Consider the following 72089-nt stretch of genomic DNA (forward strand, 5'->3'; position numbering starts at 1 on the left):
AGCTTGAAGTGTTCCAAGAGCTCAGAAAGAAACTCGGTGTGTGTGATGTCTCAGAGATAAACTAGACTATCTAGTTTAGGAGAGGAATTATTAGCAATATTTGACTTAGTCCTTGCAGTTTCAGTTATTTAGTTCGTGTCCTATTTTCTAGGGATCTCTAGAAACTTATTTTATTTGATTCTGTTAGCACATAGCCAGTTTGCAAGCCACTAATTAGGAGTGGTCAGTTATCTTTGTAAGCTATTTAATAGCATTTCCAATTCAATGAAAGATAAGTCAGTTGCCATAATCTCTAATTGTTAACAAGGGGTTCCCCAACAAGGGAAGGACCCTGTTCGAGTGAAAGGTAGAAGGGGGAAGGAAGACCTTTTCTATTCAGCCACTCTCTCCGCCTCTTCACCACGAGGCCTTGGTAATTTCCGCAATTATCAATCACTTCCTAGTCCACGGGATCATGATAGGCATATGTAGCTCGATAAACTTTCTAGCTGCACAAACACTGGACCAGGTCAAAACTGAGGCGAGCAGTCAAAACTGAGTTCTTAATAGCAACCATAACATCGAATTACAATGCCATTATCGATAGAGTTACACTCGCCGAAGTTAATGCAGCCATTAACAAACGGAAACTCACTATGTCTACCCCTTATGATGATGGCATCATTATAATGGTCGGAGATAGAAAATAAGCTCAAAAGATGCATTGGGCGTCTCTAGCCCCAAAGTAGACTTTAGTAATCGAGATATCATATTCCTGACCTTGTTGATATCATTTTCTAAGAACTTTGACTTCTGGGGTTTCGAACTTACATGGTTAGACCTCAGATCATGGCTAGGTTAAAAGAAATGTTTGAAGATAGAGACAATAAGTCTATAACCCTTCTTGTGGTAGAACTAGTAAAAAGTTACCATGTGACCACCGACGTAATCTGACTAGGAGGAAACTTTAAGTCTAATAAAACCTCCTGAAAAAAGGAGACAAAGAACTCGAAGACTTTAAATAAGGTGTTCCTCATACAAAATAAAAGCATTAGTGGGAATTAGGCTATTAGCTCGCACATTCGGACCAAGGGCTTCCAATTCATAAGCACCCCAACCCTATATATAATGACGATCATGGAAACATCCCCAGGAGTTAGTAACCTCGCCACATTGCCCACATTATACATCTAAATATTCAATTTGGGGCATGTTTAGTGTTCAAAATGGCTCCCCTTTCAGTCCAACTATGCACATCCATTAGCCACAATCGATTCCTAACCTCTTTGTACAACTTATAGAGCGTGACATCGGCCTTGCCAAAATCAAGATGGCTAAGAAACTCTTTGGATAAGTGATCCATTATGGGAAAGAATGTGCATTTGTAACTATCTACGACCTCAAGTTTCTCAGGCTTTTCCATAGAATGACCCTTATTGTCCTCACCAGAATTACTAGTCCAAGAAATATTAAAATCCGAAGAAAGTTCAAGCATCTCCAACTAAAAAAACCCTAAATATGGCTTTGCATTCGACAAATAGATAGTAGAAAACAAAAACAAGAAATGCATAAAGAAAATAATGCAAATAAGAAACTGACATGTTTTATATCCTCGACAAATGGTTTGTTAAGGAAATCCTCTATGTACCGAATTCTTTGAGTCACTTATGAAGGCGAAAGAGTTTCTTCTCACTTAGTTCAGCGCTATATACCCTTTTGCCGATCTCTAAAATATAACCATCCATCACCCAGTAAACGACGGTTATCCATTGGGTAACATGCATCAAGTGATGGACATACAATTTTTCATCTCACATGTAATGATTCGAAATGCATCAATAAGGGGACATCTATTATGAATCTTCTAAATTAAAGACCCAAACCCAAATAGGGTTCATTTCTTCATGATCTAAATTAAATGAGACTCTTAAGAGGGTTCATTTCTTCATAGATCTAGAAATTCATCTCTCCTTACAGCTACCGCCTTACCCAAGGGCATCAAGATAATTTGGCCCATTAAAGCCCCTTATAAAAATGCATTGTACGGGACATGAAAAACTCATAAATACTAAGCGGGAAAACTGAAAAGTATGATAATGTGAAGCGGGAAAACTGAGAAAAAAAAGGGAGTAGAGAAAATAGAGCCCAGAGATTAGGGTTTGTTAGATTCGAATTTGATTTGTTGAAAAGAGAAGATGATGGAAGAAGAAGCGGGTTTGGAATCAGGAACAATCGGAATCATAAATTTTCGCAATCAAGAATCAGAGCAACTTCCGATTCTAACTGATCAGCTCCATCGTCTTCCTTGCTGTATCAAATTCGATGGCCCTAGTGCTGTTTCTCAATATTTCAAACCCAAACCTACTGGTATAGTATTCACACTCTTCTCTTATTCTCTCCTCTCGTTTTCAGAAGAAATTAATTTGCTAAATTTGTGCAGGGATGGAAGCCCGAGGATTGAGAGTAGAGGAATCTTATTTCAGGGGAAGGAAACTACTTGGTGCTACTCTTCCTCTTCCACCTGGTTATTCTGGTATGCAAAAATGGTTGTTCTCATTTTGTTGGTTTTGACATATTTCATAACTGCTTTTTCTTTTAGTTCTTATTAATAATGTTATCATGTTTTTGTAATTGATTATTCTCATTGGAGCCTGATTCCCAATTCCTCAAACTTTCCTAGGTTATAGTTTGAAACAAAATTGGCTTAGACACTTTTTGGACTTGCAGACGCTCATATTATATTGTATTTTTTTTTTCGTATTTTTGGAATTGGAAGACTTAATTTCTTAGAAATTGGGCTAAGTAGTTGGCAATTTGTCATTTACTTACAGAATTTTGAAGATTTGATTTCTCGGAAAAGGAGCTAAACTGGTGATAAATCTGAAATGGCTGTCAATTTGCACGTTGATTTTAGATTTATAGAATTTTGTAGATATGGTTTCTCATAAATTGAGTTAAACTGGCTATGTTCAGCCAGATACACACGATGAAATGAAAGCAGAAACTTTATATGGAAGCACAATATATGATCAGCAGTAAATAGAGTAATCTCTACACAAACAGAAGATGAGCATGATTATATTTATCTGTTACCTTATCCTAATAGTGCAGTTCATCTTTTCTTGTTACTTTCAGGCTTTGTCCTTGGGAAGAAAAATGTTCAAAAACGAAAAGCTACTGACTTGTGTGAACAGAACTCTTCTAACCGTTGGGAAGTAAATGCCAAATTTGAGAATATAACATATTGGAATAATGAGAGTCTACCTTCACAAGACGACACCTTTTTTCGTTCCTTTCATTGGTTATCTGTTGCAGAAGCAGTAAGTATTCTCCTATCCTTGTTCACTGGTGACTATTGAGTATTTTGATAATGGTACATAATAAATACTTGTATTTTTGTCTTCAATATAATTATGCACATATATATAATATGCATTCGAAACTTGACTATATGTTTTGGCTTGTGGGAGTTGGTTTCTGTGAACCTCAAAGAGAATGCTTTTCTTCTTTCAGCTGAAGGATGGTCTATTGTATGATTATATCCAATCATATGTGTTATTGAGATAATTTTGTGTGTTGGAGAACTTCAATTCTGATAATATTGTGAACAAAATTAATACTAACCCAACATATCAGACATTTCCAATTCTTTCATAAACTACTTTTCTGTCAATAGCTTTGGTAAATAATATCATCTTGCGACAAAAATACCAAAAAAGGCCACACAAAGTCTAAATGTTCTATTGGTGCAGCAGTAAGACTGAAAACAGAGGAAGACAATTCATATATTGCACTAATTAGGTTGGTATTAAAGCTTTTCTTAGTAGAGTATACCTCTAACTATGCACTCCTACTTAGGGACAGTTTTGTTCAAAAGAACATATTTATATTTTAGTTGTTGCCTAATATATTGTTGTAACTCAGTCAATGAAAAAATGCAATTCTTGTTTACACAAGATTCGACGGGTTAACTTAGAAGAGTAGTGTGACAATGTCAAAAATTATGATATCAAATAATTTCATTCATATAGAAATGGCTCTGTGAGGTAACTTTTCCTGATGTTATGATGGGCACTAGAATGTTTTCATTGGTCTATTCTTTAGAACTGCTAGAAATATGCAGATAGTTTTGTGTTGGAAGATTTAATGTCAGGCAGTTCGTGTATACTTAGTTCTATATGTAATCTTTGCTGAAATAAGTTACTGTTGCAGTTAGCTCATACAGTTTAAAAATGGATTTAGGGAAATTGTTTTAGTAATCTATTTATAGTAACTATTAGCCCGCGCTGCAGTTATAGATAATCTATTACTTAATTTGAATCTTATAGCATCTTAAGTTATTAATGGATGCTACTTTTATAAGTTTTGGTTCCTTTTGTTTTTCTCTTCTTATGTGAGAACTCCATATATTTTTTACTGCAGCTACATAAACCAGTAACAGCGGAAGATTTGGCTTCTGCATCTATCAATTTAGAAAAAAAGGTAACGAAATGTTTAGATGTTTTGAATTTTGTTATGTGGTGGCGCTTCAATTTTTTAATTCAACTTATTTCAGTTTGCCTTTTCTTTTACAATGTGGTAATGTAAAATTGAAATATCAATTCTAATGGAATTAAAGCATCAAATTCAAATGTCTTCTGATACCTGGAAACAAGTATATGCTTACATTTTTAAGAGCGCACAAAATTTCTGATAGTACAGTAGACTATCTTCTGAGCTATGTTTTAATCATTTCGAAGGGTTGTAAACTGGTGTTTAGTGCAAGAGTTGGCAGTACCTTATCTCATGATTGATAGACAAATTGATCAAGTTTTCAAGCATTACATTACAGACAGACGCGATTCTCCCAAAAACTCGGACTTGTCCCATTTCATTAGTTTGTTCTTTATTGTCCCACAATTATGTCTGTAAATTGCATCTCATTCTACCTATTAACCACTTAGATCAGTGTTTCAATATAGATGGAATATGCATCTTCACATTTTTTATAAATATTGATGAGTTCGTTTTCTTCTTTACAAGAAACAGGCGACTTAGAGACGGAATTTTCAAATGCAAAAGAAAAAGAAAAAAAATAATAGAAAGTGAGAAAAGGGATGAACAGAGGGATGAGGCCGGAGCTTTAAATTGCCGGAGAAAGAGGAAGGAAAAAAAAAAGAGAACAAAAGAAAGTGAAAGAGGAGAGAAGACAGGATGCAGATAAATCTTCAAGAAGACAGATGACCTACGAATGAGAGAGATAGATACTGTACATCTGTATGTACTCAGACGATAACTCAATTGACAGTCACAAATTTTGGGTTGAAAATACTTTAAAGACAAAATTTTGGTCTCTAATATTCGGTGTCCAATTTTCCCACCGAAAATAGTATTTAGAGATAATCAGTGGCAAAATAAATCGGTCTTTTTTTTTTTTTTTTTATAGAAATCGGTCTATTTACTTGTAGTGTTCGTTTCTTGATCTTCAAGATTCACTTCCTTGATTTTCTTTATTTATTATCTAATATAGGATTGTTTTGATTCATAGATTTGGAATTAGAATGGGATTATTCATTCCCATTCATATTTGTTGGTTATAAAGAAGAGAAACAATCAGCGTAAATGATTCCGTTCACCAGTTTTATGTAGCCTGTAGTAAATTGTATTGTTGTATTTGAAATAATTGGTAAATTTTCAATGATTTCTTACACTTTTTTATTGCAATGATTTCGTGTGCTGATTATTATCCAATGATATCTTACACACTTCTTTTATTGCTATAAATTTTCATATGATAATGAACTAATTGGTAAGAAATTGAGTCAAATAAGAAAAATAAAAGAGTCCCTTTAATCCGTATAACTTTAGGGATGTCAAAACATGTTATCGTGTTTGGTGAATTTTGTCTCTACAAATTGTATTGTTGTGTTTGAAATTGAAAGCCTTAATAATTTCCATTCGAATTGTGCATAACTTCAGCAACTCGAATAAGAGAAGATTGATAATTATAAAGTCTATCCATATTTAGCTTAATCCAAGGCATAAAATAAGATGCTTTGTCTTGTAGGATTTAATGAAAGCAATTTGATCTCCTATGCAAGTGTCAAATTTGAAATAATCACTTTGCACTTTTGGCCTTGAGCAATTGAACCTTGTTGATCAGTGAAAAACCATGAATCTGTAATATAGAAAACAGAATAAGCAGTCTCCGATTGAAGACATGATTCCAATAGTGAAGACATGATTTCTGTGTGAAATGCCTAATATTAGGTAAGAAATAAAGAATTGGATAAGCAGTAGTTGCCAAAAAGCCATTCAAAAATCAACCTTAACCACATGCTTTCCAAATCCAGAAAAAACACATAAATTTAACTAAACAAAATGACTAACTAAAGGAGAAGAGAACCGACGATTCTAAGAAATAAATAAGCTCTAGTGGTCTCACTCTCAGAAATCTAATAGCTCCGGCATCAACTGCAGGGAGCGGAATAAGAGCTCTTTGAGAAAGACCGATCACTGAAGAAGAATTGCTCAACATAACCGGTTTTCTGATGCATCACCTTCCACTATCGTGTCAATCCAAAAATAACAATTACCTGCTAAGCTAAACCCAAACACTAAAGTTATTCCAGTTTAGTTGTTAGTTTCTAAAAAACCAGGACTTTCCTCTCATCCCTTTCAATGGTTTCTTCTATCCCAAGAGCAAAATCAGTAGGTCCTCCATCTGTATATTGTTATCAATAAATCTAAATTCAAATAACCCTTTCTCGCTTTGACCTCAAACCCCTGAAATATTAAAGAAAAACTGTAACTAACTACTAACTTAGATTCATCCCATCAATTTCAGTAAACAAACTATTCAAGACATGTGCACAAATTAATGCACAGACAGACACTAGAGTTCAGATTCTTGGAATTAAGAATAGTAAACAAGGAATATGTAGCTGTAGAAAAAGCTAGAATTTGAAATCACATGAACAATAAAAAGGGTGTAACTTAATCCTCTACACCACTTTTCACCTAAATTATCAGCAAACAAAAACACTTTGCAAATTTGAATCAAATCATTCTAATACTGCAAGCTTGTATTGTATGGCAAGTGAAAGACAACAAAATTCCATACCTTGGATAGCAACTTATTCTTGTTACATTAAATTTGAAGATTTCAATTCTTCCAAAACACAAAACACTAGCTTATGGCATAATTTACAAGCACCAATAATTTACAACAGAAAAGGAAAAAATCATTAGTAAGAGGTATGAGTTATTACATATGAAACTTTCAGCTGTTTTTTCCCCCTAAATACCCATCACGATAAATTTACACTCATTTCACAATGACGTTGTTTTCTCTTAACAGATCTATTGTGGTGCTGTCTTCAGAGAAGCCCTTGTCATGCATTTCAAGAATGAGTTCTAATGCGCTTGACCGATCCTTGTGCCGAAGAAATCCATGGATAATCGTATTATAAGAGCAACTATCTGGTGAGATGTCATTTTCTTCCATGCTTCTAAAGACTTTGTATGCTTTATCCAAAAACCCTACTCTGCTTAGTCCACCGATAATTATATTAAATGTGTAGATATTGGGTTGCAATCCATCAACAAAAAGCCTTGAAATCAAGTCTACTGCATCTTTGAACCTTCCATCTTTGAAGGAGCCATCTATCAAAATGTTGTAGGTTACTAAATTTGGAGAAGCACTTGTCCATATGTACTTAAAATGATTCAGGGCTTCCCAAGGGTACCTTGAAAGGCGTGAGCCATGGATAAGGGCATTATAAGTATAAATGTTGGGAATTATACCTTTACTAAGCATTTCTTCATGAAGATTCACTGCCATGTCTACCCTTTCACACTTACAATACCATTTAATCAAGATGTTATAAGTACAAACATTAGGTTTACAACCATTTTTCACCATCACATGGAAAACTTTGTTTGCTCTATGCATTTGGCTATGTAAACCGTACCCATTTAACAACCTTAACAACGAGTTATAAGTAACAACATTTGGCTTCACACCCATTTGAATCATCATGTTGAAAGCACATTGAGCTTTCATTATCATTCCTTGTTTACAAAATTGATCAACCAATATAGTTAAAGTAACTACGTCAGGAGCTACATGACTATCTAACATTTCATTGAACAACATGAAAGCTTCTTTCCACTTGCTCAACAAACACATATTGAGAATTAATGAACTGTAGGTGGTAACATGTGGAGCTATATTCCTATCCAACATTTCATTGAACAACACCAAAGCTTCATTCCATTTGCTGGTACAACACAAACCATGAATCAAAGAACTATAGATGACAACGTCAGGAAACACACTTTGATTCTTCATTTTCATGAAAAGGTCAAATGCTTCCGCAACTAAGTTATACTTGCAAAGACCATCAATTATAGAACTATATGTGACGAGGTCAGGCTCACAACCCATCTCAGTCATTGTTTTGAGCAGAGACATAACCACATGCATATTTCCAATTTTAGAGAGTCCATCTATAATCACATTATATGTATAGACATTAGGTTGATAACCTAACGCGACTACCTTCTCAAACAAATCCACTGCATCATCAACTTTACCATTTTTACATAGCCCATCGATCAAAGTATTGAAGGTTATAATTGTCGGCTGAACACCAAGCTTAAAAGTTTTTGCCAATACAGAGAACCCAAAATCAACATGCCCTAAATTACAGAAGCAATTAATTAAGATGGTAAAAGTATAAACATCAGGCTTAATTCTCACCAATTCCATCTGCTTGGACAGAGAAATAGCAGTCTGAAAATCTTTCATCCTAACGAGTGAAGACAGCAATTTGGTGAACTCAATCACGGAAGGTCGGGGCTTCATACGAAGAAGCTGATCGAAGGAAGCGATAACATCAATGGAGGCAGCGCCTGAATTAGGAGTATGGAAAGGAGAAATGGAACCCAGCGCCGTAATATGATGAAATGGAAAAGAAGAGAGAGGTGACGCTGAAGAAGAGGAAGAAAGACGAAGGCGTCTGAAAGCGGAAGTAAGCATGGTGATGGTGGTGGAGTTGAGAATTTGGGCAGCGGCGGTGATGTGAACGACAAATGAATGCCCTAAGTTTAAGAAAAGGTTAAACTGTTTTTTTTTCTTCCACATTTACCCTTTAAAATTGATTCCATTTATACCCTTCCTATTTTGACTTCTTAACGAATTTAGTGTTTAATGCTGCCCATATAACCAGCAGCAAAACGACACTGTTTGCACTTTTTTTTGGTAGCAACAAGAAAAGAAAAACAAATAAAGAAAAAAACCTAACTTCGGATCAGTCTCGGAAAGCTAACTCAAATTCTATCTTTTATAAGAAGAGAAGAAAGAAAGATGGGGAAACAGAAAGGGTAGTAACACTTATCGTCATAAAGTGTTATTTTTATTTTTATTTTTCCTTGCTTTTTTGTTGTTGTGTTCTCTCCTTTCTGTCCTACTTTTAATTTTCTTCTATCATCATTCATGATTTCTCTTCTACAATTTGAGTAGATTTTAAATAAACAAATCAGTTTTAGAGTCTTTCCATTGGTTCCCATCTCTATCATTTCTTCCTTTTCCCTCATTTCCTATCTACGGCGGCTTCCTTTTCCATTTATTTCATTTATTTTTTTTTACCAGCATAAATCCAATTATCAGGTAAATTAAAATTTGAATGGGACATGAGAGAAATAGATATTCCTAATTTAAATTGCACTGGAAAAATAAAAGAGTGTCAATTTTGATACAACAATGAAAAATACATTTTTTATTTATTTTGAAGAAGACAAGGAGTGATGAAAATTAATAAATTTACAACAAACTGTTAAAATTCAGTTACTACAGTTGGACCAAAAATTATTATTATATGAGTTATTGGAGTTTTTATACTTTATAAGTTTTCTCAGTTGAGCCACATTCTCATGATTAAAACCAAATTATTTGCAGAATTTTATTCTTTTATTCTTTTAATTTTTGGATTATGGGATTTTTTAACTTTGATATTGATTGTGTTAAAGTAGGTTTTAGTGGCGAAAACTTTTATATTTTTAATTATTATATTATCAATTGTAATTAGATAAATAATTTTGTTTTCTCCCCAAACGAGCATTTGATTTTTGTCAGAAAAAATATAACTTAAAATCTTACTTTGCTTTGGTTTTCAGACCAATATATTTGAACGTATTTAAGTTAAAATTACGAAGTAATAATTCTACATTGTTAGAAAAATCATGTTGCACGTTATTTGATTGATAAAAAAATAATTTTTTGACTAATAAGATACTTCTCCTTTATAGCATGGTCCATCATTTCATTTGAAGTAAACAAGCTAATTTTGTGGGTTTTATTGATTAAATAACTTGCGAAAAGCATAAATCTACTTTCTTGGTAATTTTAATTTAGACATAAAATTTGTGAAGCTTTTTCTCCCGAAGCGAAGCAAAAGTATTTTTCTAGTAATATATAATCCCATTACAATATAAATAAGAAAAGGTAGACATTGAAACGAGCCCGTTACAATCCCGAACCACCATTCCAAAGGAACCTTGAGACGTTCTTGAAGAAAATGAAATTAAGTTTGAAAAAGAAAGACTGTGGTACTTTCCAACGAATATTTGATAAAATTAACCCGTCCCTATTGCCGATTCTGCTGCAGCACTATCCTGCTCTACCTGTTCTGCACCTGATAAATTTTCAATACTCCATGCCGAACTCGGAATACCCTGCCCCAAATTGCAAACTGACATAGCCTCTCCCAAATTAATCTGCAACGTTCCATAATGCTGATGTACTGCTTCCACTATTCCACCATTAAAACAATTTAAACTTTGACCCATTCCACCATTAACATTGTTAAATATATTAATGTTATCAGCATGAGATACAACATCACCAACTCCATCCTTTGTAATATTCAATTCACCATCTAAGCCCACTTCAAACCTCTGATCAATCCGATCAACCAACGTTCGACCCACCTGCATAATCGAAAACCCATTTAATAATTCCTTAACCTTTTCCAGCGTTTTAATTTCACCAAAGCGACATTTATTATGAATAATCTGATTTCTCTCAAACCAAATAAAGTGAATTATTCCACAAAACACAGCAAACTCCATGGATGTAAATAAACTTCATTATAGCAACAAACCAGTCCAGACAATTTAGGCCTTCAACCTTATACATAGGGTATAATAAATTCGCCTGTTTCCAATATTATCTTGTTCCTGGACAATCTTTGAACAAATGGATTAACGTTTCAGCATGATAACCACATAAACAGCAATGACCCATCACATTAATTCCTTTTTTAAGCAGATTATCATAACAGGGCAAAACATTTTTAGCAGCATTCCATACAGTATGAAGAATCTTTGATAACTTTCCATAAAAAAACTCCAAAAAGCGTTAGCACCCAAGGAAGAAGCTGCCATTGAGGTAGAAACCTGCAGAGCTCTATTAACCACATTATATCATGATTTTACAAGATACTCAATCGTCTTAGAAAAAGACCAAAATAAAGTGTCAATAATACTTCTTCTACTCAAAGAAATTTTCAAAATAGCAGCAACAACATCTGAAGAAAAGCAGTAGTTAATCAAATCCTGCTTCCAACAAAATTCATCAAAATTAATCAAGCAAGAACTCCATTGAGTAGGAGTTTGATTAAGCAAATAAAGTGGGCGATTACAAACATCCGGAATCCAACGGGATAGTGACAGATTAACCGTTCTACCCTCCCAAATTCTCTAACAACTTCCATCAGCAATAACCTGTCTAGCCTTTAAAAGACTCCGCCATATATGACTCGCACAAAAACCCACATTAGCCTCCATTATACTCACCGTTGGAAAATACTTATGTTTAAAAACTTGGGAACACAGTGACTTGGAAGTAAAGCAAGGTTAAAAGCATAAATATTTCGAAAGCCCAAACCTCCATCATCCTTAGATAAACACAACTTTTCCCAACTAAGCCAATAAATTCGCTTTTGCCCAGAATCTAGCCATCACCTGTTGTAACTCATCACAAAAAGATTTTGGTAACAAAAAGCAACACATTATATATTGAGGGACCGCTTGTGCTACTGCTTTAATCAGTACCTCTTTTCCCCCACGAGATAAGCATTTTTCTTGCCATCCACAAATTCTTTTTTTGTAACCTCTCTCACCTTTAACAAATCTGCACATCTGATTCGACTATAAACACTAACCCCTCTACTGAAATAGATGTCAGTTTTATCGTAATTTATAAGTTGCCCTGAAGCCTTTTCATACACACTCAAAAGCTCCCGAACCGCAGAACACTCAGTAGAAGTAGCATGGAAGAAGATAACTGAATTATCTACAAAGAAAAGATGTGAAATTGTAGGCCCCGAATTGCTAACACGATTACCATGCAAAGCTATGTTACTTTCAGATTTCCTAATCAATGTTGATAGCCCTTCTGCACAGATTAAAAACAAATAAGGTGAAAGAGGATCCCCCTTGAGGAAGACCCCTAGTCGGCTTTACAAAGCCTTTTGGCACCCCATTTATAAGGAAAGAAAAGGAAACTGTAGAAAGACAGCTTTGGATCAAATCAACTCAACAACCCGGAAAACCCATAACTCTCAGCATATCCTTTACAAAATACCACTCCACTCTATCACATGCCTTACTCATATCCAGTTTCATAGCACAAACACCCTTCTTACTATTAATCCAATGCTTCATTGAATGGAATAATTCAAAAGTAATTAAGGCATTATCCGTAATCAATCGATTCAGAACAAAAGCACTCTATGAAGGATGAATAATTGATTGCTAACAATGTTGAAGCTGATTAGCCAAAGTTTTGGAAATAAGCTTATAGACAATATTGCAAAGGCTAATAGGACGAAGATCTTTAAGTGTACCCAGATTTTTAACCTTCGGGATAAGGGTAACAAATGTATGCTTTAAAGAGGAAGGAAATGAACCACCATTAAGAACAGTTAAAACTACAGCAACAATTTGATCCCCAACCACATCCCAATAGGTTTTAAAGAATAAGCCAGACATACCATCAGGACCAGGTGCTTTTGACCCATCAGTTTGTTTCAAAGCAACTAAAACTTCCTCAGCAACAAAAGGAGCCTGCAATAAATCAATTTCATCACTCGAAAGATGCCTATCCACTGCATTCAAAATAGAGGAACAAGAAGTTGGAGCTGTAGTAGAGAAAAATCCTGAAAAGTAGGAAAAATAATATCCTCAATCTCGTCCTCCTTATCATGCCAAACACCATCACTATCTCGTAGTCGCGTAATACTATTCACTCATCTCCTAACATTCACTTTAGAGTGAAAGGATTTAGTGTTTCAATCACCCTCACGAAGCCAAGAAACTTGTGAACGCTGATGCTACATAATCTCTTCATCTTCCTGTAACTGAATAATCTCCCTCTCAATGCAACCCCTAACGACTTCCCTGTCCACTGTTATTGCACCACCATCAATTTCCTGCAACTCTTTTGTTAACCATCAAAGAACATAAATATATCTCAAACCAGATACTGTCAATTTAACTTTTTTAGTATTTAACCTACACAATTTGAGATAAAAAAAAGAAGAAAAATAGTAAATAAAACAAAGTATGTTTCAACCTACTATAACTCACTCAACCCATATAACAAAAGTAACGTCTATGGCGGCAGAGGAAGGGATGGTGGGAAATGGAAGGGTGGCGGTTCCAGGGACAATGGATTTTTTGGCTGAAACGAGGCAACATGTGGTTGAAGTAGAGGCGTCTATGATGGTTGTTGTCCTAAGGAATGTCGTGGCAGGTGGCTGGCAGAAACCGGCTCCGGGTCGATTGGCATGCAACGTGGAAGCTGCAACATTCAGTGAGAGTGGCGATTATGGTTGGGCGGCTGTCATCCGCGATGAACATGGTGAATTTGTGGCTTGCCAATCAGGATATGCGACTGGGCAGCATGAAGTGAAGACGTTTGAGGCACTTGCTCTTCGGAACCGAATATTGTCGGGGGCAAATCAGCAATTCGAGAACATTAGTTTCAGAACTGACTCGAAAATTGTTGCAAACTTGCTTAATGGCTCACACATGATTATTACCAACTTCGGAAGTTTGATTGACTAGTGCAAGGAATTTTTAAAGCAACGACCTGACTTTCGGGTATTTTTTTATCCAAGATTAGCGAATTTAGCAGCACATACATTAGTTAGTGAAGCATTTTCTTTGTTTACTAAGATTAAGGTTCAAGATATTTTGACCAATGTTATCACTTATAGTTCTTTAATACATGGTCTATGCTGTAATAGCAAGTGGAAGGAAACTATGTGGTTGTTCAATGAAATGTTAAATAGGAATATAGCTCCCGATGTAGTTACATTCAATATATTGATTGATCGACTTTGTAAAGAAGGAATTATAGTCAAAGCTCAATGCATGATTCAAAGGGGCATAGAACCTGGCATTGTTACTTTTAATTAATTAATAGATGGGTATGGTTTACATGGACAACTACATAAAGCAAGCAAAGTATTTTCATGTGATGGTGAAGAGGAACAGTAAACCTGATGTACGAACTTACAATATATTGATTAAATGGTATTGCATGTATAAAAGGATAGATGTGGCAACAGAGCTTCTTGAAGAAATGCTTGGTAAAGATTTAGATGCTAACGATTATACATGGAATTCTCTTATTCATGGCTTATGCCTTGCAAGTTACCCTTGCGAAGCTCTAAAGCTTTTCAACTACATGCATGCAAGTGCTTGTCCTCCAGATGTAGTAACTTACTCGGCTTTGATAAAAGGTTTTTGCAAATGTGGAAATCTTAATGTTGCACTGGACATATTTGAAGAAATGGAAATGAGTAAAGTCAAGCCTAATACATACATATATAGCACCTTAATTGATGGCTTGTTCAAGATTGGAAGGTTGAAAGATGCAGTAGACTTGATTTCAGGGCTTTCTATTGATGGATTGCAGCCCAATATCTACACAATTAATGTAATAATTGGTGGACTATGCAGAACAGGATTCTTGGATAAAGCATATAAGGTTTTCAGAAAAATGGAAGAGAACGGCATCTCGCCAGATAGTTACTCTTATAATTTCATTATTCAATGATTTCTTTGGCACAGAGATCTGTCAATGGCAGCAGAACTCATCCGTGAAATGCGTAGCAAGGGTTTCTCTGTAGTTAACACCGGACAGCTCTGGTAATTGTAGAATAATAACATTCTGAATTTTTTTTTATCTATATAAAAGACCTACATACAGATTATCTATGTTCTATTCTAAATTATTAGTACTTTTAACATTTATTTGTATGAGACGATGAGGCTTGAGCTGAATGACCTTTTTTTTTACATTCCTGATTTGATAAGCTGTTAAACTTTGACCAATTATTATGTAATGGATGTAATGATATTTGAGAATTTAGTGTTATCTTTTAATTATGAAATAATCTTGCTTTTGCCTTTGATTGATGTGTTTATATTTTACTCAAACTTCTGTTTCTTTCTTCCACTCTGGAATCAGAATTGCCATAGAAACCATGTTTGATTTTCAGTTTCATAATCGTTAGTTCTAGGATGTGATTAGGAACACATCAGAAGAGCCTGCTTTGTAGCTTGTCATGGTGTATTTGGCAGTTCTACAGGATATATAGAGATGAATTCTATCTCACCATATATTTTGCTTTATCTTCATATTGTTATCATTATATCCAAATTCAGGTAGCAGAATCTGACAAATGCCTTGTATTCTATTATGTTCTGCAACTTCTAAACGAAATACCATTTCGGTTTCTCCACACCCTACCGATAATGGAATGAAAAAATCAGAGAACAACAAAAAAGATGAGAGTTGAGTAAGTAAGAACTTCATTTTTAATATGTTTTAATCTATTCTATGAACTATGTAATAACATTTCAACGTTGTGTTACACATTTTATACGCGTAGCTTACTTTTTATAACCGAGTGATTAGTTGACTAGATTTTATGCAAATTGAGGAAGCTATCACGATTTTTTAATCAAGTTGACAGTGCTATCGGGACACTTTGAAAGTTTAGGGACAAATGATATATTAAGCCTTATTATTATTATTATTATTATTATTATTATTATTATTATTATTATTATTATTCTGTGAATTATGTAAGTTGAGTGTGTTATCGGGACACTTTGAAAATTCATGGAGCAAATGATATATTAAGCCTTATTATTATTATTATTATTATTATTATTATTATCCATCAAATGATGGACATTGTATATAATTTGATGATGCCTCCTATAGTTGTTTTGGGCTTAATACATCTTAGCCCTATATTTTTAAAATTTTCAGTTTAGTCCCCAAACTTGTATATACTGTTCCATTAATTCTCTAAAATTCAAGTGGTGGAGTAAAGAGAGATTTTGGAAAATTGGAATGTATACACTTTAAGCAAGTCGAGAGGATCAATAAATCTCTTTAAGAAAGTTCATGAAGCTAATAGGTACACTTCATAGAGTCAATTGGTCACTTTAATTAAGCAAATTCATGTGTAAATAGAACTTTTTATAATTAGAGGGGACAACTGAATTTTTTTTTGAAGCGGTTTTTTTGCTTCCAACATTATTTTCGGTAAACAATTTATTAGAATTTATGTATTTATTTATAGATTTTCATCGTGAAAATCATAATTAGTTATAATAACTAAATCATACTATAAAAATTAATTCTCAATATTCATTATAATCTATATATCATAAATAAAATATATTTTTATACCTTAATTTAAAAATTCTAAACCTCAATTCATAAATCCTAAACCTTAAATCATAGACTCCTAATTTAAATCTAATCCTTAAAACATATTAAAAATAAGGGATAAAAATCAAATTTGACTCTAATGTTTTTTGAAAAAAGTGGAGATTTAGCCCCAACATTTCCAAGCAAATCAATTTAGTCATACGTTACTGAAAATTTAAAAATGCTGGTTTGATTGTTATTTAACTGTCACATCAGATTTTCAAAACAAATTTATCGATAAACTAAAGTGACTTATATTGGTATTTGCAACAATATTAGTAACACTTTTTCTTTTTCTTATTTGGAATGGTTGTTGTTTATAATTAATTGAGTGTCCAAATAAGTGTCCTTTATTATTAAGTAAACATTAATAAATGAAATATAACACTTTTCCCACTATTTGGTTATGCCCATATTATATATGAATGAATATACTAGGATTCAACTTGCTCATTTTCATTCCTTGAAATATTTCCAGTGCAATAGCCATTTATCAAAGCTACTTAAGTTGCTACATTTGGAGGACAAACACTTGCACACATATATGTAAAAAAACTTTAGACTTGTCCAAGGGTACCTTGAATGTCATAATTAAGGGTGGCAACAGGATGAGATTCCTTGAAAACTGTGAGATCCGAACCGACGGGATGGGAAATCATCAAATTATTTGGAGTGGGGTGGGTGTGGGGAAATTTTACCCTCGTTGGCTAAATTCGGGTGAGGACGGGGTTATTACCCCGAAACGTGGGATCCCCGTCCTGTCCCCAAATAATTTTCTAGTTTTTTATGATTAAAAATAGAATATTTATTTTATGCTATTCTCAAAGGTTTTAGGAATATTAAAATAAATATTCATTATTTTGGAATATTTTTTAGAATACTTGTCATGATTTTTTAGCTTTTCATTACTTTTTTATCCATTAAAAATGACTTTATTTCTGATAAAAAATCTCAGTTTATTTCAATAACCTTTTGGAACATTACAACAAATGTTCAAAGATTGCAGGACATTCTTTAGAATTATTTTGGCATTCATTATGTAAAGAGGTGTTTGTTTCAATTTTTCGGAACAACATTTAGCGTTTTACTCCAAATCATAGGAAATTTACATTTGATTAGATTAATATAACCACAGTGTTTAACATTTCTCTGAAATTGTAGAGTTTTGGAGCTTTTCATGAACAGTTGTTTGTAATTATATATTATTAACAAAATTATCCTTCTTATTTCCACAAAATATGTATCTTCCTTAACATTATTTATATTTCTATACTGAAAGACAAAGTTCTGTTCCGTTCAATAAATTTTTTATATAGATTATTTTTATTAATTTGTGTAATATATTTTTTATTTTATAATAAGATAAGATGCAAAAATACCCCTAACGTTTATAACTATAAGCAATTTTACCATCAACGTCTAAAATTGTGCAATTATACCTTTAATATTGGCAGCCAAGAGCAATTTTACCGATAGCATTGACAAGTTTGGTAAATTTAAGAAATAATTCATCAAACTGTCTTTTTGGTCATGAATCTTGACATCTACATTTCATATGTGTAGGGTTGGGTGCGGATCCTGGAGAAACTGGATTTGACCGAATATCCGAGTAAAAAGCTCCAAAATTAGACTGAACTCTAAAGAACTGGGCCGAATTGGACTGTTGACTTTTTGTCAAAGAACTGGACCGAGATTATCTAAAACTGGACCGATAACCGAATTGGATTGGATTGGACCGAACTGGATTGAAAGAACTCAAGATTTATCATCTTAAATTTCTATTTTATATGTGAAGTTTTATTTTTTCCTATTTAGTAAATTGTTGTTTTCCTATTGTTATTTAAGATAGGTTGTATTTCATATTCTTATTTAAGGTAGATGATAATTATTAGGGCGACTTAAGGTAGGTTGCATTTCCTATTCTTATTTAAGGTATGCTGGAATTATTAGGGCGATGATTTGTTAGGCCAGCTGTACTTTCCTTGTCATGTTTCCTATTTAAGAGAATCAACATGTACTAATTGAATAATGAAATCTTTCTTTCTTTCTTCTATATTCTTCTCTCTATTCTTTCTTCCTATTTTAAAATTCCAGTTCATCAGAATCCTAGTTCTGATATCATCTCCTCAATTTCCTCTCTAAAGTAAAATCTAATTGTTTGCAATTTCAGTTTTAGGTACTGTTTCTCCTACTATTTCTTTTGGTTGTTGGTTAAATCCTAAAATTTGAGTACATATGACAATCAAAAGAGATCAATTAATTTGGTAGTGTATGACTTTAGTCAAATTTTGATTTCTGTTATTGAATTTTAACGTATTAGAATCTGGTTAAGTTTTTTCTTCTATTGTACTTTAATTTGCTAGTGTTTAGCTTAAGTTGTGCATTTCTTAAGATTTGCATGTGTTAATATGTTAAAATTGTTAATCTTGAAACTAAGTTACAACATATCTTGTATCCATTTCAATTGGATTGTTGAGTTCTTTTTAATGTAAATCCACATTTGAAGGAAACAAATGGTTTTAGAACTCAAGTCAACTAATTTTAGATTTTATTCTTTAACAATTCGGCTTACCAATTACTTTATTTAGGTTGAAATTAATATTTAGTATTGTATACACATGTTATTTATTTTGATTAAGAAGTTTATATATTTATTATCTTGTAAATTATATTTTTAATTTATTTTTGGTAAAAGTATAGGTATTTTATTATTTGACTCATCAAATAACTGTACTGGATTGGACCGGAACCGTATCCCCGAATCTCCGAATTGGACCGGACCGAAATTTTCAATCCAAACCTGAAGATTCATTTTTATGAATCCTCGAAGTTCAATCCAATCCTGGAGATTCTTGATCCCCGAACTGGACCGAACTGTGCCCAACCCTAACCATTGGTAACAGATCACAAACATATGATTAGACGTAAAAAAAATTTAAAACAATTTTAAAAAATAGTATTTTGTACGAGTTGAATAAAAAAAATTTAAATATTTATCGAATTTATAAATATTAATTTTGAATTTTATTATGAAATCACAAAAAATAAGAAATCTTTTTTCTTAGAACTAACTGATATGCAATTGGTGTAGAATAAGAAATAAAATATCTGTGTTTTATAATAATATCTGAAATTGACTCAACTTGTCAATATTAGGGATAAAATTGTTCATGGGTGCCAGCGTTAGGCGTAGGGGCCCCGACGGGTACGGGGATTCCCCGCCCCGTTTTTTGGCAGGGATGGGGACGGGGACTAGTATGGTCCCCGTAGGCGGGTACGGGACGGGGCCGGGAAATGGTATCCCGTCCCGCGGGGATCCCCGTACCCGTACCCGTAATGCCCCGACGGGGATTCCCCGTTTAATCCCCGTTTATATATAAATGAACTGAAAAATATATAGCTAAAATGTAAATATGGAGGATCTAAGGGTTTTGTTATTTTCCCCAATCTAACTTTTATATATTTTACTTGGTTTGTTTAATGCTTGTTGGCTTTTTTTTATGTCTTTTAGTAAATTTTTTAATTGTCTGTAACTTTTATATATTTGACTTTGTTTAATTCTTATTGGCCATTGGTATGTCTTCAACCCTGCTTGGCCTACAAACATTTGGGCAGTTTAGATATTATGTGTAGAGAAGATCTCCTGTTGTATGTGCTCCGCCTTATGCTGTCTTTTGAATGGAAAAGAGCAGTAAAAATATTGTAGCCTGAAAATATGCATATAGTTCTTATAACATATCTGTTTTTTTTTTCTAAATTAAAATGTAAGTACTTTGGCCGTATGTTGTTCTGAATGAGAATGAGTAAGAAAGCTGAGACCCAGTTCAGCAAGAACAGTCCCAAGTTATGGGTAAACGGGGATTCCCCCGTACCCGCGGTTTCTCCATGGGGCGGGGACGGGGACAAATTTTGTCCCCGTTTAGCTGGCGGGGACGGGGACGGGGAATCCCCGTTTAGGCGGGGACAGGGATGGGAAACCAAATCCCCGCCCCGCCCCGCCCCGTTTACATCCCTTTAGGCGTAACATTGCACCATTTTAGACGTTAAAAGTAAAATAGCTCCTAGATGTAAACGTTAGGCCCATTTTTCATCTTATCGCTTTTATAATTTATTTGTTGATTAATTTAAAACATGTTTATATTAGACATTTTAAATACGAATATCAACAGTTCAATATAATTTTACCAAACACTAATAATTATACAGTTTACTGTAATCGTAAACATCCAACAGCAACAATAATAGCTATTAGTTAACAGTTGAACTAAATATATCATAAGTTTGACAGTTTCTGCACCCTAATAAAGATTAGGGATATACATAAGGATGTCAATGTAGAACATTTTTCGGTGGGCTTATAGTGAGATTTGGCTAGTAAGATGTCATCCCATGATTATCGATGGTATAACGAATTCGGAGCTCCTCTCCATTGGTCCACGTGGTATGAAATTAGAATTAAATCATACAATCAAAATTAATTTGCAATATATCACTAGTTTTTATATATATCACAAATAAAATATATTTATATACTCTAAATTAAAATTCTAGACAATAATTCATAAATCATAATTTTAATAATTAAAATATATTAAAAATAATAAATGAGTAGATTGGTAATAAATAATTTTATAAAACTGAATTTTACGTAAATTTATCAAAATTGTCAATCAAATCTTTGAAGTAAGCAAAAATCACCAATTGAGTCCCCATTCTAAACAAAAATCATCAATTGAGTCGCCATTGAAAATCATTCGGTTGAACACTTTTAGACCATCTTCCTTAAACTCATTTTGAACCAACTACAGTCTATGAGGGTGTTTGTTTTTCGGATGAGCGTTTAACGTTTCACTTCAAACCACAGGAAAAATAGCGTTTGATTAGGTTTATATAACCGCAACGTTTAGCGTTTTTTCTGAAATCTGCAGCATTTTGGAGCGTTTCACGAAAAGCTCCTATTTGGAGCTTTTCATAAACAGCTGTTTGTAGTTATTTATTATTGACAAAATTATCCTTTTTATTTCCACAAAATATGTTTATTCTTTAATATTATTTATATTTCTACAAAATAATTACCGAAAAAACATTGTTTTGTTGCGTTCAATAAATTTTTTATTTTTTATATAGATTATTTTTTATTAATTTGTGTAACACATTTTTTATTTTATAATAGGATAAGGTGCAAAAATACCCCTAACATTTATAGCTAGGAGCAATTTTACCTTTAACGTCTAAAATGGTGCAATTATACTCCTATTGTTGGCATCCAAAATCAATTTTACCCCTGACATTCACAAGTTGGGTCAATTTGAGAAATAATTTATCAAACTGCATTCTTGGTCATGAATATTATCATCTACACTTTACATACTATTTTATCATCGTTAGTAATAGATCACAAACATATGATTAGATATGAATTTTTTTAAAGAAAATAAAAAAAATATTGTCTTTTGTACGAGTTAGACAAAAAAAATTCAAATATTTTACCGAATTTATAAATATTAATTTTCAATTTTATTATTAAATCACAAAAAAAAATATGAAATCTCTTTTTTAAAACTAATGATACGTGCAATTGGTGTAGAATAAGAAATAAAATATCTATGTTTTCTAATAATATTTGAAATTGATCCAACTTGTCAATGTTATGGGTGAAATTACTCTTAGCGGATAGCGTTATGGATAAAATTGCACCATTTTAGAGGTTAAGAGTAAAATTATTCCTAGTTGTAAACATTATGGGTATTTTTGCACATTTTCCCTTTTATAATTTCATTGTTGATTAATTTAGACATTTTAAATCCGAACAGTAGCAGTTCAATATAATTTTACCAAACACTAGCAATTAAACAGCTAACAGCTTACTGTAACTGCAAACAGCTTACTGCAACCGCAAACAGCTAACAACAACTATAACAGCTATTAGCTAAACATCTGAACCAAACGGGCCCTAATAAATAGTCACAGTTTTTAATTTTAGGATATGATAAAGACTCAATTGATAATTTATACTTAGTTCAAAAACCTGATTGATGATTTTAATAGTTCAGGGAGCTAATTGACTTTGAAGCTTTAGTTTGATTAGAATTCTTATTCCTGATAAATACTGTTACCAACAAAGCACCAAACTATTGCATTTGCACAATTTCATCCATACTCGGATATATGTACGGAGAGAAAGTTGTTATTGGATTAAAATTCTTATTCTTATTCTTGCTGAATACGAAATAAATTATCTTATTATAAATATGTACTTGCTTCAGATTTCAGTTCTTGCTGAATTTTAAATGGATCACCTTAAGAAGGTTGCAGCGACCCATTCAAGGGACCACAGTATCATGTCATACATCCCGATCCTCCACACACTCAAGTCTACGATAACTAGGTTGTTCTTTTTATTGATTTCGAAATTAGAGTAAAATCTCAAGATGTCTTTTATTTTGAAGAATATTATTATAATATGGTACGAATGATGATAATAATTGATTTAAATTTGATTCAAGCATTGATTATGAAGTTGTATGTATGGTCCATTTGTTGCTAAAAAGCAGGATTGCAAAGTTAACTTGCAAACACAAAAGGTGCACAAGAATTTTGTATTATGTGAAGTATTTATTACTAGAATAGAAGCAAATAATATACTTACAAAGAAGATTCAAATATTTGTTTTTAGGTTTGTTGGATAATTGTAATTTTTCCACCACTTAAAATATTTAATTAAGTAAAAAATCTCTTATTTTGATATTTTTAGCGAGTAAATTACATTAGAGGTGTCTGAATAATACTTCAGTTCAATAATTTTATCCAAAAAATATATTCTAAATATGAGTGATTTGACATTTAAATGCGTTTATCCTATGGTCAACAACTGTTTGACCACTCTTACACAAATAATAGAAACCCACTTTACACTTACTAACATAAAAAAGACTCTCATACCCCTTAAATGAATTAAAAAAAATATACTCTTTCCCTTTGAATCTCTCTTCCTCGCTGTCGTCTTCGGCATCACTTTATTCTCTTATAGAAAAGTCCGAATTAGTTTTTGTCTCCAAGACCATACTCGCATATCTCGACTTTTACTACTCGAATTCGCTGTTCCCACAACGTATCTAGCTGTTTCTGCTGTACAACAGAAGATGATGGTGAATGATGTTGCTGCTTTGAAAATGGCTATAAGACCCAAATTGATTGAGATGAGATTCAATCTTTCTGGGCATTCTTCAAGAGGGAGAAATTATTGCAGGGATAATAATGAAAATGGAGAGTTAGGGGTAGAAGTTAGGGATGTAAAGAAAGGCTAAAATTGTATTTACAATTGACGTGGGTCCCACGTTTAAGCCAAAGTTCTGATCAAACTATGCCACATCATTATTTTTAATAGTTAATCTATTGTAGTAGGTCATAATTATTATTTTGTCCAATCATTTAAAGTTCGGGCATATTTTTATGACAAAATGAAATTTAGGTACCAAAGTGTTAATTGGGTTAAAATTCAGATATCCTTAGTATAATTTACTCTATTTTTAGCATTTATAATATTAAACAATTTAAATTCAATATATATGGATGGACTGACTAGTATAATAGGTAAAAATACATAGACTAATAAGTTATTTGCGCTTAATCTATTTAATCTAATTTGACCATTAACTTTAAGAAAGTTTGTCGAAAATAAAACAAAGTAACCATAGCGAACACCATAAAACAAATTTTGCAAATGAGATAAACTTATTAAACAAAAGGAAATACCCTGAATTCATGAAGCTGCCAATGATCTGTCATTCTTGTTACATTAAATATAGAAGATTTTGAATTCTTTCAAAACACAAAATTTAGGGCATTTTGTTAATGTCTATCTATGGAACCTTGGCTAAGGATAGGTGAATGTTGCATAAATTGAACTAGAATAAATCTACATTTGGTATGATTTAGTTGTAAACATGGGATCCAATTGGGAATGTAAACATAACTTAGGGGCCTCATTGACTATTTTAGGGTTTAGGGATTCAATTGATTTTTTGGTATAGTTACGGGCTAATATTGACTATTAACTAGAAAATTCAAACCAACTAGTTTGACAGTTATTTGATTATCACATTGGATTTTCCAAACAAATTTATCGATAAATTAAAACAGTTTCGTACAATTTTTTATTGGTTATTGTACATATATTAGTAACACAGAAAGGATTTTAGACACTGTTGACTAAATAAAATAAAATTGAGATTAACTTATATGTGGTAGACTTAATTATTAGCATTTTCATAGTTTTTTTGGCTAATTACAAATCTAACCCTACTAAAATAGTCCATTTATATATCTAACCCACTTTGAATTCTATCTCAACAAATTAGACACTTTCATCCACTTTGGACAAGAATACCCTTATTTCAATTCACATTCTTCCTCAAACTCTCAACGTCTTCTTCCCCATCCCAAATTGGGGAAAAGTCGGTGGTTTACAGAGAGAAGAGATTATGTTTGATTCAGCTTTTGAAGAATTAGTGTCTGCGGAAGAGGATTAGGATGGAAAACTCAAAAAATGAGAAAGAAAAAATATCTAACAATTGAGCTGCGATGTCGCATTTGTGACGAAATTTCGACAAATTTCATCACAAATGCGACAACAATGGAGGAAAATAGTGGAAAAAAGAGAAAATTGAAACAATATCATTACAGATGAAGAAAGAGGCAGGACCAACGAGAAAAACATGCATATAAGCTAAAAACATACCATTTCTACGGGAAATTGAACATAATACTTCAGTAGTCTAAAAAATTGATAACGATTGGTATCAGAAATTGAAGAAGATGAACCGAAGAACAAGTTGAAACGAAGAAGAAGAAGAAGAATCAATTGAATAGAAATAAGGGTATTCTTGTCCAAAGTGAATGCAAGTGTCTAATTTGGTGAGATAGAAACAAAGTGGATAAGATATGTAAATGGACCTTTTAATTGGGCTAGATTTATAATTAGCACTTTTTTTTTTGTAACTTTGTTAGTAACAAACTAAATATCATAGACATGATTGATATTTGAAAGAGAACTTTGAACTTTATTAATCAGGAAACAAATCTTTACGAATTACATGCTCTAAAAATAATGGAACCGAAAATGAATAGAAAGGATTAGCATTGGAATAAGCAGCTCTAGCTAATGTATGTGCTGCTAAATTCGCTTATCTTGGACAAAAAGAGATCTGAAAGTCAGGTCATTGCTTCAAAAATTCCTTGCAGTGTCAATCAAACTTTCGAAGTCGGTAATAATTGTGTGTGAGCCATTAAGCAAGTTTGAAACAATTTTCGAGTCAGTTCTCAAATTACTGATTTGCCCCCAACAATATTCAGTTTCGAAGAGCAAGTGCCTCAAACGTCTTCACTTAATGCTGCCCCGTCACATATCCTGGTTGGCAAGCCCCAAATTCACCATGTTCATCGTGGATGACAGCCGCCCAACCATAATCGCCACTCTCACTGAATGTTGCAACATCCACGATGCAGGCCAATCGACCCAAAGCCGGTTTCTGCCAGCCACCTGCCACGACATTCCTTGGGACAACAACCATCATAGATGCCCCTACTTTAGCCACATGTCGCCCCATTTCAGCCAAAAATTCCCTTGTCCCTAGAACCGCCACCCTTCCATTTCCCACCATCCTTATCTCCGCCGCCCTAGACGTTACTTTGTTATATGGGTTGAGTGGGTTGGGTTATATGGGTTGAGTGAGTTATAGTAGGTTGAAACTTACTTTGTTTTCTTTACTATTTTTCTTCTTTTTTTATAGAATATATAGATATATATAGATATGCAGAGAATTAGAGAGATTTTAGGTATTAATTTAAATTATGTAGAACTTTTAGATATAGATATGCAGAGAATTAGAGAGATTTTAGGGATTAATTTAAATTATGTAGAACTTTTAGATATAGTACAGATAAAATAATCTTTTTATAAATAAATATTAATAATATAACTAAAGTTAATATATTATATATTATATTATATTTTTTATCAGTAAAAAAGGAGAAAGTGACACCTCAGCTCCATTGTTACTGTTTTATATTATAGGTAGATTATCCTAAATTTCTAGTCAAACTTTAGAAACTACAAATATAATTTATCAAATCTATATGTATATTATAAAACAGTAAAAAAAATATAATGATATTTAAAAAAATTGTGCACAATGCGCTTACATTAATTAAGAAGAAAGAAAAATCTCCACCCCATCCCGATGTGATTCGAACTCATAGTTTCTCTGATCATAGGTATGCTCTCAACCACTAGGCTAAGAACTTGACCACAAATAATATGATATTAAACTAGTTTTTGGCCCGTGCGATGCACGGATTCATCTTAAAATTCAAAAATATAAAATAATAATTACAATTAATGATATAAAGATACTATATAAATTAAATATTATTATTTTATTTTCACATTTACTTTAAATAATCTTATTTATAGATAAATATAATAATATAATTAAAATTAATATATTATATATTTTATTTTATTTTTTATCAGTAAAAAAGGAGAAAGTGACACCTCAGCTCCATTGTTACTGTTTTATAATTACAATTAATGATATAAAGATACTATATAAATTAAATATTATTATTTTATTTTTAAATTTACTTTAAATAATCTTATTTATAGATAAATATAATAATATAATTAAAATTAATATATTATATATTTTATTTTATTTTTTATCAGTAAAAAAAGGAGAAAGTGACACCTCAGCTCCATTGTTACTGTTTTATATTATATATATAGATAGATATGCAGAGAATTAGAGAGATTTTAGGGATTAATTTAAATTGTGTAAAACTCTTAGATGTAGTACGGATAAAATCTGTCTTTTTTATAGATAAATATAATAATATAATTAAAATTAATATATTTTATTTTATTTTTTATCAGTAAAAAAGGAGGAAGTGACATCTCAGCTCCATCGTTACTGTTTTATATTATATATATATAGATATAGATTTCATTATATTATTAAATTTATCTGTAAAAAATTATTTTATTCGTACTATATCTAAGAGTTCTATAAAATTTAGATTAATTTTTCAATTCTTTATAATTCCGTTCATATTTAAATTAATAATAAATAATACCAAGTTAACAAAATTAGATAATAACAAAGTAAGAAAAGATAATTACTTTTCGAAGCGATGAAGTGCGTGGAGAGGAAGTTATTTTTGTTGATGCATAAGAAATACTATCAGAGTTACAATTTCATCCATACTCTGTCTTCTTTTCCTTGATGGATACGAAATAATTATCCTTTATAAATAAATCTTTCATTGCTTCAGATTTCTTCATTCAGATTTCATCTTTCTTTAATTCCGATTTCAGATTCCAGATTCAATCATGGCTACTTAATTACGAAATAATTATCCTTTATAAATAAATCTTTCATTGTATTATGTGAAGTATTTATTACTAGAATAGAAGCAAATAATATACTTACAAAAGAAGATTCAAATATTTGTTTTTAGGTGTGTTGGATAATAATTGTAATTTTTCCATAAAAAATATATTTAATTAAGTAAAACATCTCTTATTTTGATATTTTTAGCGAGTAAATTACATTAAAGGTATTTGAACAATACTTCAGTTCACACTTTGATACATAGAATAATTTTATCCAAAAAATATACTTTAAGTATGGGCGATTTGACATTTAATTACGTTTATCCGGTGGTCAACAACTGTTTGACCACTCTTAGAGAATTGTAATGGTGTAAACAACTTTTATGTGCCATCTAAGATAAATAATAACTAAAAAAGACAACCCACTAGAAAGTCTTACTCATTTAAAATTTATTGGGGTTAACAAGAAATTATATAAGGTAAAAGTAAGAATTTAATAAGAAAACTAGATTAAATAATAATTATCCTTTGTAAATAAATCTTTCATTGCTTCAGATTTCTTCATTCAGATTTCATCTTTCTTTAATTCCGATTTCAGATTCCAGATTCAATCATGGCTACTCAATCAACTCCTAAGCTCCATGTTCTCTTGTTCCCATACATGGCTGGCTCATGGCCACACCATTCCAATGTTAGACATTGCCAAGCTTTTTGCTTCCAGAAACCTCAAAACCACCATTGTTACCACTCCTCTCAACGAGCCTCTTATTTCCCGCCAAATCAAAATTTCCAAATCGGAGACTGAAATTAATATTCAATTGCTTGAATTTCCGACTGCCGAGGCCGGATTACCAGAAGGCTGCGAGCATCTTGATTTCATCCTTTCTAGAAAGTTAGGCTGGGAGGTTTTCGACAGATTTTCCTTCGCTACAACCTTGCTTCAACATCCTCTCGAGAAGCTTCTCGAACAACTCTCTCCAGATCTTGTCGTCGCCGATCAGTTTTTTCCTTGGGCTACTGATTCCACTTCCAAATTCGGGATTCCAAGGGTTGTTTTCCATGTATATGGTCTCTTGGCTATGTGTGCTAGGTTTTCCGTTGAGCAGAACATTTACTCGAAGCGTCCCAATGTTAAATCTGATCCGACGCCGTTTATCATCCCTGATCTCCCCGATGAAATAACAATAACCGGGAAGTAATTGCCGGCTTATCCTTTTCCAAGCGAGACAGTGAAACTGTTTCAGGGAGGCAGAAAAGCAGAGATGACGAGTTTCGGAGTAATCGTCAATAGTTTCTACGAGCTTGAACCTGCTTATGCTGATCATTACAGAAACATTTTAGGAAGGAGAGCTTGGATTATCGGTCCGGTTTCACTCTGCAACAGAGATGTTGAAGAGAAATCGAGGCGAGGAATCGAAGCATCAAAGAACGAACATGAATGCTTGAAATGGCTCAACTCCAAGAAACCGAATTCTGTTGTTTACATATCCTTTGGTAGCATAACTCAGTTTAGTGCAGCTCAGCTGAAGGAGATTGCAATCGGACTCGAATCGTCCGATAAGGACTTTATCTGGTCGGTGATAGGGCGAATCGAAAAAGAAGAAGAAGATTGGTTGCCCGAAGGATTTGAAAAGAGAACGGAAGGAAAAGGACTGATAATTCGAGGATGGGCACCGCAAGTGGTGATACTTGAACATGAAGCAGTGGGAGGATTTGTGAGTCATTGCGGGTGGAATTCGACACTAGAAGCAATAGCTGCTGGATTGCCAATGGTTACTTGGCCTATTGGTGCCGAGCAATTTTACAACGAGAGATTGTTGACTCAAGTTATGAAGATTGGTGTATCCGTTGGTGTTGAAGAATGGACACGGACTGGAGGAGCTAATATTAAAAGTGAAACTTTGAAGAATGCTGTGAATAGGATTATGGAAGAAAGTGAAGAAGCTCAAGAGATGAGGAAGAAAGTGAAAGAACTTGCTCAAATGGCTAAGAATGCTTGTCAAGAAGGTGGTTCGTCTTATTCTGATCTTAGTGCTCTTATTGATGAACTTAAGAAAAGCAGAACTATTAGTTTTTGATTGCTTAGAACTAGTTTAATTTTTTTTATTTTTTTGAAAATATCAGTTAGTTTAATTTAGAACAAAATAGTTTAGTTAATTTATAAATGAGATGTGATTAGAGTAGTAATATGTGTTTCAGGTTTAAGTTAATTTTTTATTATTATTATATAAATGCAAATCCCATTTTTCATAAGCCAAACACTGAAAACTCTATTTAATTGTATGATGTTTGTTTTCAATTGTATCACTTTTGTTTTTGCATCACCAATCAAGTATTGGAGCAGATTCTTAATGTAAATTGTCACTGGAATGAAATTCTAGCATACACAAAATTTATCAATTATAACTGTTAGGAAAAACCCGTAAGGAGACCGGAAATTATTCCACTGCAAAAATTACAATGACCATGCAAGTAAATTGCTCATTTTACTTGTGCTCTCTGTTACTAATTTCTCAAGCAAGAAGAAGAGGTTAATTTTACTTCTCTTTTGTAAAGGAATTGGAATACTAACCAATTTAAGTTGTACCTGGTGTAAATGATTCATAGTAGGTTTTGAGGATTGAATCTAGTGTATATGAACTGGTTGCTAATACAAAAGTTGAATCCTTATATATAATGCGAATGGAATGAGCATTGCAAATTGCACATATGATTTTGGAAATAACATCGGTGTCCCTTTCAATTTCTATTTCCCTGCAACATAGCTTAGAAGTTGTTGCTATAATGAATACGCCTTGTACTGCTCTAGTCACCAGAATCGTTGGTTGCAATAGTATATCTTCAAGGTTTTGAAATAGGTTCATCCTGATATCGGGATCTCGAGCAAGGCTATAGGGATTATAAACAGCTTCATCAACGATATCTTCGAGAAATTGGCTCAGGAATCGTCTCGTCTCGCTAGGTGTAATAAGAAGCCAACCATTACTTCTAGGGAGATCCAGACTGCCGTGAGGCTTGTTCTGCCGGAAGAATTGGCCAAACATGCTGTCTCCAAGGTACCAAGGCACAGTGGCGAATACATGATTACTCGGTTAGGAAGAGAATTTTATACGTGCATTCGGAAATTTTTTTTTTACTAAATCGAACTTGCTCAATTTCTTTTTTTTTTTTTTTTTTTGTATATATGCGTGTTATAATTTGAATGATCAAGAACCAATTTTTAAGTATTAATGTAAAATTTCTCAAAATTAAGCTAGATTTTATTTAAGAGTCCTAAAAAAATTGGATTTAGGGAGGACCGAACATGTAACAAAATTAAAAAATTTGAGGCCTACCAGGCAAAAAAAAATTAATAATTTGGATTTAAGGAGAGTCTAACAGACAAAAAAAAAATAGAAATTTAGATTTAGAGAGACCTAACAGACCTAAAAAAAATTAGAAATTTGAATTTAGTAAATACCTAATAGACCCAAAATATTGAAATTTTGAATTTTGGAAGTCTAACACTTAATGGCCCATCTTAGAGGCTAATTCAACCTCGTGATATTTTTATTTTTGCAATAAAGGGACTAAAACTACCCGGGATTAAGGTGGTTCCGGCTGCCGGAGAGGCCAGACCCCTATCTACGCCCCTGCCAAGGCGGTTACCAAGTTCACAAGCTCTTAGTTTTTCTCTAATAATTTAATTTGATGGTTGTCTATGTAAAAGCTGCAGATTTATGTTTTATTTAGGGTTTTTAGAAATGAGAATAGTTCGTTAAATATATATTTACACCCTGAACTTTTATATCATTATAATTTTCATATTAAATTTTTAGTATTTTTATTTTTAATCCATTAAGCAGATCTAGGAAAAAAAGAAGTACCTCAATTTTATGATAATTATAATTTTCATATTAAGTTTTTACTATTTTTAATTTTTAAGTTGATTAAGCAATTCATCTATTACAATTACAATACAAGTTTCTCATTAAAAAGAAAATTGAATATGAACATCAAATTATGTTAAGATGCCATAATTTATTTCAATAAAACAGCTTCTCTATTGGTGGATACAATTCTTGAGTTTTTCAACATTAAACTTTTTTTAATCACATTTTAAAGATTTTTTTATGAACATTTTAATGATTTGAAATAGAGAAATAGAGTGTTATTTATTTCGTCTTTGTGTGATATATATATTTTAAGTAGTTTAATGAGAATTTGTAAATTTTCTATTCTAAATGCTAAAAAATATAATTTTCTAATGAAATTAGTGATTCTCTTTTATCTCGTTATATATTCGAAGCTAACTAATTTTTTTTGTGATAAGAAACTGGAACGAGGAGGTGTGTTAGCCTGACATATTGACTAGGTCGGCACCCCAGGCCTTCACAACCTTCAAACCCTTATATATATATATATATATATATATATATATATATATAATAAAGAATAGATACAAAGAGTTAGGAGATGCGAATATGAAAAATGTTACAACGATCATTGAAAATTGAATACGAGCAAAAAGGGGGCGCAAAGGGCCACCACGCAATGCCTGTTGAGGTGGAGCCGAATTTTGCAAGTGAATCTGCTGCCTGGTTACCTTCACGAAAGATGTGTGTACTCGCTATATTCATGTTCCTGTAGTGAGATAAGCATCTGAGCCAATCCTCGTGAACCGTCCAGGGGACTGTCGTAGAGCGGCTTTTGAGCAAATTAACCACAGGTTGAGTCCGATTCGATCCAGAGATTCCTCCATTCCTTTTCCCAAGCCAACTTTATCGCAAATATCACCGCCTTAAGCTCGGCAATATGAGCATAGGAGTTTGTAATAGGGAAAGCAAAACAACCTTGCGGGAAACCTCTGTAATTCCTGAAGATGCCGCCTGAACTCGCTGCTCCAGGGGACCCGTTCACTGAACCATCTGTATTCACTTTGACCCACCCAGCTGGAGGCGGGATCTGTCACGACCATGTCTACAAATATTCTAATTTTTATTTTCGAATAGACGGTATTAATTGATTATGATTTTAAATATATTATTGGGTTTAATTTAATGTTTTTGGGTGTAAATTAAAAGTTTCGAGTAAATTTTATAAGAAATTATAAATTAAGAGGATCAAAATCAATATTTATTTTCAATTACAAAAAAAAATCATATACGTAATTGGGCAGTTAGGTTTTATTCTATTAAAAGCATATTTATATATATAAAAATGCTTTGAATTAAATTAAAATAAGTTTTTAACCTATTTAAAATACTAATTATTGTTTAATGATAATGAAAGAAATAAAGCAAAAAAATAAAATAAAAATAAATGAATAATAAGAAGAAGGAAGATAAAACGTGACATGTATAGAGAATTATAAAATACACATATCCTCTTTTTGTTATTTAAGTGGATGATTCATCATCCATTATGGGTCTTATTATAAAAGGAACATAAACTTGTATAAAATGGGGGAGGAGAGGAAACTTAAAAAAAGAAAGATATATAAGGATCTCAAGGAAAAGAGGGAGGTTTTATGGAGAAAAATGTTGTTTGGTTGATTAACGGATTACGTCGATTAATTTTCAGTGACTGACGACAAGGTTTTGGATCAACTGTCAGCGGATTACACTGATTAATTTTCTCGGTGACCGACCACGACCTTTCGGTAACTGTATAATGGATTTTAAATTATTTTTAAAATATTATAAGTATGAGTTTAAGTAAATTTGATTTTGTGTCGTCAAATTTTAATAAGTAGTGATTTATCAATCTATAGGTTACAAAAATAAATATAAAATTTAGACAGTTATCCTTTAGATTTTTCGAAGTCAAATTCATTTCAGTATTAATGAGTTTTTAGTAGCGTTACGAGTTTAAAGGTATAATCAGTCTAAATTAATCAACATATACCAATGAGAATAGTTGATTATGAAATGTGTACAAGTGTTTGGAAGATAAAATTTTTTTACGGATAGATTCGTAGCAGTGTCATGAGTCTAACTGAACCTTCGGTCAGAATTAACGATATCAGTTTAGTTTACACGTTACAATTTCGGTGATAAACGAGAATGATCTGATAAAAGTGTTTGGGTTTAAAATTTAGATTTTAAGTTATTGATTGATATTTAAAGTGTTTGGGTTTATAATTTGAATATAATATTTGTTAATCTATATAAATTTGAATATGATATTTGTTAATCTATATAAATTTGAATATAAAATTAGGACGAATATACTCTTAGTAGTTTAACGTGGTTTAACGAGTCTAATAATATTCATAGTTCTAATTAATTATTCAGTTTAGAATTTTTGTTTCGGTGATCGAAAATAGTCCGATAAGAATATTTACTTTTAAACGATATTAAATTATGAATCGGTATTTTATACGAGTTTTTAATAATTTTGCTTATATTAAAAGAATATTTAATTGTAAAGGATTTTGGTATTTTGTTGTAAACTATTTTGAATAATTGTGATTATTTGCGAAATAGTTATAATTGAAGGAAATGGTTTATGGTTATGGAATTATTTGGAAATTTGATTGTAAAAAGATATTTGAGCATATTGTGATTTTATGAGTTTTATATCCATCTAGAGTAATCCGGATTGGTGGTTTTGATATTTGAAGATCATGTTCAGTGAGGAACATGGCCTGTGTACACAGTGTAAAGACCTAGTCGGGTATTGGCAGCGAAGTGTGGGGTAAGACCAATACGGGATTAGGCAAGGTTAAAGAGATGTCTCGACTATGTGATATGTGTGGTTATGGATTGATACATAAGGGGAGAAACTCTAGAATGGATATAAGGTTTTATGTTTTCGGTTATTAATTGATTTTGATATAAGGTTTTACGTTTGATTAATTACGAGTTTGATTAATTACGTATCTGGTTTGATAAAGCGTTTATTTGATTACGGATTCGGTTTGATAAAACATTTGATTGATTACGAGTTGGTTTGATTTAACGTTTGATTAATTACGAGTTGGTTTGATAAAACGTTTGATTAATTACGAGTTGATTTGATAAAATGCTGATATAAAGATATCAATATTTATTTGTTATTTGATTTGATTTGGTAACATGATTTTTTTTAAGTTTAAAGTTTCATATTTTTGAATCGATAAGTATTCGCATATATATATATATATATATATATATATTAAATAAATAATAAATACATTTTAGACGGTCCGAATAAGCGTTTTTTTGGCCTATTCCGAAATTAAGTTAAGTTATTAGGAAATTAAATTAAGTTTTTAACGGGTTAAAAACTAACGAGTCGAAATCGTAGATCGGGATACTAAATATATTGTGAATAGTAGTAGCGATAAAACGAAACTATATAGCAATAAAGTGAAGTCTATTAATTTCATCAACGTGTCAATAAATTGAGAGAACTACCTGACATGAGTAGAACTATGTGGCTTTGATTCTCGATTTAAAGATTCAAAGATATTCGGGATACGTAGGAAGCTTGATAAAATTATCAAGTTCAAGCCAAATAATTAAATAAAACTTTAGGTAGTCCCAATAAATTTTGATCTATCAGAAAATAAGTTCGGCTTTCAGGTTGTTAGACGTTCGTTATCCTATTTTCTGTTCATACTCGATGCCGTTTAGGATCGGGTGTGACGGTATGTAAGTTTAGTTTGGGGCAGCAGGCGGCCTGGGCAGCGAATGATTTGTTAAACGCACATCGTTGACGAAGTTCTCAAAGAGGGAGGACGCTATTTGGATTGAAGGGAGTTCGTTGTAGAAGATCGACTTATTCCTGATTCGCCACAGAAACCATGGAGCCGTGATTGCAGCAAACCTCCATTCTTTTATTTGGGAACGCCATTTGGATTGAAGGGAGTTCGTTGTAGAAGATCGACTTATTCCTGATTCGCCACAGAAACCATGGAGCCGTGATTGCAGCAAACCTCCATTCTTTTATTTGGGAACGCGACAGGGCATGCTGAAGTAAAGACACAAAAAACGTGTTAAAAGTACCTGTGCAAGAGACCGTTATCGCAAAGTGACGGCTCAACATGCCCCAAATTGCTTTCACATAGTCACAAGTAATGAAGAGATGGTCTCTAGTTTCTGCATCATTTTTACACAGTTCGCAGCCAGTGGCAAGATGGATACCGCGATCTTGAAGCGCAACCTGTACCGTGATTTTGTTGTGAGCAATAACCAGCAGACGAAAGATCGACGGGGAGGAATATAACTTTTCCAGATTAGTTTTCCCCAGACATTACCCGCAGGCGCTGCAAGATCGAAGCTAACTAATTTAGTAAACATAAACTTAAATTTAGAAAAATAAATTATCAAAAGATATAATTTGTCTGAATGATAGATTAAATGATCAATGCAAAAAATGTCTTATAATCCTTTTGCTTTTTTATTTATTTTTTGGAATTTTATTTTTGGGAGATAAAAGAAGATTTTGTTCAACTTTTTTTTTTTATGAAGTCTTACTTTTTAGTTGTAAAAATATTCCATGAATTCAAAAGGTTAAATTGATATAGACGAGAATCCAAAAAGTTAAAGCGATATAGATAAATCTCTCTGTTGCAAGAGATTATCCGAAAACCTGTTATTTATATTTGTATTAATTGCAACCTAAAATACAATAATCGGTTCAAACGTGCTTGAACCTTTCACCTGTGATCTTTTATTTTTACGGTCTATTGATCAGTCTGATTTTAATATCATAAGACATGGCTACCAATTTCCATACATCTACTTGCAACTCAAAAATTAGGGATAATGCACATCTATTGTTAACTATTCATATTAGTACTGCCAATTTGATTATAAATTCTTTTAAACAGAATAGATTGATCCTTGAACAAAAGCTTTACTGCAAAATTCTATATTAAGTCATAACATAATGCAAAAAACATAAATAAAAAATTCTATTTACCTCATTTTCAATTTGCAAATTTAAGGTACAGTATTATAGATATATTTAATTATTTTAGATATTTTTTATCTGAATTTTCTAATTGAAAGATTTTTATACCAATAAAGTGAATGATGAAGTACAGAATTTTGCATACAATACAACACTAAAAGCTAAATAATTTAATTGGAAAGGGAAAAAGGACAAAAATCTATAGCAGTAGTGGAATGATAGAATTGCAGCAAGTATACTTTATTGTTTGGAATATCCCACATCGCTTGAGGGCAAACACCTCTTGATTCCAACTTCCTATATATTGGGAAGCAATGATGTACAATAATTCATGGAGCCATGAGGTAAGCACAAAGCGAACTATTCTTTCGCCTTTTACTAAAGAATACCGTGTGCTTGCCTCTTTTTAGTGGCATACACTTATTTTTGGAAGTCCCACTTTTATTGAGTGAGACTTTAACAAGTCTAGTTCTATGGTTTTTAATTACTAATTAAGAAACAAAAGTGTTAGCAGAAAGAACTGCATAGTTCGTCTTCTGTGCTATATTTTAGTTTGTTTTTGAACTACACATCGTACCTGTAGAGTTGCAACAACTAGTCCAATATTATGAACCACACATCCCAATTATATGAACCGAGGCCAATATTATGAACCACACATTGTACATGCAGGAACCCTAGGCCAATATTATGAACCACACATCGAACCTTTTTGCGCCTAATCAAGGTAATTCCAATTCACTGACTACATGCTCCCAATATTATGTAGACAATAATCAAATCATTCTCTTCTCACTTTGCTTATGTCTGCATTGATATCTAGCCCAATATTACGGAGACAACCAATTCTCACTTTACTAAGCAACCACTCCCTTTCTATTTTCGATGTTCGATGTGTGATTCAGTTCATTCATGTCTCCATCATCATCACTTAGGGTGATTCAGTTCATTCATGCCTCCATCACCATCCCTTAGGACCGTTTCTTGCTCAGGTCTTTCTATCGGTCCCGCCTACTCTGGATCGGGTCGTTACATGCCCACCAACTTCCGCCTATTTCATCTCTAAACCACACATCCTACGCGGAGAGTCGGCTCTGATACCAATTGTAACATGCTAGCCTAATACCATGTAGATATTGTGAGAATCAGTTTATTCCTGCTCTTATCTTCATCCCTTAGGGTTTGCTCCTTACTCATGCCTTCTACTCCGACGCTACCCACTCCGACTCCGAACCTGATCATTACATTTTGAATGTTTAGAGTGAATTTAATGGTTCTCATTTTATGATACGACTTCAAATTTTATAAAATGAGAATCCATTTTGAGAACCTCACATTTTGAAGTTCTCATTTTATGATGTGTTCCTATATCATATATCATAAAGTGAGAATCCATTTGAGTTCTCCTTCCATACAATGCGAACCCATACCCAAAAATTACATTAATTTCAAAATTCACTCATATCACAATCACTCCCACCAGTCACATTAATTTCAAATTCACTCCCATCAAGAACAATCCAAGAGTGAACATTCTGTTCAGTATTCATAATCTCCGGCACAAAACTTCCAGAGGAATTATAATATCCAGCAGATGCAGTTTCGTTAGATTCAATACTGTTAAAATCGATCCCAATATGATTCCTATTTGGATCATATCAGGCATCATTAATGAAAATAACTCTAGGATCAGTGGGATTGAAGGAGTTGAAGAGGAAGTTGAAGGCGACACATTGACGGAGCAAACAGATGAGGAAGAGATAGACATAGAGATATCGAGACCAATGACATCTCATTGCAGATTCTGGTGGTCAGAGAATTTTTTTTTGCAGAATTCAACGATTTGGGAAATTGAGGAAATAGGGAGTTGAAAAGTATTGGGTATTTTGAATATAAATGTTGAAAATGTCGAACTTGATAGCATATATTAAAATAAATCTAAAAATGTAACTAGACCTCACAAAACCCTAATTTTGTAATTTTCCAATAAAAGTGTAAAATTTTAACCATGTGTTATTAAAAATTTGAAATAATTGAATGAAGTGAATGATATACAGCACTGTTGAAATACAAAATTTTGCATACAACACTAAAAGCTAAATAATTTAATTGGAAAAAGAAAAAGTACAAAAATCTATAGCAGTATTGGAATGATATAATTTAAAGCAAGTATACTTTATTATTTGGAAGGATGCAATAATATAATCCCACATCGCTTGAGGGGCAAACACCTCTTGATTCCAGCTTCCTATATATTAGGAAGCAATGATTCATTAAAACCCTCGGAGCCATGAGGTAAGCTCAAAGCGAACTATTCTTTCGCCTTTTACTAAAGAATACCGTGCAGAACAATGCCACTCCGGTGACAAGTTTACGAAGTATGCCATCCTCGGTGAGGATATTGTCATCGCGGACACAGCTGTTGCCATGACATACTAAGCTTTATTGGGGAATTACTTGAGGAAGTCACTGACTGGGCCGTGTAAATTCGCTAAGCGCTTCCTGGTGAAGAGGATGACAATTGATGTGTCACCTCTTTTGCTCCGGAAGATAGCTCAAGTCCGATCCCCGCTATCGTGAACTTTATGTTAGACACGATGTATTATTAACTCTCTCTCTCTCTAAAAATATAGAAGAAAGGAGTCTGTGTACCAATATCTGCCATAAAAGGTCCCAGCCATAACAAATGCGAAGCTATACGACTTAATTCCAACATAATTACTCTGATATAGCCAGCTCTTTTTGGCACTTGAATATTTCCTAACAATTTTGGACCATTTACTGTTATTGCTTCTGTGAACATAGTAGCCAAATAATCTCACCGTGTTACATAGGGCAAATATTGTATAATTGTTCGATTTTCCGCAATTTTTTCCATTCCTCTGTGTAAATAACCTAATATTGGTTCACAGTCAATAACATCCTCACCATCTAGAGTAACAATGAGTCGAAGAACACCGTGCATTGATGGGTGGTGGGGACCCATATTGACTATCATAAGGTGTTAAAGTTATCCAACTTGAGTTAAGAAAGTACAGATAAATTTTTTTTTGTTTTGTTTACAAAAAAAAAAAGATTTTAATCATAGTTTAATTAAACAAATCTAGTTTTACCGTTTTTACTTTATGCTTGCAATGTTTTTTAATGGTAATTTATGCTTGCAATTAAAAGGAAAAAAGAGATTTAGAAATGTATCATGTATGCAGAAAAAACTCATAATGTAATTCTAATAATTTGAAAATTTATCATAAAACTAATAAGAATTGAGAATATATTTATAAGAATTGAGAATATGTTTATAGCATGGAGGTACATGTTTGGTTAGTGACCTCCTTTTTTGTTTTTGCAGGAATCTCAGTTTTTTGAAAAAGCAGCATTCAAACTGCAAAACGTAACACGAAACAGCAAATATCAGGTAAAACAAACGGACCCTTAATCCTTTTTTTTTCTCTTTGAATAAAAGTGCATATGTTTCCAAGAAGATTAATTTTAACCACGTATTACTAAAAATTTGAAATAATTGATTAGATTATTATTTAACTTAAGTGTCACATTAGACATTTTAAAACAAGTTTGTCGATAGCAGAAAAATCAGTATTTTCTAATTTTAATAATATAAAGATTTTTCTAATTTTCAATAATGTAAAACTAAAATTGATCTTATTTAAAAATATTATGGTTAAATTTGCACAATTTCATACCTTAATCCTAAATAACTGTTCAAGATATTTTCTCAAGCTTTTAATGTCCGGATGTAAAGAGCAACACAACCTTTGAAATAAAGGGTTAAATTTCATTTTTTCTGTTATGTAAAAGATACTTTCTATAGCTTCTGACGTTCTAGTTTTTAATTTATATATTGTATCTTTTAAATAGTTATGTAAGAGATATTTTCTACAGCTTTCGATATCCGGTGGTAAAGACCAACACAACCTTTGAAATAAAGGGTCAAATTGGTCATGGCTAAAGGGTAAATTTAGCTCAAATTGATCTTTGGATATCAATACGATCATTAAAATTGGCGTAATTTAAGGGATCGATTTAGTCTAAATTAATTTTTAGATATCAACTCTGTCAACTTTAAATTTTTTGGATATCAACTCCGCCATTAAAGTTGGCATAGCGCAAATTATCTTAAAGTTGACGTATCTTTGAGTATAAACTCAATCCTTAAAGTTGACGTGAAGAGTCGAATCAACTAATGATCATATGAGCTCTGAAAGTATAATATATTTTTGATCGTTGAACTTTATCATGTTTATATTTTAATATATCAAATCTATTTTTATATTTAAAAACTATTATATTTTGCGCATATGCATACCGTTTTAACGTCGGCGAATTACTTTATGTGCCATTTCCGAATATCGATACACTAATACTATTTTAAGGGATTTAATATTCTGTTTTGAGGAGTTATTGTCCATGGCCCATACTTCTATTTTGACGTATTTTTAGAGATTTCTTTTATTAGTGCGGTTTCATTACATTTTAAGTATAAAAATAGATTTTAGATATAAAATGTAAACATGATACATTTTGCATATAAAAAATATGCTATACTTTCAAAAAAACTAATTTGATCATGAGTTAATTTGACCATTCACGCTCTTTAAAAACTGATTTAATTTGTAAAAATAAATTTAGACTAAATTAACCATTCATATCAACTTTAAAAGCTAATTTGAACCTTTATTCATTTCTGGTAAACAAAATTAATTACAATGAAAAAAAAAAATGAGCCAAGCAATCTTTTAAACAAAAAAATGATCTCCTAATTGGGGGCAACCCTCGATTATCCGTATGGTTAATCCAAATGACCCTAATAACCCCATTCTCTTGTCCAAACCGAGAATCTAATTATTCAATAACCCTATATTTTTGTGTAACTTTATTCCATAACTCTATATTGCTTGTCCAATTACATTCAAAACTCCAAAACTTCAACTGATGCAAGAACTTTTAAAAGTTCATGATTATTTATCCGTTTACGAAACAAATCTCTAAATCATACTCGCGAACGGCTCGTTTAAAAATTGAACCATACCAAACTAAATTTTTAGCGAACCGATCACCGACTAACTCATAAATGACTCAGATCATTATATTAAACTTTAGCATGAACAAAACTTAAAGAGTTTTTATAATGTGACAGGAACAAAACTTAAGGTTGTTTTTGCTAATACTAAATGTTAGAGATTAATAGATTAATGGAATTATATTATATAATATGTTGGAATTTAAAATTTGTTGATACATACAAATTCATGTAGTGCATGGTATAGTCCAATTGTTACTGCAGGACAGAGTTTGATGTACTATGTAATTGTTGACCTGTTTGGTATCACAAAATTGATGACATATGACGTGACAAAATTCCCACATCGAAAAGAAACCCCAATAAAGCCCTGCATGCAGCTTATAAAATGAGATTGGAAGGGAATGTTAAATTATCTTTGCGCTTGGGGCAATGACATAGCTAGTGAGATTCTAATTGAAGCGCGTCAATTGCTGGTTGAAAACTATTTCCAAACTCCCTCCTTGGCCTGGGTTTTTCCTAGATCTCGGAGAATTTCTGGAAGGGCTTCTTTCGGGGTAAAGCCCTATAATTCTAGTTTAATTTTTATTTATCTTTGTTTAGATGGCAATGTAAAATATTACTCCATTTGAGATTGTTGATGATAATAACAACAAAATTTTAGTCCCGACATGATTTGGGATCGATTAACATGAATCATCATACAAAATTGTAAAATCAAGTTGCATCAGCGATACAAATTCTTTTTCTCTACCCTGTCCTATCAACTACTATATATTTCTCAATCCTCAATAAACTCATATCACTCGATCACCCTCCTCCAAGTTTGCTTAGGTCTTCCTCACTCTTCAGTCCTCCTAACCGGCGCATCAAGCGCTCTTCGTTTTACATGACCAAACCATCTTAGTCGATTTTCCCTCATTTTATTCTCAATAAATATAACTCATACTTTTGTTCTAATTATTTCGTTGCGCATCCGATCCTTTCTCGTATGACCACACATCCATCTCAACATACGCATCTCCGCCACCGACATCTTATGAATGTGACAGTGTTTCACTCCACAACACTCCGTATAACAATGCTGGTCTGATTGCCGTGCGGTAGAATTTTCCCTTCAATCTATTAGGCATGCCGGGGTCACAAAGGAAATCCGTAGCACTATTCCACTTCGTCCACTCAGATTTAATCCTATGAGCAACATCTCCATCTGACATTGTTGACAAAAAAAACTTAATAAATCAATGAGCTTTTAAAATTGTTCAAATAAATTTGATCAATGAGCTTTTAAACTGGTTCAAATAAATTTTGTTCCAATAAATTTGAAAAAAAACCTTAATACGTCAAAGGAGCTTTTAAACTTGTTTAAATAAATTTGAATAAAAACTTAATACATCAATTTATATATCATGTTTTGTTAGCCTTTTAATCTTGTTTAAAATAAAGTGACCTTTTAATTTTGTGGAAGACCAAGTCATCGGCGAGAAGTTACGGCAGTCAGGGGCGGATTTGGGGGTCAAAGGGGGCATTTGCCCCCTTCATCCCGGGAATTTAATTTTTTTTTTAAACTAAAACGACGTGGTTTTGGTTTATGGTTTTAATTTAAAAAAACCAAAAGCAGCAGGAGACGCAGGGATATTCGCGATTCGTTCATCTCGCTTATCCTCGCCCCTCCTCGCTTCTCCTTTCCTCCTCCACAGCAAACGCACACACGCACACCCCTCCTTCCGTTCAACTGTTTAAGTTCAGCGCTCCAATCCATCCGCTCCGATCGCCGTCTTTCCAAAGGTCCATCGCTTCCTTTCTTCTCTGCTGCCGCTATTCGTCTCTTTCTCAATCATCCGTCGAAGACGTGGAGTCCAGCTATAGTCATCGTCGCGGTCTTTATTAAGCTACTTCTGTCACCGTCTTGTGCGTCATACGGTCTGCTAGCTACTTTATTTATTTTGATGGAAAAGAAATGAAATTCTCTGCATATTTGTAAATTTATGGAAATTTTCTGCTGATTTTGTTCTGTAATCGTGAAATTCTTATTTTCGCTATATTTTCTGTTTCTTCGTATCTGTAAAATTTCTGCAGATTTTGCTCTGGAGTTCCAGAATCTACTTCTTTCTTATTCAGTTAGATATCTACGTTCCATGTAGTTGTGAAGGAAGAGTACTAAAAAATTATTAAGTGGCATTTTCTTAATCTTAATGGAGCTTCACGTTATTTCTCTTGGTTGCTTTCACGAAATTTCAAGTTTATGAAGTGGTTTGATTCATATTGCACTCTGATAATAAAGATATTTTGCATTGTTTTCAAGTTATGACAGATCGTAGATGTCAATTGACACTTCGTAATCGTCGATCTATTTAGCATTAAATTTATTTTTTTAATTTTAAGATATTTTTTTATCGAATAACAATTATGTACTAAAGTATATTTTTTTCAATTAGTGTTATTTTGTCTAAAAAATTTTTACATAGAGTTTTGAACCCCCTCTCTCAAATCCTGGATCCGCCACTGGCGGCAGTGACAGGAAGATCGGGCTCGTCGGCTATGTCGACTGGGGAAAAATATCGGCGAGAGGTGAATGGAACATATGAATGTCCATTGACCGTCGTGGGTATGGACTCGACGTAAGAAACACTATAGGGGGACATAGTCTCAGGCGTCGGATCTCCGCCAACCCTTGCACCAGTTGTCGGGACTGGTTTAAGTGATCCATCCTAGTCCACTAGGGACTAGGATAGTCAGGCATCCGACCTTCAAGAAGGGAGGCGGATGTCTCCGTTCGGGTGGAATCCCGGCGTACACTTTGGGTGGACCCATAGTGCGGGTTATATATATATATATATATATATAGGTTTAACCATGATAAGCCCTTCCGAAACGGATTACGGATATATGAATTGACGGGATGTCTTTGGTTAAAAGGGGATAGACCCGTTCAGATGGTGTTGGTTGGCCGAGCCTCGGGGAAACCTCGGTGCCACACAAGGCATTGGCTAAGCCTTCGGACTTGCCCCGTGACAAGTGGTATATATGGTATTTTTATGATATTTTTATAGATTTAGGAATTAATCCAAACATTTTGCAAGTTTAGGGAGCTAACTTTTTTTTTTACAAAGTTTTACTTTTTAGTTGTAAAAAAATTATGGAGATTAAATTGATATAGATAAATTTCTCCTTTACAAGAGGTTATTCGAGAATTCAAAAGGTTAAATTGATATTGATAAATTTCTCCGTTATAAGAGGTTATTTGAGAACCCGTTATCTGTATTCGTATTTATATTAATTGCAACTTAAAATACAGTAATCGATACAATCTTGCTTGAACCTTTCACCCGTGATCTTTTTACTTTTACAATTTATTGACCAGACCGATTTTAATATCATAATTATGACTACCCATTTCGATAGTTCTACTCTGATTATTCCAAATTGATAATAAATTATTTTAAACGTAATACATTGATCCTTAAACAAAAGCTTTACTGCAAAATTCTATATTAGTCATAACATAATGCAAAGAACATAAAAAAAATTCTATTTACCTCATTTTGAATTTACAAATTTAATGTCCGTTTGGTTTATATACTGTTACTGTTTACTGTTACGGTTTACTGTAACGGTTGGAAATCTTGCTTTTATAAGAAAACTACTTTTTATGTATGAAAAGACAAACAACGGCTCATAACCAAATACCTAAGATATTTTGATATGAAAAGGTAACCTCTTAAGGTACTAAGATACTAGATTATAGATTATTGACATTTAATTATTTTTGATATTTTGATATGAATTTTCTAATTGAAGGATTTTTATACCAATAAAGCTGTTGAAGTACAAAATTTTGCATACAATACAACACTAAAAGCTAAATAATTTAATTGGAAAAAAAGGACAAAAAAACTATAGCAGTAGTGGAAAGATAGAATTGCAGCAAGTATACATATGCAATAATATATCCCACATCGCTTGAGGGTAAACATCTCTTAATTCCAGCTTGCTATATATTTGGAAGCAGTGACATATTGCAATTCACGAAGCCATGAGGTAAGCACAAAGCGAACTATTCTTTCGCCTTTTACTAAAGAATACCGTGTGCTTGCCTCTTCTTAGTGGCATACGCTTATTTTTGGAAGTCCCTCTCTTATTGAGTAGGACTTCAATAAATCTAGTTTTATGGTTTCTAATTTATATTTGTAATTTATAAACAAAAGGGATAGCAGAAAGTATCTTGTATACAAATTCCTGATATAATTTTAATTTGAGAATTTATCATAAAACTAGGTAAGAATATTTTTATGACTGAGATAATAAATTAGAATTATAAACTATTAACAAATGAAGAAAAATCATAATCACATGTGACGATCCTCGAATTTCGAAATCGAATCCAAACTTTAATTAGGAGATGATCCACCTAAAAGGTGTCTGACGACTCTCGAACCAACGACTCTCGAACCAAGAAATCAGATAGAATTCGAATCCACGCTTAATTGGAAGATGATCCACTTAAAGATTACGTGTCTCGAACCAACAAATCAAATAAACTGTAACAAAAAAACACATCTCTTAAATAGTTATGCAACGGATAATGGTGAAATTTAACATTAATGTTTGATATTTTCAAAAAATATTAATTTTAGCTGTGTAATACACTTAATTGTTACTAGCATTTTAACAGAATTTTTGTAATTTTATTCGTAATACACTAAATATCTTAAATATAATTGATGTTTAGAAAGTAAGTGACACTTAAATAACAGTCAAATCAATATTTTCTAATTTTCAATAATGTAGAGTTAATTTTTTTTTTTTTTTTTGATCTTAATGGAGGGGACGAAACCCCGGAACACAATAAAAAATAAGCTAAGTGATACTAGTCATCCTAGGAAGACAAGTACCACAAATATCAGAAAATAAGATATCCAGAATGCCTGCAGGGGGCACCTCACACTCGTGAAGACTCAGGGGTAAACTTCCTGCGTAATTCGCCATCCAGTCCGCGTCACGGTTACCTTCGCGGAGATGTAGAGTTAAAATTGATCTTACTTGAAAACATTATAGTTAAATTTACACCATTTTATACTTTAATGCTAAATCTATAATTCCTTAAAATATTGAGGTTAAATTTGACCTTTTCTGTTATGGTTCTTAATTTATATATTGTATTTCTTAAATAGTTACGTGAAAGATATTTTTTTACAGCTTTTGATGTCTTGTGCTAAAGAAAGAGCAATCCAATCTTTGGAATAAAGGGTCAAATTGGCCCTTTAAGGGCTAAGGGGCCAATTTAGCTCAAATTTAATCTTTGGATATTAATACGTTCTTTAAAGTTCGATGGCTTCCTCCTCCGCCTAGGTGGATTAAAGTTAACACGGACGGAGCCTCGAGTTCAACCGGAAGCGTTGGCACGGGAGGAATTTTTCAGAATTATAGAGGTTTCATGGTAGGTTGTTTTGCGTTTCCAATCCAGGACTCGCCGGCTCATATTGCTGAACTAACAGCAATTATCTTTGCGGTCAGCGCTGCATGGGAGAGAAACTGGAGGAATTTATGGATCGAATCTGACTCTACCTATGCAGTTCATCTTCTTAATAACATATCCTGAGATGTGTTGTCTGTTGAAACACCTTTCCACATAATTTTGATTTGACAAAATTGTAAAAGTATAAATTAGAATACATATTCTAAACACACTAAGTTTAAATGCGTTGATTTATTCTACTAATGTGTTTGTTCAATGTTGAGTATAAATGTTATAAGTCATAAGGATTGGAAGGCCCAAGCCCAATACGGAAGCCAAGGCCCAAGTCAAACAACTCAGTACACTCGGCCCGCGTATGTCAAGACGTTGTCGTTTTGGACAAAAACGCAACTCAGCAAACGGAAGGATCTAGAAGACCTTCAGGAACAACTTCACAATGAAGCTGCTGAGTAGTCTCGACAAAGCGTACAAGACAGCAGACCGGCAGAGGAAAACTTCCAGACAAAGTGTTTCTTCTTTTAGCAAAGTTCAGACGACACAGTATGCTGTCCAGTTGACTTTACCATAAAAGGAGAGACCATCTGCTGTGCTGACCGAGGACAGAAGATACACGATTGTGATTGGCCAAGAGCTCTGTGCAAGTCAGGATGACAACGACACATAGCCGTTTCCCTCCAACGGTTATTTCGAAATTCGAAATGACCGAATGGCCAGACGTCTCTATAAATAGTGCCATCACAAGCTTCACAATACAGAACTTGATCAAGCCATTACGCTGTCCAAATCTCTACCAGTTCTGCAAGCTAGAAGCAAAGCAAAATTCTTACACTACATTTTCATATCTGTGTAAAAGTCTAGAGTGATTGTTTTTCAATCATCTAAGGTGTTCTAGCAATTGTTGTTTAGGACAAAATCTTTATCATTTCTAGAAGTAGAAAGGAGAGGCTGAGTACTCGGTTTTAAGTACTCAGCGGAGAGATTAGGATTGAGTAGAAGTATAGAGGAAGGTACTCTTGTCATACTCAATTGCTGATATTGTAAAAGGTTTGAGGCTCTACCTTTAAAGAGCTCAGTAGAGGATTTGAAATCTCGGAAGTGTTCCGGGGACAGGACGTAGGCTTAGAAGAAGCCGAACCTGGATAAATCTGCTGAGTGAAGTATTTCTAAACCTTAACTCCTTATTTACATTGCTTGCTTAAAACAAACTAAAACTGACCAAGTAAAAGAGGTCAAGCTGAGTTGTGCGCTACCAACGAGAAGGTTCAGGAATAGACTCTAAGTGCTATTTCCTGACTTAAGCAACGAAGCTGTCCTAGTCACTAGTTGACTAAGCCAGTGTCTTGCTGAGTGCTAAGCGCCGCTGTTAGATAAACTTTTCTTAAAGAAAAGAAATCTGCCTAAATTATTTTAAAAAGGTAAAATAGTTCCTAACCCCCCCTTGGAACTATATTTGCAACCTTACAAGGGACCAACAAGTGGTATCAGAGCCTAAAAGCTCATTACTAAAGGTCTAACAACCTTGAGTTGATCCATACCATGGGCGAAAACAGCACTCGGTTTCTCCCTGGAAACCAGACAACTCAGATATTACCTGAGGGGCTGTCCATTACCAGGCCTCCCCTATTCTTCGGGTCAAACTATACCTTTTGGAAGAATAGGATGAAGAACTTCATTCAAGCTACAAACATGAGTGCCTGGCTATCTATAGTCCAAGGCCCGTTTGTACCTGTGAAAGTTGTTGCTGGCCAGTCAGTTGTTAAAGCTGAGGTTGAATGGACAGAGGATGATCTTAAGAAGCTTCAAAACCATGCTTCGGCTATCAATATGCTTCACTGTGCGCTCGATGCTATAGAATATAACAAAATCTCAGGTTGTGAGTCGGCACAAGAGATCTGGAAAAAGCTGGAAGTCACCTACGAGGGAACAAACAAAGTAAAAGAATCCAAGGTGAATCAGCAGATGAGACTGTACGAGCTGTTCGAGATGAACAATGATGAGGGCATTTCAGACATGAACGCAAGGTTCACCAACATCATTAATGAGCTCAAGAGACTTGGGAAAATCTTCACTGAGGAAGAACAAGTCAAAAAGATACTCAGGAGTCTTCCAAAAGACTGGCAAGCAAAGAAGACAGCAGTTGAGGAAGCTCAGGATTTAACCACCTACAAATATGACGAACTCATAGGTTCATTGCTGACCCATGAGATATCAATGAAGAACTTTGAGGTGAAGGAAAAATCTGATGACAAGAAGCAAAAGTCACTTGTCATGAAGGCTGACTCCACTGACGGGAGTTCAACTGATGATGAGGAGATGGCTATGTTCACAAGAAAGATGAAGAGGCTGTTCAGGAAGAACGACAAATATTCCAAAAAGCCTTATAAAAAGTTTGATAAGTATAAGGCTGACTCAAGCGACAGCAAATACAGAAAGGACAACTCAAAGCCCATTACATGCTTTGAGTGCCACCAAGATGGCCATATTAAGTCAAACTGCCCCACGCTGAGGAAAGACAAGAAAAGTGGGAAGAAGGCAATGGTGGCTACTTGGAGTGACAGTGATGAATCTTCATCAACAGAAACTGAGGCCACCGAGTCAGCGAAGATATGCTTTATGGCTGACGAACTTGCTGAGCCATGCATTTCTGAGCATGCTGACCAATCTGATGAGTCAGATAATGAAGAGCAATCTAATGAGGTAATCTCACTCTCTCAACTCAGAAATGAAATGGGTAACGCCCTGAGTGATCTCTATACACTTGTTAAAAAGTGTAATAGGAAGATTAAAGCACTCAGCCGGCGGTGTGATGAAGTAGAAGAGGTCAAACTGAGTGACCTCAGATATCTTCTTCAAGACAACTCAGTTTTGCATGAAAATATGAAAATCATTCATGAGTCTGTCTCTGAAGTCCAGTCAGTTTCAAAGAAACTGAGGAAGGATGTCACAACCATTCAGAACCAATTAAAGGTTCCAAACAAAAACAATTTTCCGCTGAGAACTCAGTATCAAGGTACACAGTACCAAGGTACTCAGCAGAGAAGAAATCCCCAGCGAAAAGTCCAATGTGATTTTTGTGGGAAGTTAGGACACACTACTAAAGTGTGCTGGCACGCTCAGCACTGGGGTGCTGACAAGTCAGTAAAAATTCCTAAACAGAAGGTCAGTTGTGACTTCTGTGGAAAGAATGGCCATACTGTCCATGTATGCCGCCATAAAATAAAATATGATGCTTTACCTGTTGAACCTAACAAGTCAGGACCCAAAAAGAATTGGGTACCTAAAAGAAACTGATCACAATGCAGGTAAGCCTGAGATGTGCCGAGAAGTAAAAAATGTGGTATATTGACAGCGCATGCTCAAGGCATATGACGGGTGATGAAACTCAATTCATCACGTTCGAACGTAAACGAGGAGGAAGCGTAAGTTTTGGAGACAACAAAAAGGGTAAAATAGTAGGATCAGGCACCATTGGAGGTAATCCCACTATTGAATCTGTCTCCCTAGTCAGCGGACTCAAATATAACTTACTCAGCGTAGCTCAGCTGTGTGATAATGGAAGAAAAGTTATATTTGACGAAACTGGATGTAAAATATATGAGGGAAAATCAAATGAGTTAATTTTAACTGCCCATCGGATAGACAATTTCTTTATGCTAAACCTCGAAAAGAAGTTTTCAAAAACTGTATGCTTAGTCACAAAGGAAGAAAATTCCTGGCTATGGCACAGGAGACTTGGTCATGTAAGCATGGACCTCCTGGCCAAATTAGCAAGAAAGCAATTGGTTGAGGGACTGCCTGAACTTAAATTTCAAAGAGATCAATTATGCCATGCCTGCCAAGCTGGAAAACAAACCAAGCAATCTTTTCAAAGTAAAAACATTGTCTCAACTAAACGTCCGTTAGAAATGCTACACTTGGATCTCTTTGGTCCAGTCCAGCCGCTGAGTCTGGGTGGAAGAAGGTTTTCCTTGGTTATTGTAGATGATTTCTCTCGGTACACATGGGTTATCCTGCTGACCAGTAAGGATGAGACTTTTGAGACATTTTCAAACTTGGTTAGAAAAATTGAAAATGAGAAAGACCTAAAATTAGCTCATATCCGTAGTGATAATGGTGGAGAATTCAACAACCAAAAGTTTGTTGAATTCTGTGAAGCCAGCGGCATTGACCACAATTTCTCTGCTCCTAGAACGCCTCAGCAAAATGGGGTTGTTGAAAGGAAGAACAGAACTCTGGTTGAGATTGCTAGGACAATGCTGGATGAGCATAGACTTCCAAAGTATTTTTGGGGAGAAGCTGTCAACACAGCATGCTATATTCTGAATAGGGCTTTAGTTAGACCTAAACTTAAGAAAACCCCATATGAACTTTGGAAAGGACGAAAGCCCAACATTGGATACTTTCGTGCCTTTGGCTGTAGGTGTTTTATTTTAAATACCAAAGATAGCTTAGCCAAATTTGATTCAAAAGCTGATGAGGCTATCTTTCTAGGCTACTCAACAAACAGCAAAGCATACAGAGTTTTTAATAAGAGAACTCAAGTATTAGAAGAATCTATACATGTGCAATTCGATGAAACTAACCCTGCAGGAAGATACCAGCCGCTGACAGAAGATGAACCAAACTCAGCACCTGCTGATCAAGAACCAGCCACTGAGTCCTTCATAAAACGGCTGACCAAAAGTAAGAGTGAACCTAAAATTACTTTCACTGACCCATCTACTTCTGCAGAGAATGTTGAAACACAGATAGATCAAGACACAAGTCTACCAAAGGAGATAAGAGTCCCAAGAGGGCATTCAGAAAATGCAATTCTTGACTCAGCTGGAAATATGCTGATGACAAGAAATCAACTAAGGAAATATCTCGACAATGTAGCTTTTGTCTCAGTACTTGAGCCGAAGAACTTTGCCGAAGCTGAGGATGACGAATACTGGATGAATGCCATGCAAGAGGAACTCAATCAGTTCAGGAGGAATAATGTATGGGAGCTAGTGCCACATCCTAGAAGCCAAAAGACCATTGGAACAAGATGGGTCTTCAGGAACAAGCTAGATGAGCAAGGAAACGTAGTCAGAAACAAGGCAAGACTTGTAGCTCAGGGCTACAGTCAGCAAGAAGGTATAGACTACGGTGAGACCTTTGCCCCAGTGGCAAGGCTAGAAGCTATTAGGATTTTATGTGCATATGCATCTTACATGAACTTTAAACTGTTTCAAATGGATGTCAAAAGTGCCTTTCTTAATGGAGTAATAGACGAGGAGGTCTATGTAAATCAGCCTCCAGGGTTTGAGGACCCTAAGTTCCCAAATCATGTTTACAAACTCAAAAAGGCTCTGTACGGACTCAAGCAAGCACCACGTGCTTGGTATGAGAGGCTGACCAACTTCTTACTGACTAGAGGTTACGTCAGGGGTCAAGCTGATACAACCTTATTCATTAAGAGAAAGGGTAAAGATACCCTGCTGGCACAAATATATGTGGATGATATTATATTTGGTGCTACTAATGAATCTATGTGCAAGGAATTTAGCAAACAAATGCAGACTGAATTCGAAATGTCAATGATGGGAGAACTCAACTTCTTCCTCGGACTTCAAATTAAGCAAGGAAAGAATGGCATATTCATAAGTCAAGCTAAATATGCCAAGGAGATATTGAAGAAATATGAACTAGAACATTGTAAGCCAATATCCACTCCTATGGGCACTGACACTGTCCTTTGTGCCGATGAAAATGGTAAGTCAGTAGACAGCAAGTTATACCGAGGTATGATTGGCTCTTTACTTTACTTAACAGCAAGTAGACCGGACATTCAGTTCTCAGTATGTTATTGTGCTAGATATCAAGCTAACCCTAAGGAATCCCATTACATAGCTGTAAAAAGGATCCTTAGATATTTGCAAAGCTCCGTAAATGCAGGTCTGTGGTATCCAAATACTCATGACTTTACACTCATCGGATACACTGACGCTGACTATGGACGAGACAAGCTGGAAAGAAAAAGCACCTCTGGAGGATGCCAATCCTAGGAAGCTGTCTTGTATCTTGGTTCAGCAAGAAGCAGGCGTCAGTAGCCCTGTCCACAACTGAAGCTGAGTACATTGCTGCTGGAAGCTGTGTTGCTCAAGTCCTTTGGATTAAGCAACAGCTTGAAGATTATGGTGTTCAAACAAAGACAATTGAAGTCAAATGCGACAACAAGAGTGCAATTGACCTCTCAAAGAACCCAATCCAGCACAGCAGGATGAAGCATGTCAGCATAAGACATCATTTCATCAGAGATCATGTACTTAAGAAAGAAATTAAGCTGACTTATGTCCCAACGGACGAACAGCTGGCGGATATCTTCACGAAGCCACTGGCTCATGAGCAGTTCAGCATACTGAGAGAAGCAATTGGTATGTTTAATCCTCTTCAGTAAATTCCTATGCTAAATGAATATTGAATGCTGAGTGAATTACATGCTGAATGATTTATTGTTTGCTGAGTATCTCTTGAAACTGACTGAATATACAATACTGAGTAAACTTGCACACTGAGTAAATTAGTTTAGAACTTGAACTTAAAATCATCCTTAAATAATGCACTGACCTCTCAGAATATCAAACGCTTGACATTCTAAATACTGAGTGATTAATCCGTTAGCATAAATTCCAAGCACGCGTATAACCTAGGATGACGTATTCGCCGTAATGTGTCATAAATGCCAGGATCCCTATCGGTACATGATCCCAAGGCAACTGACACATGGATTTGGTTAAGATCCACACCGTTCAACTCGTCTATAAATCATGGGCAATTCCCCATCTTTTACTCCTTACGCTCAACAAATCTTTAAGGCTACGAAATCACCCAAATTTCTCTCTCTCAAATACCTCTATTCTCTCCATCTTAGAAGCATGACTAAGCTATCCTTCAACGTCTCCGGTGCCGGCCAAAATAAGTCCAGCTCCGATGAACCTTTACGAAACCCTTCCACCTCTAGCAAGGGTAAAACTGATCAAAACTCTGAAAAAGAGAAAGCTGTGAAAATACGAACCTACTCCAAAGTCTTCGAAAGTGTTCTCGAATGGAAAGTTGAGCCCTCCAGATGGGTTTCTGAGCACTTCGTCCAACATGAACAACCGTTTGCTGAATGGATTGCAAAGAACGAATGGACTGGGCTGTTCTCCGTCAGAGATGAAACGTATCCTGACCTGGTAAGGGAGTTTTACCACAATCTCATGGTTGCCAATGACTCCCCTGACTATCTAAGCACTAAAGTAAAAGGAAAGACGATCTTCATCAACCCTCTATACTTGGGAAATATCCTCCAACTTAAAACTGAGGGAGTGAGGCTGAGGAAGTCTGGAGATCAGGACAAGACCGACTACGTCCATACTTTCTGCAAACCTGAGGGTCACTCAGGCGAGATCTCAGCATCTTCAATGGGACAGCACCAAAAGATGGCTCACTACCTGCTGAGCTACTTTATTTACCCTAAGATAAACTGCACGACCTCAGCAACGAACTTTGAATAGTGCTTCATATGGCACATGCTGACGTACACCCCCATCAACATGCCCGTCTTCCTAGTTGCTGGGTTCCTACGCAGCACGGGTACAATGAGGTTGGGATCAATCATTACCAGGATCCTCATCGACCACAAGATTGACCTTGAAGGCGAGGAATCTTTCAGAGGAACCGAAATCACAGCGGCCTCGCTGAGGGCACTGAAATATGGGCAGCCTTTGAAGAAAGGAAAAGATGCTGCTGCTGCTGGCCAAGCTGATCAGACTGAGGAGACTATAGCTGAGCCTAAGAAAGGGCAAAGAACTAAGGCCCCAGCTTCTCGCAAGAGAAAATCTGCTGAGACACCTAATGTTGTGTCTCCAGCAAAGAGGCAGAGGTCAGCTGGAAAGTCAGCTGAGAAGAGAAGCAGGCAAGATGAGCCTAACACTGAGGCAGCTGCTGAGCTCCCTCAGAAGAAGCAGAAGTCTTCAACACTGGCCCCTCTCGACGTCATATCGATGGATTTTATTGTACCGGGTGATTCTCACTTCACTCAATGTCAAGGCACTGATGCTGAGGGAACTGAGGTCCAGTTAGATGACCACTTCATCTCCCAAGTTGAGGAAGAACTTGATGGAGATAATACTGAGGAAGAAGAAGAAGATGATGAAACCAGCGGTCAGAATGACGCTGAGGAGTCTGAAGAATATGCCAGCGAAATTGAAGCTGAGGATGCTGACGCTAGGTTAGCAGGTGGTGCTGTGCAGACTGACACTGAGTTGGCTGCGGGAGTTGAACAAGTTGAAGAGCAAGCTGACCAGATTCAGACTGAGCAAAAGGAACCTTCTCCTACTCACTCAATAGAACCTGCTCATCATACCACTCCACCACGTAGAAGGCGAAAACTGGTTAAGGCCAGTGAGGTAATAGTCAGTGACCCTCCTGTGCAACCACCATCCATTCCTCAACTTGTCCTCTCCAAGACAACAAAGGATCCTTCTACCGTCCAATTAAAAATTTTCAAACGGCCCTCAACTTCCTCTACTACAACATCGTTGGAAAAACAAGCCTCTGTTTCTTCTCAACAGGAACATGCCGAGCATAACACTTCAACCACTTCTACAAGTCAGGTTGAACCAAGCACTGCCCATGCTGTTTCCTCAAGCATAATGCTGACTCCTCATCCCTCTGCCGTCAGCACAGACAGTGTTCGGGTTATGACTTCCATCATCAACAACCTCTCTGCTGTTCAATCAAACTTACCTCCAACTCAAGTGCAGATTGAGCCAAGTCATCCAGTCACTGACCAGGGTATTCCTTTCACCCCACTTTCTTCTGGTCATACTGATGTACATCGGGATACCACTGAGTCCGGCAAAAAGCTCCTTGACTCAGTGCAAGCACTCATCCACGATCTTCACCATTCCGCTTCGCCTGCTACTGGATCTTCAATTCCTGCCGCAACTCAGCTCTCTCAAGTCACTCTACTTCTCAACGAAGTCAAGGGACTCAAGGATTTGCTGAATGTCGTCCTTTCATTACAAGCCCAGCAAGCTAAGCAGGATTCCATTGCTAAGTTGGCAGAGATACAGCTATCAACAATTCAACATCTGAACTCCCTCCATCAGCAAGTTCAGAAATTATCTGCTGTGAACACTGACTATGCCACTTCCTCAGAACTCAAGATGCTCTTTGCTCAGCTTCATACTGAGCAACTTAAGACAAATGAGCAAATGGTATCCTATAGTCAGTGCTCAGTCGAGCAAATTGGTGAGGCCATTCGGCTCCTTAATCTCAACAAGCAAGAGATGGATACTGACTCGATGAAGCAAAATGAGTTGCTATCTCTTGCACGGCAATCCTTCACTCACATCCGTCATAACAATATCCAGCGTCATCATTATGACTCAGCACTCTTAAAAACCTTCCACCAAGTCTTTGCTGGTCTCACTGAAGCTCTCATTTGGCAAGCCAAAGCACAGGCCTTCAGTGTGAATATGCTCAGTGCTGCTGATCTTCATATACCAGTCGAAGTATCCGCTGATGGCGTTGGCATTTTTGATGGGGTAAATGAAAGTGCTGACAAACTCAAAGAGCTTTCACAAGAACTGACTCGCGCTGTCTTAACCGATGCGTTTAAGCTCCCTGAAGTTGACAAAACGGGGGAGAAAGCGCAAGCTGCTAGAGCTCAGCATGAGCAATGTCAGTACAAGAGAAGTCAGTCACAGGGCAAGAAAAAGAAATAGTTAGGCTAGGTCTTAATTTTTGCTAATTTATTTCTTTTGCTGTGCAACTGCTGACTTCTATCAATATATCATACTTCCTTTTCTTATTCAAATACTGAGTTATGATATATGCTATTAAGTACTGAGTTATTATGTATCTTCGTTTATATCAGCTATGCTTAACACTTATAATATTTATTGACTAAATGATATGCTGATAACATGTTTGACATCATACTATGATCTTATGATACATTCTGATAAAGAACTCATTGAACAATAATTTGCTCAGCGCGCTCTGTCACTATACATTACTTCCGCTGAATTCTGAGTAAAATAGAATATGACCCATAAGCTGACCTATACCTGAAATCTGATCTTAGACTTATTCAGTTAAACCTTAGAATGTTTAGAATAAAACTAAGTCAGTAGTTCAGTCCTTACGGGGGAGTTCACTTAATTGAAAAGGTCAACTATCATGGGGGAGCTCATACTGAGTTCCTTGCTGAACAGTTTTGCCAACATCAAAATGGGGGAGTTTGTTGAAACACCTTTCCACATAATTTTGATTTGACAAAATTGTTTAAGTATAAATTAGAATACATATTCTAAACACACTAAGTTTAAATGCGTTGATTTATTCTACTAATGTGTTTGTTCAATGTTGAGTATAAATGTTATAAGTCATAAGGATTGGAAGGCCCAAGCCCAATACGGAAGCCAAGGCCCAAGTCAAACAACTCAGTACACTCGGCCCGCGTATGTCAAGACGTTGTCGTTTTGGACAAAAACGCAACTCAGCAAACGGAAGGATCTAGAAGACCTTCAGGAACAACTTCACAATGAAGCTGCTGAGTAGTCTCGACAAAGCGTACAAGACAGCAGACCGGCAGAGGAAAACTTCCAGACAAAGTGTTTCTTCTTTTAGCAAAGTTCAGACGACACAGTATGCTGTCCAGTTGACTTTACCATAAAAGGAGAGACCATCTGCTGTGCTGACCGAGGACAGAAGATACACGATTGTGATTGGCCAAGAGCTATGTGCAAGTCAGGATGACAACGACACATAGTCGTTTCCCTCCAACGGTTATTTCGAAATTCGAAATGACCGAATGGCCAGACGTCTCTATAAATAGTGCCATCACAAGCTTCACAATACAGAACTTGATCAAGCCATTACGCTGTCCAAATCTCTACCAGTTCTGCAAGCTAGAAGCAAAGCAAAATTCTTACACTACATTTTCATATCTGTGTAAAAGTCTAGAGTGATTGTTTTTCAATCATCTAAGGTGTTCTAGCAATTGTTGTTTAGGATAAAATCTTTATCATTTCTAGAAGTAGAAAGGAGAGGCTGAGTACTCGGTTTTAAGTACTCAGCGGAGAGATTAGGATTGAGTAGAAGTATAGAGGAAGGTACTCTTATCATACTCAATTGCTGATATTGTAAAAGGTTTGAGGCTCTACCTTTAAAGAGCTCAGTAGAGGATTTGAAATCTCGGAAGTGTTCCGGGGACAGGACGTAGGCTTAGAAGAAGCCGAACCTGGATAAATCTGCTGAGTGAAGTATTTCTAAACCTTAACTCCTTATTTACATTGCTTGCTTAAAACAAACTAAAACTGACCAAGTAAAAGAGGTCAAGCTGAGTTGTGCTCTACAAACGAGAAAGTTCAGGAATAGACTCTAAGTGCTATTTCCTGACTTAAGCAACGAAGCTGTCCTAGTCACTATTTGACTAAGCCAGTGTCTTGCTGAGTGCTAAGCGCCGCTGTTAGATAAACTTTTCTTAAAGAAAAGAAATCTGCCTAAATTATTTTAAAAAGGTAAAATAGTTCCTAACCCCCCCTTGGAACTATATTTGCAACCTTACAAGGGACCAACATTGTCCTCATATGTGACTCTAGCAAGTGTACTAGATACAAGTAATAAAGTGATAAGTCAAATATCGTATCCACAGGGATTGAGATCAAAATGATATGAGAAAATCGTTGCTGAACAGAGTGTGTGTGTAACAGGTCTCTTCTTAGTAGTTTGATTGTTTGAGGTTGATCAATTAAGACAAAAGATTGATAATGCTATAAAAGATATGATAGCTTGATAACAGTTTAAAAGATAGAACAGGCTAGGCACTGCCGAACAGGTCGTGCTAAGTCTTACAACATTCCAACGAATTTGTGATAATGCCAATGAAGTCAAAGTATCAGCTTTAATGCCCGCTTAAGTCAACTTTCGTGTGTTCTTAAGTTCCTGAGATTTACTAGAACCTTTAGCGTCATAAAGATACGTTCTTTCTCGCATTAAGGTCGAAACTACATTTCTATTTAAGAAAACCTTTGACACAATCATCTAACAGGTCTGCTTCGAGGTTGCTAGATTAATAGAGATATCAGTGAAGATGCAAGAAGTGTCCTAACATTCATCTAACACATGCGTAAATGCCGAAGCACAGAAGTTAAACCCTCTTCAGTCACAACATTGGCAAAATACTACACATTCATTGAAAACGATATAAGACTTACATTACTGGCCCGGACTGGCCTTGCCCATTCAAAATGGATTACTCACTCATATCAAGCAGTGAGTAATCAGTTGTTCTTGATACATTCAGAGACTCTATTCGAGCTCTATTCTAAAGCTTTAACTATTCTAAAAAGTAAAATGTCTGATTATCAACTTTCTTCTTACCCTATCTTTCCTTTGCTACATCTATTTAAAGGAGAAAGATAGGGCCACACTGGTACCCGAAAGTACCCTTCAAAATATTACAGAGAAAAATAAGTCAACACTTTACTAAAACTAAAACTAAGTAAAATAATCATTGATCTTTTTGACCCTTGAACACTCAAGGGTCGAAACTTCTTGTCTCTTGTTGCTTTTGGGAAATGCCACCTGAACACTTTTCCATCTTCTGCTCTGCCTCTGCCTCTGCCTCTGCCACCTCTGATATGTTGCTGTCCGTCATTGAGTATCCAGTGTTTAACCGCTGGATCAAATAAAGGCTCCACTCCTTCTTGGCAGTAGCGAAACAAGCTGTTTCCAGCGAGTTTGGCTTTTATCAGTGCTTATCTATAAAAAACATTAATTAGTCCTTTATCTTGCAATATAATGCAAAAACGCCCAAATTCACATATAAATCTTATGTTAAACTAAGTCAATTTCATGCCTAACAAGATGTTCCGTGGAAGATCAAAAAAGATTGGCATATCTGTTTGAGTAGGCTTGCCAATATGACTTGGAAAGCGACTCACATTTTTAGAGAAGGTAACCAGACAGCTAATCGGCTAGCTAGTATCGGGCAATCGGCAGCTTTTAGCCTATAGTGGCACTCAACACCTCTTTCTTGTCAGGCTTTTGTGTTTGATGACTTGTGCAATGTTGCTCATATTCGTTTTCTGTAATTTTTCTTTTCTTTTTTTTTCTCTCTCTCTTGTACTCTTTTTTTTCTTTTTTAATAAATTTCGGATTGTTGGCTGTGCTGGGGTGCCAACCTAGTTGGGATGTCCGGCCTGCCTTCGCGTCCCAACCTTCATTCAAAAAAGTTGATGTAGTCCAAGGGGTTAATTTAGTCCAAATTAACTTTTGATATCAACTCCATCAATTTTAAAATCTTTGGGTATCAACCATCCTTAAATTTTGACGTAGCCGGTGCTCGATTTAGTTCAAATTAATATTTTAGTTAACAACTTAGTCAACTTTAAAATCTTTGGATATCAATTCAGTCTTTAAAGTTGACGTGAAGAGTCAAATTAACTTATGATCAAATGAGCTCTGAAAGTATAATATATTTTTGATAGCCGAACTTTATCCTGTTTACATTTTGATACCCCAAATCTATTTTTATACTTAAAAACTATTGTATTTTGCGCATCTGTATAACGTTTTGACATATGCACATTACTTTATGTGTCAGTGCCGAATATCGACGCACTAATATTATTTTGAGGGATTTAGTGCTCTGTTTCGAGGACTTTCTTTCAAAATTAATTGCTCATAGTCCATACTCCTATTTTGAGGGATTTTTAGACATTTCCTTTGTTAGCGCGGTTTCAATACTTTTCAAGTATAAAAATAGATTTCAAGTATAAAAATGTAAACAAGATAAAGTTCGAGTATCAAAAATATATTATACTTTCAGGGCCTGATTTGATCATGGGTTAATTTGACCATTCACGCCAACTTTTAAGACCGAATTGATACCTAAAAATTGATTTGGACTAAATTGACCATTTATGTCAATTTTAAAGACCAATTTGACCCTTTATTTCATCATTTGTGTAAACGACTAGAAAGAATGAGCAAAGCAATTCAAAAGAATGATCTCCTAATTGGGGGCAACCCTTGATTACCTATATGGTTAACCCAAATGATCTCGATAATCCTGTTTTCTTGTCTGACCTGAGAACCCAAGTATTCAATAACTCCATATTCTTGTGTTATTGCATTCAATAAACAAATATTCTTATCCAATTACAATCAATAACTTCAAAACTTCAAATGTATCGTGAACTTTTAAAAAGTTCATGATTGTTAATCTATTTAACATGTGGCGAGTGTTAGATATTAGTCTTTAATATTGGTGTTGTGGAAATTCCACATGGAAAGAATAAGAAGGAAATCTGTATTTTATTTTGTCTAAGAGACATCTGTATTGTCTAGAGACATCTGTATGTCTAGAGACATCTGTATGTCTGGAGACATCTGAATGTCTGGAGACATCTGTATTGTCTGGAGACATCTGTATTTTGACAACCAGTTTTTTGGCTATAAATATCTTCAATCCTTCATACCTTTTCACTTACTGTTTTAATTATTCAAATACGTTCATAGGGAAATTAGTGAAATTGCTATCATTAATTTTATGTTAGGGAAATCCTAGAGGAAACTTAGTCAGAAACCCAATAGCAATTGATAATGGGGGCTAATATTTCCTTAAGGACAGTGATTAATCACGTCCCTATTTTATGTTTGTGATCCCATATTTCTAACAATCTTAAGGAAATATTATGGAGAACGTGCTGAAGAATGTTGGTGATGATGGTAAACTTGATCGGTTTGATGGGACGAATTTCACTCGTTGGAAGGAGACTATGAAATTTTTTCTGATCACTCTGAAATTTTTTTACATTCTGGACATTGATTTGCAATCTATTCCAGAACCGAGTGACAAAGATACTGATGGAATTGTGGCTGAACGTAAGAAGCGAGAAGAAGACGAGGCGCTATGTAGAGGATATATTCTGAACCATCTCTCTGATCGTTTTTATGATTTGTACATTCATGTACAAAAGGCAAAGGATATATGGATATCACTGGAGACAAAGTATAATTCAGAAAAGCAAGGGGCAGATAAGTTTATCACTATGAAATTTTTTGAATTTACTATGAATGATTCTGCATCTGTACTTGACCAAGTCCATGAATTTCTTATCTTGGCCTCTAAATTTAAGGATCTTACTATAGACATTCTAGAGAAATTACTTGTGGGGGCAATCATAGCCAAATTACCTCCAAGTTGGAATAACTATAGAAAGAAACTGTTGCACACTTTTGAGGATTTTAATTTGGAACAAATTCAGAAGCATTTACGAATTGAAGAGGAAACTCGAATTCGTGATAAGAAACATGATGTTGCTTCTAGTTCTAAAGTTAATTATGTCAGTAATAATCAGAAGGGAGGCAAAAAGAGGAAAGGAAATTATCAGAATAATCCCAACAACAACAAAAAGTTTAAGAAGAATTTGTCTGATGTTGTTTGTTATAATTGTGGTGAAAAAGGACACATCAAAAGATTCTGTAAGAACCCCAAGAAGAAGGATAGCAAAAATCAGAATAAGAAGGAGAGTGAGGACAAAGCAAATGTTGTTGAACATGTTGACAATAATGAAATTATTGCCATGGTTTCTGAGTTGCAAATTGGTATGATCCAAGAATTGCATATGGTCTCTTACCATAAGCAATGATTGGTGGTATGATTCTGGTGCAACTACTCATGTTTGCAACAACAAAGGACTCTTCAAGACTTATATTGATTCTTCTCCAGACCATGAAGTTTTTTTGGGTGATCATCACTCTTCCAAGGTTCAAGGAACCGGGACTGTTGAAATTCAGTTTACTTCTGGAAAGAAAGTTATTCTCACAAATGTTCTTCATGTTCCTCAAATTAGGAAGAATTTAGTTTCTGGTTTTATGTTATGTAAAAAGGGGTTAAAGGCTGTAATACAATCTGATAAAATAATTTTGTCTAAGGCTGGAGCATTTGTTGGGAAAGGTTATGTCTGTGATGGAATGTTCAAATTGTCTATTAATAAAGTTGAGAATTCTGCTTATTTTCTTGTGCATGCAATTGAATGTACTTCTTTTCATTTGTGGCATAATCGTTTAGCACATACCAATTATAGAACCATGAAATATATGTCTAAAAATGGAATGATATCTTATGGTAATGATCATGAAGATAAATGTGAGGTATGTGTTCAAGCAAAAATGAAAAGGAAACCATTTCCTAAAATTGAAAGAAGTACAGAAATGTTAGAACTTATTCATTCTGATATTTGTGAATTTAATGGAAATTTAACTAGAGGAGGTAATAGGTATTTCATAACTTTCATTGATGATAGTTCTCGTTTTACCTATGTTTATTTGTTAAAAACAAAAGACCAAGCATTTGAAATGTTTAAATGTTATAAAGCCATGGTAGAGACACAAAAGAATAAGAAAATTAAAATTCTACGTAGTGATAGAGGTGGGGAGTATTTTCCTACAGAATTTTTTTCTTTTTGTGAATCTAGTGGAATTATACATCAGGTTAGTGCTCCTTATAGACCTCAACAAAATGGAGTTGCTGAAAGAAAAAATGGTGTTTTAGGGGATATGCTAAATGCAATGCTAGTTAATGCAAATTTGCCACTTAATTTATGGGGAGAAGCTTTGCTAACCGCATGTCATATACACAACAGAGTACCTTCTAAGAAATTTAAGGGTTCACCTTATGAAATTTGGAAAGGAAGGAAACCTAATATAAGTTACTTTAAGGTGTGGGGTTGTGTTGCATATTACAAGGTCCCAGATCCTAAGAAAACTAAATTAGGACCAAGGGCTTTGAAAAGTGTTTTTGTGGGCTATGCTGAAAATTCAAAAGCATATAGGTTTTTGGATTTGGATTCTAATGTTATAGTGGAATCACGAGATGCTGAATTCTTTGAAAATAAATTTCGTGGCGATTCCACATGAACAGAAACCTCAATAGCACCACAAATTTCTTCAAACTCAAATGGGAAAAGAGTTGTGCCTGATTCTTCTAATGAACCAAGAAGAAGTGAAAGAACTAGAAAAGAGAAGAATTTAGGTCCAGATTTTATTAATTCTCAAGCTATTCTCTTTCTGGTGGAAGGAAATAGAAATGGGGTTACTAATAAAATACCAATTATACTTACTGTAGAAGATGATCCCAAAACTTTTCAAGAAGCAATGACTTCTAGAAATTCAGCTTTTTGGAAAGAGGCAATCAATGATGAAATGGATTCATTGATATCAAACAATACTTGGTATATTACGGACTTGCCTCTAGGGTCCAAAACTGTTGGATGCAAATGGGTATTCAGGATTAAGTATAATACAGATGGATCTATAAATTCTTTCAAAGCTAGATTGGTTGCACAAGGCTTTACTCAAAAAGAAGGGGTAGATTATTTTGACACTTATGCACCTGTGGCTAGAATTTCATCCATTAGAGTACTTATGGCTTTAGCTTCTATTTTTGGTCTATGTGTACATCAAATGGATGTGAAGACGGCTTTTCTAAATGGGGATTTAGAAGAAGAAGTGTACATGAAACAACCTGAGGGTTTTGTTCTCCCTGGAAATGAAAATAAAGTTTGCAAATTGGTTAAATCCTTGTCTGGATTAAAACAAGCGCCTAAACAATGGCACGAAAAATTTGATTCTGTTATTGGCCTTAGCAGCAGCAGGAAAAGAAGCTGAATGGCTGAGGAATATGTTATTAGATATTAAGTTGTGGCCACAACCGATGTCAGCCATTTCTTTGAACTGCGATAGTGAAGCTTGTTGGGGTTTAGTGTCCTATAGTCAATTGTTGCGGGATACAAACTTATTGTAAATGAATTGTTCTTTATATCATTTGTTTTAATGAGATATATGTTTTATAACTATATAAAGGCAATCCCTTTTAAGCACTAAATAAAGTCTAATAAAAGGAAATCTGTAAGTTTGTTTAAAGTGATTACAAAGTGTTCATACAAGCATGAAGTGAGACAAAACTTTATAATAAACTAATAAACTTAAAACCACCCCAAGTCAAGTGATATGTTTAGGATTGATATATCACAGTTGAGACTTGTATGTAACAATGTCTTCTGTCCGACAGAAAGTTGATCTCACAAGCTTCATATATATAGATATCTGGACAGTTACATAGATCCGGTGAAACGTTGTTCATTAGGATTGGGGATCCGACTTGAGATAACAGGATGGGTAGATTCATCCTTGTCAACTGTTCATCTCATTGGTATTACTAGGTATAACTAATCCTCAGACTCAAAAGAATGTTAATTGGTCATCCTGAATTACTGAATGTGAGACTTTGATCCTGCGGTCCCACGATCCTTAACAGAGATGACTCTGGGGTGTGAACTGCAAAGGTTGGGTGTCACAGGAAGTAATTTCAGGGTAGTTATACATTGGATTGAGCATTTATCACTCCCGATTAATGGGAGATACATCCAAGGATCGCTTGTGGAAGACTCGACTCTAAACCCTTGCAAGGTGATAGCTTAAGAGTAGAAATACAGATTTCACTTAACCTATCTTTTTGAGTTGACTCGGCCAAGAACAAGTAAAACGAACGTCTCGCTATATGTGACTTGACATTACCCATAGTCATAAGATTCAGTTCAAGGATGTAGTTGATAAAGGATCGTATTATACCGTAACTCCCCTTTATAGTGATTTTCGAAATTGCTAATTAGAGAGAGAAAAGAATTCTCATCCCCTAGTTCGTGGACAAGAATTCATACAGCATTCCATCGATTGATTAATCTTATTCATCCCTCTTTCTCCTTGATCTTGTGTTGGTTAATTAGAGGCAATCTAATTTGGTTGCATCTCATAAGGGTTGATTTTATCTTAACCTCACCGTATTCTACTTTGCGGTTGGAACCTCGGAGAAGAATTGTGGGCGCTTCTTTAACAACGGTAGATTGTTCATCGAAAGGTATTCCTTCTTATCCCTCTTTATATGAAATAACGATTAACGGATCCTATGGTTAAAAGGAAATAGGCTAAAAATTTTATATTTCCGCTGCTATACCTTAGCCCTAATTTCCTTCAGTGGTATCAGAGCCATCGTTAAATCCGTTATTTCATATATGAAAATATAGAAGTTTTCAATAGGATTGAATAAATATTTATGGTTAGAATTAATTGACAAATAGTTTTGATTAATTAATTCTAAAGATAAATAAAGTTTTGATTAATTGTTAATTAAAACTGATTATGCTTATGTTCCTAATTATTTTGGTTGATAATCATTATAACAAAATCTATTAGTTTTATAGTTAGGTTGATAAAATTAGTTTTATTAATTCTAAATGATAAAACGGAAATCTATTGTAGTTTTTCCTATTTCTGAAAATCGTTTTAAAATTATTTTAGAACTGATATATATACATATATATATATATATATATATATTTAATAAAAAAAAATTATATATAACGACAGCAGCCGAGTCGCGCCTCGCGGCGCGACTGGCCGTTGTTGCGCGGCTGCTGCCTCGCGACAGCAGTCGCGTGCGGCGCAGGGGCGCTGCTGCCGTAAGGCAGCAGCGTCCCGCGTGCCCTAAGGGCTGCTGCCAATCGGCAGCAGCCCGCTCTCGGGCCCGGCCCGATACCCACTTGATTTTAAATGGTTTAAAATCGTTTTGTATTAAATGTATATATATGTTTCAGAAATTAATAGTTTTCTGTTTTGATTATCGAATGAAAAATTCGTTTAAATGTTTGTTTTTTTACCAATATCTAAATCAAAGTGTTAAATGAATTGAAATCAAAATAGTTGGGACGTGCATAATCAACGTTTTATATGGTTATATTAATCTAAGGATTAATATAAAGATACAAAACGATTAGAAGTAAAATTGGATGAAAGTTAATTTGACGAGTTAATGTGATTAACCTAAATATTACATAAGCCGGTTATGTAATCAACCAATTAAATTTATTTAATTGAGTCTATGCATGTTTGGAGTTATGGACATATTTGGACCCTCTTTTAGTCTTTTGGTATTTTTGAAATAGGGCCTGCGCGTCCTGCCTTTCTACTATCTATTGTAATTTCTCCTCTCATCTGATTCCCTTCAATTCAATTGAAGTTTTCTTATAGTAGTATAGAAATTAATATGTAATTTCAAGGCGCCATGGAGAAGACGGAGGACCTAAAGAGAAATATGTAATAGTTAGTATTTCTTTAGGTTTGGCCTTTTATTCTGTCTCTGGCTCGACGGAATAATTTAGATGATATGTCCATAACGCCAATGTATGTGAATGTATGTATGTCTGATGTATGCTAAAGCAAATCATGACTAAGTTAGATTATGAGACTTAAATAAAATCCCTCGTTAAAAAGTTAAGTAAATAAGCAAGTTATTAAAATCGGTTGCCCCTCCCTAATATTATAATTCAGCCGACAGTACTGGGGGCCTTTGGGTTGTTGAGCAAACTCAAGCTCGGGGTCTTATGGTAACACCTGAATTATCGAAAGTTATTCTTTCATGAATATGGGGTAATACTTAAATTAGATTATGATAATTGGATGAGCAAACTCATGTTGTCATAAACTAATGGGCAATATGGTTGGGATTAATATGAGTAACATATTAGTTACTAATGTGGTTAGTAACCCAATAACCTAGGAGTCACATTCAAGATGTGATTGATTACATGAATCTACCTAACAAATGGGACTAGCTTGTTGAGCAAACTCAAGGCGAAATCTCAGGAGTTAGGATCCTAGCTCACTAAAGGATTTGTGAAATTCTTCGAATTAATATGGAGGGTTATTAATTTGGCAAAATAGTGGGAGCAATCTGAAATAAATTAAAAGGCCTATAATTTTAGATTGTTATACTTTAAAGCAAATGAATGACATACGTTTACTCTTTCTCACTCTCAGGTTTTGTTTAAACACACACTCTTAAAATCATGACTAAAACCAATCTGCAAAAACATTCTTACCGATAACAAATTGAATGGTTCAAACTTCACCGACTGGTTTCGTAACCTCAAAATTGTTTTGAAGTTCGAGAAAATTGGGTATGTACTTGATACATCGATACCCCCTGTCCCTGAAGATGATGCTCCCATCGAGGAAATTGATGCTTATCAGAAGCACAAGGCTGATGATGATCATGCCGCTTGCATCATACTTGCATCGATGACATCGGAATTACAAAGGCAACATGAGGAGATGAATGCCTATTCCATCATCATGCACCTAAAGGAATTGTTTGGGAAACAAACCAGGTGCGAACGCTACGAGATATCAAAATTGTTATATCGTTGCAGGATGCAAGAGGGCACATCTGTCATGACACATTGTGTCAAGATGATAGGCTATATTACCAAACTTTCTAGTATTGGATTTGTGATGGACAACGAATTAAGTACCGACTTGGTTCTTCAGTCCCTCCCAGAGAGTTATTCACAGTTCATCATGAACTACCAAATGAATGACTTGCAAACCTCTCTTGAAGAGCTTGCAAACATGCTCAAATCAGTTGAGCCCAATATGAAGAAAGACAAGGCCATACCGGCTCTTGTAATCGAGGGATCGAAGAAAAGGAAAGGGAATTTTCCCAATCCTAAACATCCCAAGAAAGGTAAGAGAGATGTGTCCAAGGGAAAGGAAGTGAAGAAGCCCAAAGGAGAATGCCACTTCTGTGGTAAAGACGGGCATTGGAAGAGAAACTGCAAGGAGTATCTAGCCACCCTCAAGAAGGGAAAAGGCGGTGCTTCTACATCTGGTATGTTCTATATTGAAATAAATACGGTTTCATTGTCTGAATCTTGGGTACTTGATACCGGATGTGGATCTCATATTTGTACAAATATGCAGGAGCTAAAACAGACTAAGGAACTAACGAAAGGAAGCATAAACTTGCGAGTGGGAAATGGAGCAAGAGTTGCCGCCCTCGCAATTGGAGATTATGTTTTACTTTTGCCCTCTGGGCTTGTAATAGAATTAAGGAATTGTTTATACGTTCCTGAGATGTCTCATAACATTATTTCTATTAGCCGTCTCGTTGACGACGGTTTTCATATTTCAATAAAGAACAATAGTTGCAATTTTTATAAAGATTCGATCTTTTATTTTTCAAGAATATCACAAAATGGGATTTATGTGTTAGATGATAAAACTCCTGTTTTTGCAATTGATACCAAAAGACATAAGCTAGATAATTCAACTTACTTGTGGCATTGTCGTTTAGGCCATATAAACAAGAGACGCATGCTAAAGCTACATTCAGATGGGCTTATAGATCCAATCGATTCTGAATCATTGGAAACATGCGAATCATGTTTAAAAGGTAAAATGACAAAGACACCCTTTAGCAATAAAGGTGAGCGTGTATCAGACACTCTAGGACTCATTCATTCAGATGTATGTGGTCCTATGTCAGTCCAAGCAAGAGGAGGATTCAGATACTTCATTAGCTTCATAGATGATCATACTCGCTATGGTTATATCTACTTGATGAGGCACAAATCAGAAGCCTTTGACAAGTTCAAATGCTTCAAGAATGAAGTGGAAAATCAATTAGGAAAGAAAATAAAAACACTTCGATCTGATCGAGGTGGCGAATATCTTTCTGATGATTTTCTGAATTATCTAACTGAATGTGGGATATGCTCACAATGGACACCTCCTTATACACCACAACACAATGGTGTATTCGAGAGGAGAAACCGTACCCTATTAGATATGGTACGATCCATGATGAGCATGGCCTTACTTCCAAAGACGTTCTGGGGCTATGCCTTAGAAACTGCCCTCTTCACCCTGAACCGAGTACCAACTAAATCCGCTGTTTCCACACCATATGAATTGTTCGTTGGTAAGAAACCCGTGTTCTCATTCATGAGAGTATGGGGTTGTTCAGCATATGTCAAACGCGTTGCGTCCGACAAATTAGATTCTAAATCTGATAAATGTTTCTTCATTGGATATCCCAGGGAAACCATAGGGTATTACTTCTATCATCCAGATGATCAGAAAGTAATAGTATCCAAACACGCAACCTTCTTAGAGAAAGAGTTTCTCGAAGAAACATAAAAGGGAAGCGTGATTGAACTTGACGAAGTTCAAGAGGAAGAAACAACGACTGAAACAACAGAAGCGGTTGAGGTACCCGAAGAAGTCCCATTAGATGAGACTCCAGTGGCACCTATTCGTAGATCACGAAGAGTTCGTGAACTCCCAGTTAGATATGGTTTTCTAGTGGGAGATGATGACGAGGTTCCCGTGTTAGACGACGAACCCGAAAACTACGAAGAGGCTCTTACTAGTCCAGATTCTAAAGCATGGCTTGAGGCCATGGATTCTGAAATGGATTCCATGTATACTAACCAAGTTTAGACTTTGGTTGATCCACCCGAAGGGATAAAACCCATTGGGTGCAGGTGGATCTTCAAAAAGAAGACTGACATGGATGGAAAGGTTAGCACCTACAAGGCTAGGTTAGTAGCGAAGGGATATCGTCAGAAACAAGGTGTTGATTATGACAAAACCTTCTCTTCTGTTGCTATGTCCAAATCAATCAGAATCATGCTTGCAATTGCCGCTCATTTTGATTATGAGATTTGGCAAATGGATGTGAAAACAGCTTTCCTAAATGGAAATCTGCTTGAGGATGTATACATGATGCAGCCTGAAGGTTTCATATCAAAGGATGCAAATAAAGTTTGCAAACTTCAGAGATCCATTTATGGACTCAAGCAAGCATCTAGAAGCTGGAACAAGAGTTTTGACGAAACCATAAAATAATTTGGTTTCGAACAAAATTGCGAAGAAGCTTGCAATTACAAGAAAGCAAGTGGGAGCTCTATAGCATTTCTCATACTATATGTGGACGATATACTGTTAATGGGAAATGACATTGCTCTATTACAATCGATGAAAATATGGTTATCCGGTAACTTCTCAATGAAAGACCTTGGTGAAGCAGCCTATATACTTGGTATAAAGATCTACAGAGATAGATCGCATAGACTGCTTGGTCTTTCACAGGCTACATACATTGAAAAGGTGCTAAATCGGTTTAGCATGCTTGAATCGAAACGAGGTAACTTACCCATAGTACATGGAGTAAAGTTAAACAATCATCAATGTCCTAGAACTGATGATGACAAACGACACATGGCTGTAGTCCCGTACGCCAGCGCGATCGGTTCGATTATGTATGCTATGCTATGCACTAGACCTGACGTAGCGTTCGCGTTATCTATAACGAGTCGTTACCAAGGGAATCCGGGAGACGAGCATTGGATTGCCGTCAAGAACATTCTTAAGTACTTGAGAAGGACTAAAGATATGTTCCTAGTGTACGGAGAAGGAGATCTGAAAATACAAGGATTTTTAGACGCTAGTCATCTCACAGATGAGAATGATTTTAAATCCTAATCAGGATACCTGTTTATCCTAAATGGGGGCGCGGTCAGTTGGAAAAGTTCCAAGCAGGGAAGCGTAGCTTTCTCTACGACTGAGTCAGAGTACATCGCTGCTGCGGAAGCAGCAAATGAAGCAGTTTGGA

At 34.8% G+C, this 72089-nt stretch overlaps 1 protein-coding gene, 3 non-coding genes and 2 pseudogenes across 4 annotated transcripts; all 6 read left to right on the top strand.

Moving 5' to 3' along the window:
* The first annotated feature begins 2011 nt into the window (after window positions 1-2011).
* Window positions 2012-5503, top strand: LOC136205420 (uncharacterized). The gene is made up of 5 exons (XM_065996010.1): window positions 2012-2346; window positions 2420-2512; window positions 3115-3299; window positions 4402-4461; window positions 5008-5503. Exons 1-5 carry the CDS (start codon window positions 2175-2177, stop codon window positions 5014-5016), a joined length of 519 nt encoding a protein of 172 aa, XP_065852082.1. The 5' UTR covers window positions 2012-2174; the 3' UTR covers window positions 5017-5503.
* A 23261-nt stretch (window positions 5504-28764) lies between these two features.
* On the top strand, window positions 28765-30229 carry LOC136207411 (UDP-glucose flavonoid 3-O-glucosyltransferase 7-like; annotated as a pseudogene).
* Window positions 30230-37366: 7137 nt separating this feature from the next.
* LOC136207550 (U5 spliceosomal RNA) lies at window positions 37367-37485 on the top strand. Its single transcript, XR_010676689.1, has one exon. It is a non-coding gene; the product is annotated as a U5 spliceosomal RNA (small nuclear RNA).
* A 1848-nt stretch (window positions 37486-39333) lies between these two features.
* On the top strand, window positions 39334-39375 carry LOC136207553 (U5 spliceosomal RNA; annotated as a pseudogene).
* Window positions 39376-42483: 3108 nt separating this feature from the next.
* Window positions 42484-42634, top strand: LOC136207548 (U4 spliceosomal RNA). The gene has a single exon (XR_010676687.1). It is a non-coding gene; the product is annotated as a U4 spliceosomal RNA (small nuclear RNA).
* Window positions 42635-46100: 3466 nt separating this feature from the next.
* On the top strand, window positions 46101-46219 carry LOC136207552 (U5 spliceosomal RNA). The gene has a single exon (XR_010676691.1). It is a non-coding gene; the product is annotated as a U5 spliceosomal RNA (small nuclear RNA).
* The last annotated feature ends 25870 nt before the right edge of the window (window positions 46220-72089 follow it).

The sequence above is a fragment of the Euphorbia lathyris genome, chromosome 9 (genome assembly GCF_963576675.1).
Source record: "Euphorbia lathyris chromosome 9, ddEupLath1.1, whole genome shotgun sequence".
Lineage (NCBI taxonomy): Eukaryota > Viridiplantae > Streptophyta > Magnoliopsida > Malpighiales > Euphorbiaceae > Euphorbia > Euphorbia lathyris.

Coding starts and splice junctions, on each gene's coding strand:
- LOC136205420 (XM_065996010.1), top strand. CDS start 2,175: ATGATGGAAGAAGAAGCGGGTTTGGAATCAGGAACAATCGGAATCATA. Junction 2,347..2,419: donor TTTCAAACCCAAACCTACTG/GTATAGTATTCA, acceptor AAATTTGTGCAG/GGATGGAAGCCCGAGGATTG. Junction 3,300..4,401: donor GGTTATCTGTTGCAGAAGCA/GTAAGTATTCTC, acceptor TTTTTACTGCAG/CTACATAAACCAGTAACAGC.